The sequence below is a fragment of the Lactuca serriola genome, chromosome 4 (assembly GCF_051521515.1).
Source record: "Lactuca serriola cultivar US96UC23 chromosome 4, Lser_US96UC23_V15, whole genome shotgun sequence".
NCBI lineage: Eukaryota > Viridiplantae > Streptophyta > Magnoliopsida > Asterales > Asteraceae > Lactuca > Lactuca serriola.
Window position 1 is genome coordinate 181,223,713 of NC_136411.1, and position 72,089 is coordinate 181,295,801.

Here is a 72,089-nt window from a genome sequence, read left to right on the forward strand (position 1 = left end):
TTATCAATTAGTGATTTGAGACTAATTGAGTGCATATATGTGTGATTATATGTTCATTAGGATCGTAGTGTGTGTACAAGTCCTCGCTTGACACCTAGCAATCCTATATCGTTCAGTTCATCCCAATCACCAACTTCAGGTGAGTTCATACCCCTAATCAATGTTTTAAATGATTTTAAATGCTTTAAAGGGGGGAATACAAGTAGAAACAAACATGTTATTGAATCATTGATATGTATTTTATAACTGTGTTTGTCATTTAACAGATTTCACATACTACAAAATGTGATGCATGAAATGGTTTTAAATCTTAAAAACACATTGTTATCAAATGTTTTACCTTTGAAATGTTTATTAAAATGACATAAAGTCATTGTTAATTATTGTTCAAAACCCATAAGATGTCTTACAAAACCATATCACATTCTTGAACTAAACTATGCATATACACTTATATTCTTATATATGTATTGATGTTATAGTTTACATCTTTCATTTAGTTTCCCACACCCTTGAGTAGTAAGAGTGTATAAAGCTACATGATCAACCAGTTATATTACAGTAAATTATCATAGGGATAATTTGAAGATATCAAACATTACTTTTATTACAAGGAATCACACAAGAGTCAGTTCATTCATGAGTCTATACTAGTACATTACCTGATACATGAGTACTTATAGATGTTTACCTGATACATGAATATGTTTACATATACTTACCTGTCACATGGACACACCTACATGAATACCATACAGGAACACTTTTACATAGGTGCATTATCCTGTATTCACTTACCTGGATACTTGTACTTAGAACTACGTGGATGATTTATTAGTACTTACTGTCTATATTATCTTTCCTATCCTGGTTCAATGGGATAGCTCGGCAGGACTTACCATTCCGAACCCCACTGATTAGCACCAGTGGTCGATGACCATCTACGGAGGTCTAAGGTTACTACTTATACTAGGTAGATCGATAACCGGGGCTAACCCCTCCACCCACCTGCTGCTGCTACAGAGGACAAGTGGACAATCTTCGATTGTTCATTAGGTTATATATTTCGCTTAATGCGATGTTGTGTTACTCCTAGTACCCAGCGATGACACTTACATTATTACTTTTCTGAACAATCTTCGGATGTTCATTAGGTTACATATTTCGCTTAATGCGACATTGTGTTAGTCCTAGTACCTAGTGACAACACTTACAGTAGTACATTTTCCTGTTTACTTTATTTTGTGATACTTTCACATAAACGATGAGTTGGACTAAGTATTTTAGTACTAGTCAATAGAAAGGAAAAACTATCATTTTACTTACAAAACATTCGGGTCTTGGTAGAAGACTACATCTCAAACTGATAGAAAATAAGGGATTTTCTAGGGTTTCATACTTACATCAACATTTTCATTTAAAGGTTTACATGGCCTTCATAACAGATTTTCATAAGCAAGACAATGACACTTAAATACTTATGAATTCACCAGCTTTAAAGTTGATACTCTCTTTCAAAATAACTTGTATTCTCAGGTCAACAGTAGACAGGTACGATGGCCATGTTTTGAGAAGACGGAGCAGACAAGTCTCGTCTTTTATTTTGATTGTATATTTTTGGTGTCTTACTACAATGAAAGAACACATACGTATTAAAACTTTACTTATAATGCAATGGATGATGTTGTTGCTTGTTTATTATATTACACTATTGTGATACTGTACATGACGTCCTCCACCCCTGAACGTTTCTGCCGTTCGTGGTTTTGGGGTGTGACAGATTGGTATCAGAGCATTGTTTATAGTGAATATAGTATATCAACCCATAAAAGATATACTAACTATAAATACATCGGGATTAAAACACTCTGTCTCAGAGTTATACTTTTAAATAATAAAATATTTAAGTAAGTATACGTGCCTGCATTCATACTAAAATCAGTGTCACAATGATAAGAACAAAAGTATTACGATTGTTGAATATCACAAGTAAGCCTGGGGATATATGGTCAGTCTTGGGAATGGCATAGCCTGATCAACTATGCTGGTCCGAGGAGTGATTAGCATATGCCCAAGAATGGTTGTGATATGGCAACAAGTCTAAAAACTTACCAACACAACCATAAAGAAATACCATATGGGTATTTGATCTTACTGTAATTATCTTAGTTAGTTCGTCTATTTTAGCTATTTCTTATATCCCTTTTCTCGCGTAGATTAAAATGGCTGGATTTCACCATGGCGATCCGTACTTCCCAAACCAAGGCAATGCTGGTTGGCTAGAGGCAGAACCAGAAGATGATCACCCAATCCCTTTGGATGATCACCATGCTGAGGGTTTTTCCGATAGTTCTGACTCAGAGCCTGAAGTCAACAACCTACCCCCAGGTGCTCAAAACCCAAACCTGAACCCCCGCCCTGTGTTTCAAGGACCCACACCTCTGTGGGCCACGAACTTGAATACATGGAGTCATGAACAGGGTTAGCCCATTCCCTACAATGGAGACCGAAGTTTCTACAACCTCACTGAAGGAGGTTCTGCTGATAGAGTCCTACCAATCATGGTGCGTAGGATTTCTCGGAACACGATAATGGCTCAGGCGACTATCAATCAAGTCATGGAAGTTGACGCCAACTCTGGTGTTAACACTGTCCACATTCGCCAACTACAGTCTGCTCATGAAAGGACTCTGGTCCGCAATGCAAATCTGCAGAGGGAACTTGCTGAAACCCGAGCTGAAGTTAGAGAACTTCGAGCTCAACAAGCAAGGTCGGACTGGCGTATAAGGGACATTGAACGTCTACTGTCGGGCTCAAGGACTCATGCTAGCAGTTCTCGTCGCCGATAGAATACCGTCAACTCATCTTTTGGATATAACCTAGTTTATGTAAAACTATGGTCTAATTTCCTGTCTTTATAAGTCTTAGACCTGTTAGGTCTTGGTCTAGTCTTAATTTTGTCAAAATTTTCCATCTTGGTTGATGTAAGGCCTACTTCTAGGCCATTTTCCCGAACTTGTTACATCTATAATTCCAGTATTATTGACAGATATCTAATCTTATGGAAATCATTATCTAAATGTTGTCATCTTGATTTAATCATTCTATTCATTCTATTGTTGGACTATGGGGAGTTAGTTCATGAGACACATTCATTAATCATTTATTCTTATCCATGTCGTCATCTTTTAAACGTACAGTTAAAGATGCCGCCACACAAAAGTACAAGACGTAACCCAAACAACGAAGCACCGATACCACCACCTCCACCACCTAATCCTTTCGATGCCAACATGTTCCAGGCAGCTTTCACAGCAGCAGTTGCAGCTGCTGTGTCAGCAATCAACGCAGGGCCGGTCCAGACGGTGGGCAACCCGGGCGACCGCCCAGGGCCCATGTCTCTAGGGGGCCCAAAATTTATGGGCTATGTAGTGTATATATATAAAAAAAGTTATTACCTAAATGATTTTTAGGGCGTAAAATTGGTTCAAATTCAAATTATCTCAAAAGATAAACAATTTGGCTTGTTTTTTTACTAATTGAATGTGTCTATACCAAAGAATAAATGATATTTTTTTGTAATTTTTATTATATTTGTCTTTGAGGGCCCTTTTATTCTTTTCGCCCCGGGCCCCATATACGTTTGGACCAGCTCTGAATCAACGCTCCTGCCCCTAGTGGATCAGGAACAGGTGCACCACCCTCGAACCACGGCGAAAGCCATGGACACCCTCGGGAATGCACCTACAAGGACTTCACAAACGCCAAACCCCGCAGCTTCAATGGTACTGGTGGGGTTATGGTGTTAAGACAGTGGATTGAGAAGATGGAATCTGTCTTCGAGATCTGCGAATGCCAAGAAGGCAACAAGGTCAAGTTCGCAGCTTGTACCTTCTCTGACAGAGCACTAACGTGGTGGAACAACCATGTTAACTATCTGACTTTGGTGGTGGCGTATTCCATCAGCTGGGAAAAGTTGAAGGACATGCTGATGAAAGAATACTGTCCTCGAGGGGAAATACAAAAACTCGAGCATGAATTTTGGGGTCTACAAATGGTTGGATCCGACATCACGACCTACACAAATAGGTTCTGTGATCTGGCAAACTTATTCCCTGACATGGTTGCTCTTCAGAGCAAAAAGATAGAGAGATATATCTGGGGACTGTCGCCCCAGATCCAGTCAAGTGTGATCGCTTCCAGGCCTATTACCTTCGATAGCGCCAAGGAACTGGCACAATCTCTCATCGACCACCGGAAACCTCAGAACACAAAAATCCCTACACCCGTACCACGGAATTCCAACCCCGAATACAACAAGAAAGGGTGGAATAAGAGGAAAAGAGGGGCTTCGCAAGGATCCTCCAATAAACAACAACTTGTGGCGATCAATGCTGCCACAGTGACTCCTATTGTCCCTGCGAACCCCTTACCAGCAAAAACTTATGTTGGATCTCTCCCGAAGTGCAACAAATACAGCTTCCACCACCACGGGCCTTGCAGGGAGATGCACTGCACCAACTGCAACAGGAAGGGGCACACAGCCTGTTTCTGCCAGGCTCCAACAGCTCAAGCCGCCCAGGTTCCTAATGCCGGTATGGGCCAAACTTGCTACGGTTGTGGCGAAGTGGGCCACTACAAGAGGAACTGCCCTAAAGCGGGGATGGTTGGGGGAGTAGGAAGAGTTATGGCCCTAGGCCACGAGGAAGCAGTAGCTGATCTTACGATAGTTACTGGTATGTTCCTCCTCGATAACTCATATGCTTGCATACTTTTCGATAGTGGAGTCGAGAAAAGTTTTGTAAGTCACAAATTTGCACACCTGCTTAAACAAAAACCATGTGCATTAGATAATTCATTCACGGTAGAAATGGCTAACGGGAAAACAGAGAGTAAAAACTGCATATACGTAGGTTGTACCTTAACTTTAGATGGCCATACTTTCAAGATAGATCTGATGCCAGTCCCAATTAAATGTTTCGATGTTATCATCGGTATGGATTGGTTGAGTCTTCTTCGCGCCGACATTATGTGCTTTGAAAAAGCAGTTCGTCTTACCCTTCCTAACAACGAAACTTTAGTTATCTACGGCGACAAACCTAGTACGAGCCTTCGCATCATTTTGTGCATTCAAGCCCAGAAGTGCTTGTGGAAGGAGTACCATGCATTTCTCGCACACGTCGTCGATACCAGTCAAGAACTGAAAGACATCCAGAAAATCCCAGAAGTGCGCAAATTTCCCGACATATTCCCAGAAGAACTTCCCAGTTTACCACCACAACGCCAAGTCGAGTTGCCAGGGGCTACCCCCGTAGCCAAATCTCCTTATCGTCTATCAGCGGCTGAAATGCAGAAACTTTCCAGTCAACATAACGAACTTCTCAAGAAGAGATTCATTCAACCAAGATTCTCACCATGGGGAGCGCCGGTCTTGTTCGTCAAGAAGAAAGATGGATCGTTTCGCATGTGCATCGACTATAGAGAACTCAACAAACTTACCATTAAAAATCGTTATCCCTTGCCCCGCATTGACGATTTATTTGATCAACTTCAAGGAGCCAACTACTTCTCAAAGATAGATCTGCGATCCGGATATCACCAACTACGAGTGTTAGAGGAGGATGTTCCCAAGACAGCCTTCCGAACTCGTTACGGACACTACGAGTTTGTAGTGATGCCATTCGGAGAACTAACGCGCCCGTAGTATTCATGGATCTGATGAATAGGGTGTTTCGTCCTTACTTGGATCAGTTCGTCATCGTCTTTATTGATGACATACTCATCTACTCTCGAAGTAAGGAGGAACATAGCCAACACCTTCGTAAAATCTTAGAAACATTGCGATCGGAGAAGCTCTACGCGAAGTTCTCCAAGTGCGAATTTTGGATTCGGCGAGTCGAATTTTTAGGCCATGTGGTTAGCGAAGAGGGAATACACATGGACCCTTCCAAAATTAAGGCCATCGAGAACTGGTCAGCACCAAAGACACCTACTGAAATTCGTCAATTTCTAGGTCTAGCTGGCTACTATCGCAGGTTCATTCAAAACTTCTCCAGCATAGCGAAACCTCTTACAACCCTGACCCAGAAAGGCGTGGCCTTTGACTGGGAAGAGAAACAGGAAAGAGCGTTCCAAACGCTCAAACGAGCCTTGTGCACCGCCCCGATACTATCCCTTCCCGAAGGGATAGAAGACTTCATTGTCTATTGCGATGCATCCAATCAAGGACTCGGATGTGTTCTGATGCAGCGAGGTAAAGTCATCGTCTATGCCTCGAGAATTAAGTTGATGCAGCGAGGTAAAGTCATCGTCTATGCCTCGAGAAATACAAGTTGTTTCGAAAAAGTGTCAACAATTAAGTTGGTGAGTTCATAAGTGTTTTGCATTGAAAAGTATGTCCTTTTTTATAGTAACTCGATGAACGAGGTTTTCAGAAAATCCAATATTTTCTATAATGATTTGAAAAGGGTTTCCCGTGTTGGTGTGCATTAGTGTTTTCCATGCTTGAATAGTAGTGATAAAATTTGTGTTAACAATAAAATGGAAAACTGAAATGCATATATAAATCTCGTAAATCAAACTTGTTTTTATACTTTTATGTGAGTTTTATAACCATGCTATTGACACTGATGGCATGTAACAACGTTCTTCAGGCATTGGAACTGTTATGACGTTTGTCACCCCAGGCCTGCCGGCCTAGCTGTAGCTAACAGCTTAGGTGTGGGATTGTCAATCCCGTATAGATCTATACACAAGTATCACGCTCTCCCTCCAGGAGATTATAGTATATAATACAGGACTTGAAATGCATACATACGAGTACGTTGAAGTTTGAATGTCTCACATTACTTGGTATAAACAGATATAAGATGATAAAGACTTTACTTCATTTGAAAGTATTTCATTTGTCAAGATGTATATGTAAAATGTATGAATAACTTGTTAGCTATGCTCGTTATAGCTTCTCAAAAGTATGTTTTCATTTAGTAAGAATAACTTGGTGATATAATAGCCTTCTAAGCATAAAGATGTTTATAAAAACGATACTTCGACTTATAATGTACTTGTATTCCCCCCCTAAAACATGAAAAGAATTGAAAAGTAGGGGTATGAACTCACTCGTTAAGTTTGAAGAGAGAGGCTAGAGTTGAGCAGAGTTTCGACCGCGGAAAGTTGCGTCTTCGGGTTCTCGGGAATCTCTGCAGCGTAGATCCTTCGTCGAGGGCTCGAGTGCGGAAACCAAGGTAAGAAAATGGTCTCTGGAGCTGGGAGAATGGCTGAGGAATTGTGAAGGTGTGCCAAAACTCGAAGCTCATGCCATCTATTTATAGGGCTGGAAACCCTCGTACGCGGCGCATACGTCGTTACGCTGGGCGTAATATGGCGTCATGGCTTACGACTCCTGGCTAGCTAAGCATAGCTTGGGCGGGCCGATGGGACTCGACTCTGGGTCTAGTACGCGGGGCGTACTCCCAGAGAACGCGGGGCGTAATCCGGCCTGTCCTCTTCTAAATTCCGTAACTTTCGCGTACGAGCTCTGTTTTTCGTGTTTTTTATATCCACGCGTAGGTGAGATTATGCTCTACAACTTTCATTTAGACTCCGTCGGCTAGTTTTGACTTTATTTTCAATGATATATTTTTAATAGGCTGGGCCTTCTAAAGTTCGTTAAAAATTCATAGGTTCTTTATTCGACGTCGGTTTTCGTTTGTCTTTTTATTGTTTTATTACCACTGAGGAGATCTTCAACTTCCGTTTAGGTGGCGATATCTAAATAACACTCGATCTTCAATCCGAGTTTTTAGCCCTCTACTACTGTTACAAAACTTTGAAAATTCGTAACTTCTTCATACGGGGTCCAATTTGGGCGATCTTTTTATGCACGCTCACCTTTCAACGAGATCTACGACTTTTGTTTAGATACTTAAGGCAAGAATGTATTTTATTGAGATTTTACTTTCTACGTCAAATAATATTTTAACGTCGTGTTGTAAATATACGATTGGTTATACTTTCTTCAATATAACCCGGTTTTGAGCGTTCTTTATGTTTTTGGAAACCTTGGCATGATATCAAATATTTGAGGCATCCCAACTTAGATACTTGAACACTTTATTTTCGAGGTTAATTCCGTCGTATTTGGCTTTCGAGTGTTACAATGCTTTTGGAAAATATAGGGTTGTCACATCATCCCCCTGTTAAGGGAATTTCGTCCTGAAATTTAATCTAAGATAGAGTTTACAGTTTTAGGAAAAAGATGCGGGTACTTTTGTTTCATCTGATCTTCGCGTTCCCAGGTGTATTCAGGTCCTCGTTTGGCGTTCCAGCGGACCTTTACAATGGGTATGCGGCTTTGTTTAGTCCTTTTGATTTCCCGATCCATGATCTCTACTGGTTCCTCCACAAATTGGAGGTTTTCATTTATTGAAATTTCGTCTAGAGGGACGACAAGGGTCTCGTCGGATAAGCACTTCTTTAGATTTGATACGTGAAAGGTAGGGTGTACGTTGTGGAGCTCCTGAGGTAGTCTAAGTTTGTAGGCCACTGGACCGATCCTGGCAAGGATCTCGAATGGTCCGATGTATCTAGGGTTCAGTTTTCCACGTTTTCCGAAGCGTATTAAACCTTTCCAAGGTGAGACCTTGAGTAGGACATGGTCTCCAACTTGGAATTCCAAGGGTTTGCATCTCTTATCTGCGTAACTCTTTTGTCTATCCCTTGATGCTTTTAGACGTTCTCGGATTTGAACAATCTTCTCTGTAGTCTCCCTTATGATTTCTGGTCCAGTGAGCGTATTGTCAGTTGCTTGTCCTTTTGCTAGTTGCGTGTCCCCCACTTCGGCCCAGCACAAAGGTGACCTGCATTTGCGGCCATAGAGGGCTTCGAACGGGGCAGCTTTAATACTGGTGTGGTAGCTATTGTTGTACGAGAACTCGACCAAGGGTAGATGTGTGTCCCATGCTTTGCCAAAATCGATTACGCAAGCTCTCAGCACGTCTTCTAGGGTTTGTATAGTTCTCTCGCTCTGGCCGTCGGTTTGTGGGTGATAAGCGGTACTCATGTCTAGTCTTGTCCCCAAAGCTTTTTGTAGCGACTGCCAGAACCTTGAGGTGAATCTACTATCTCGGTCCGAGATAATGGATATGGGCACACCATGCAGTCGTACGATTTCTCTGAGGTATGTCCTTGTTAACTTCTCCAATTTATCCGTCTCTTTGATCGATAGGAAATACGCTGACTTAGTTAACCTGTCGACAATTACCCAAATGGTGTCGAGTCCGCTTGTTGTCTTGGGTAATTTTGTTATGAAATCCATGGTTATCCGCTCCCACTTCCATTCGGGTATTTCTGGTTGTTGTAATAAACCCGAGGGCTTCTGGTATTCCACCTTGACTTTGGCACATGTCAGGCATTTGCTCACGTAGGTAGCAATTTCAGCTTTCATGTTTTGCCACCAGTACAACTTCTTGAGATCGAGATACATCTTATCGGAGCCGGGATGTATGGAGTATCGTGTTTTATGGGCTTCGTCCATAACGATTTCTCTGAATCCACCAAACTTTGGTATCCAAATTCGATCCATGAAATAACGAATTCCATTGTTCTTGGTCTCAAGGTTCTTATCCATTCCCCTTAGGGCTTCTCCTGTCACATTTTCGGATTTCAAGGCTTCTATTTGGGCTTCCTTGATTTGCGTGAACAGGTGTGATTGGATCGTCATAGTTAGGGATTTCACTCGGCGACCTGAGTACTCCTTCCGACTGAGTGCATCAACCACTACATTAGCCTTTTCGGGGTGATATCGAATTTCACATTCATAATCACTAAGTAGTTCTACCCATCGCCTCTGTCTCATGTTGAGTTCCTTCTGGTTGAGGATATGTTGGAGGCTTTTATGATCGGTGAAGATTGCACATTTTGTGCTGTAGAGGTAGTGTCTCCATATCTTTAGAGCGAAGACGACTGCCCCTAGTTCAAGATCGTGCGTTGTGTAGTTCACTTCGTGCGTCTTTAGTTGCCTTGAGGCATAGGCGATGACCTTCCCTCTTTGCATTAAGACACACCCAAGTCCTTGGTTTGAGGCATCACAATAGACCACGAAGTCCTCCGTTCCCTCTGGCAAGGTTAGGATGGGCGCACTACATAAGGCTCGCTTTAGCGTCTGAAATGCGCTGTTTTGCTTTTCTCCCCAGTCGAAGGTCACATTCTTCTGGGTTAGGGTGGTAAGTGGCTTGGCAATCTTTGAAAAGTTTGGTATGAATCTTCGGTAATACCCGGCGAGTCCCAAAAATTGCCGGATTTCTGTAGGGGTTCTTGGAGTAGTCCAATTATCTATTGCCTTTATCTTGGAAGGGTCCACGTGTATTCCTTCTTTGCTTACAACATGTCCTAGGAAATCCACTTCCCGAATCCAAAATTCACATTTGGAAAATTTTGCGTAAAGTTTCTCTGCCCTTAATGTTTCCAGTACTTGGCGGAGATGTTGGCTGTGTTCTTCCTGGCTTCTTGAATAGATAAGTATATCATCTATGAATACGATAACGAATTTATCCAGGAAGGGACGACATACTCGGTTCATCAAATCCATGAACACTGCTGGAGCATTCGTCAATCCGAAGGGCATTACTACAAATTCGTAGTGACCATAACGTGTTCGGAAAGCCGTTTTGGGGATGTCTCCCTCCAGTACTCGTAGTTGGTGATAGCCAGATCTTAGATCGATCTTTGAGAAGTAGCCTGCTCCCTGTAGTTGGTCGAATAGATCGTCTATGCGCGGTAAGGGATATCGGTTCTTGATCGTGAGTTTGTTTAGTTCCTGATAATCGATGCACATGCGAAAGGATCCGTCCTTCTTTTTCACGAATAGGACTGGCGCTCCCCATGGTGAGAAGCTCGGTCTGATGAATCCCTTGCTCAGCAGCTCGTTTAATTGACTGGATAGTTCCTGCATCTCGGCTGGGGCTAAACGGTAAGGTGACTTTGCTACAGGGGTAGCTCCGGGGATTAAGTCGATTCTGAACTCGACTTGACGTTCCGGTGGGATTCCTGGAAGATCTTCTGGGAAAATATCCGGGAAGTTGCAGACTTCCGGAATATCCTTAATGTTTTTCGACTCTCGTTTCTTGTCTACTACGTGGGCTAGAAAGGCATGATATTCCTTACGAAGATATTTTTGTGCTTTAATACAGGAAATGATTTGTAAACTTGAACTAGGTTTGTCGCCATAAATGACAAGAGTTTCGCCGTTTGGCAGATTTAGGCGAACAGCCCTTTCGTGGCAAAGGATATCGGCATGGTGAAGGCTCAACCAGTCCATACCGATGATGACATCGAAACTTCTTATGGAAATGGGCATAAGATTGACTCGAAACAAGCGCTCGTTTAAATTTAGTGTGCACCCTACGTACAAATCGTTTGCGTGTTCTGTTTTACCGTTTTCCATTTCTACAGTGAATATTTTATTGAGTGGTTGGGGTTTTTGATTAAGTAGGTGTTTGAATTTATGACTCACAAAACTTCTCTCCGCACCGCAGTCAAAAAGTATTCATGCACAAGTGTTGTTGAGTAGGAACGTACCCGTAACCACCGTGGGGTCCGCTATTGCTTCTCTCTGTCCTACTGCCAGCACTCTCCCCATACCGCCAATATTCCTTTCCTTGGGACAATCCCTCCTAAAGTGTCCAGTCTCTCCGCACCCATAACACGCCCGGCTTACTCCAGTGCCAGAAACTTGAGTGATTGGTCGTGCCGGTGCTTTACAGAAACAGGTTGTGTGCCCTTTCCTGTCACAGTTCTTGCAGTGCATCTCGCGACAAATACCATGGTGATGGTATTTGCACTTGCTGCACTTGGGCAGATTCCCCGCATATGGTTTTGTTGGTGCAGAGGTAGCAGGAGTTGTGGTGGGGGTAGTAGCAGCATGAATCGCAACCATTTGCTTCTTTGAAGGTTCTTACGAAGTTTGCCCCTTCCTTTTGTTCCAAAATTTCTTCTTGTTGTTGTTGTTGGCATTGATCTCATTGTTGCTGTTCCCTTTGGTTGGTTCAGCCATGATAGCCGTGACTCCTTGACAGACACCATGATCAACAAGAGATTGCGCTAGTTCTTTGGCGCTGGCGAAGGTCAAGGGTCTGGAAGCTAGCACACTCCCTCGAAGTTGGGGTGATAGTCCCCAGATGTATCTCTCGACCTTTTGGCTTTCTAGGGTTAACATTCCTGGGCAAAGTGTTATTAAGTCACTGAACCTGTTGGTATAACCCGCTATATCCGAACCTACCATCGAGAGGTTCCACAGTTCTTGTTCAAGCTTCTGAATCTCGCCTCTTGGGCAGTATTCTCGAAGGAGCATTCTTTTCAGGTTTTCCCAACCCATGGAGTTTGCCACCACCAGGGTTAGTGTCTGGACGTGGCCGTTCCACCATGTCAGGGCGCGTTCAGAGAAAGTAAAAGTGGCAAACTTTACTTTGCTTTCTTCAGGACATGCACAGATTTCGAATACAGCTTCCGTTTTCTCTATCCATTGAGATAGAGCCAATACTCCCCCAGTCCCGTAAAAGGGAATAGGTTTTCCGTTGGTGAAGTCTTTGTAAGTGCATACCCCTAAACGACTTTGACCTTGGCCATTTGTAAAACTGTTTGTTCCTCCCCCCGATCTGTTGTTGCTCATTTGTGCCATTGCTGCAGTTACAGCAGCGGTTACAGCAGTCTGGAACATAACGGTGTCCATAATTGGAGGAGGTGGTGGAGGTGGTGTTGAAGTTGAGTTTCTGCGTGTTGATCTATGAGGAGGCATGTTCTGGTAGAAAAATAAGAATGAATACTATAAGTTTCTAATGTTTTGACAATCGTGTGTTAGTTGTATCTTGTAATTTGTTTTGACTTTAGTTTATGGTTTCAAGGTAGGCATAGAAATTTAAACTCGTAATTTTTGAGAGGTATATAATAAGAAATACTTCATATTTATACATATAGGTCACACCTGAGGTGTGTTACATTGCATATCTTGTTCGGGAAAATTTGATCCTCCTAGAGATCTCCGATTACGGATACAACAGGGAAAACAAGAGAAATAAGGAAAAACTTTTATCCGAAATCCTACTCTATAACAAAATTGTTGGGGCTCGAACAAGTTCTACTTGCGGCGTTTGGAGCTAGATTCGGCATCCGACCGTTTGACTCCCATCAGTCGCCTCTCAAGATCTGCTTGTTGTTCCTTCATCTCTCTTATATCTGCCAGAGCCGTTATCATTTGGTTCTGAAGTGTCCCCGTGTAGATTTGGGTATTCTCATGTAGTCCTTCCAAACGGCGGATGTCTGCGGCGTTACCTTGGGTAGCAGCATTGACCTCGCGAACTCTGGTTGCTTGCCTGTACGTCTCATAGTTCTGGGTAGCTATAGCGTTCACAATAACAGGAAGTGCTCGATCAGCTGAGCTTCCCCCACTGACATTGTAAAAATCTCGGCACATGCCGAAAGGAGGGCGTACACCTTGCTGGCGGCTCCAGTAGTAGAGGTGACTTCCCCACATGGGAATAGGTCCCGGTTGATATGGTCTGATTTCGGGAGGATGAGGGATGGGAGGGTCGTACACTTCTGGCTCGGAGTCTGTCCCGCTAGAAATCTCCTCGATCTCTTCGTCGACTTCGAATTCCTCTCCGACTTCGACTTCGAATTCTCCCTCGATAACCCCTTCGGGTTCTTCCTCGACCTCTTCTTCGATTTCCTCTGGGTCTTCCTCCGGGTCTTCTTCTATCCAACCGCCGTTTCCTTGGTTTGGGTAGTAGGGATCTCCTGGTAAATGGAATCCGGCCATTTGTCTGTACTAGGGTAGATGTATGAGAACTTTATAAGAAAAGAAAATTCTATTTATCGACTTACTATTTTTAACTTATAAATTGTACAACTATTTTTAATAATGCTCCTATATTATTTCAACTTGGCGAAACTAAAATAATTTGTATTTGGTAAGTTCTTGGCTTGTTGTCCACTATGACCATTCCTTGACGTACGTTGGTCAAATCCAGGATAAATATAGTTGATCAGGCTATATTTATTCTCGACCTGATTACATACCCCGAGGCTCAATCGTAGTGTCGTAACTTGCCTTAATACTTTTTAGTAAAACTTGTTATGACACGAGATTAATGCATGCTTGTAAAAATGTATATCTTTAAGAGAAAGTATTTTGTTCATGAAAATGTTTCATCAGAGGGTTTTTGGTCCCCTTTGCATTTATAGTTTGTATATCGTATGTGGTTCAATATACTTAGTTCAGTATAAACAATGCTCTGATACCAATCTGTCACACCCCCAAACCAGAATGGCGGAAACATTCGGGGGTGGATGACTTCACGTAGTATCACAACCATTGAGTATTGTAAAGAAAGTAACACAACCATCACATATATAATGAAAACGTATGTTGTTGCGTTATACATATTAGCAAAAGAATATTACAATAAGATGATAAATGTTCAATAATAAAACATCCTTAGTGTTCCCTTCTTCAAAAGCTGATGGCTACCTGTATTACTGATTCCCTGAGAAATACAAGTTGTTTCGAAAAAGTGTCAACAATTAAGTTGGTGAGTTCAGAAGTGTTTTGCATTGAAAAGTATGTCCTTTTTGATAGTAACCCGATGAACGAGGTTTTCAGAAAATCCAATATTTTCTATAAATGATTTGAAAAGGGTTTCCCGTGTTGGTGTGCATTAGTGTTTTCCATGCTTGAATAGTAGTGATAAAATTTGTGTTAACAATAAAATGGAAAACTGAAATGCATATATAAATCTCGTAAATCAAACTTGTTTTTATACTTTTATGTGAGTTTTATAACCATGCTATTGACACTGATGGCCTGTAACAACGTTCTTCAGGTGTTGGAACTGTTATGACGTTTGTCACCCCAGGCCTGCCGGCCTAGCTGTAGCTAACAGCTTAGGTGTGGGATTGTCAATCCCGTATAGATCTATACACAAGTATCACGCTCTCCCTCTAGGAGATTATAGTATATAATACAGGACTTGAAATGCATACATACGAGTACGTTGAAGTTTGAATGTCTCACATTACTTGGTATAACAAGATATACGATGATAAAGACTTTACTTCATTTGAAAGTATTTCATTTGTCAAGATGTATATGTAAAAGGTATGAATAACTTGTTAGCTATGCTCGTTATAGCTTCTCAAAAGTATGTTTTCATTTAGTAAGAATAACTTGGTGATATAATAGCCTTCTAAGCATAAAGATGTTTATAAAAACGATACTTCGACTTATAATGTACTTGTATTCCCCCCCTAAAACATGAAAAGAATTGAAAAGTAGGGGTATGAACTCACTCGTTAAGTTTGAAGAGAGAGGCTAGAGTTGAGCAGAGTTTCGACCGCGGAAAGTTGCGTCTTCGGGTTCTCGGGAATCTCTGCAGCGTAGATCCTTCGTCGAGGGCTCGAGTGCGGAAACCAAGGTAAGAAAATGGTCTCTGGAGCTGGGAGAATGGCTGAGGAATTGTGAAGGTGTGCCAAAACTCGAAGCTCATGCCATCTATTTATAGGGCTGGAAACCCTCGTACGCGGCGCGTACGTCGTTACGCTGGGCATAATATGGCGTCATGGCTTACGACTCCTGGCTAGTTAAGCGTAGCTTGGGCGGGCCGATGGGACTCGACTCTGGGTCTAGTACGCGGGGCGTACTCCCAGAGAACGCGGGGCGTAATCCGGCCTGTCCTCTTCTAAATTCCGTAACTTTCGCGTACGAGCTCCGTTTTTCGTGTTCTTTATATCCACGCGTAGGTGAGATTATGCTTTACAACTTTCATTTAGACTTCGTCGGCTAGTTTTGACTTTATTTTCAATGATATATTTTTAATAGGCTGGGCCTTCTAAAGTTCGTTAAAAATTCATAGGTTCTTTATTCGACGTCGGTTTTCGTTTGTCTTTTTATTGTTTTATTACCACTGAGGAGATCTTCAACTTCCGTTTAGGTGGCGATAGCTAAATAACACTCGATCTTCAATCCGAGTTTTTAGCCCTCTACTACTGTTACAAAACTTTGAAAATTCGTAACTTCTTCATACGGGGTCCAATTTGGGCGATCTTTTTATGCACGCTCACCTTTCAACGAGATCTACGACTTTTGTTTAGATACTTAAGGCAAGAATGTATTTTATTGAGATTTTACTTTCTACGTCAAATAATATTTTAACGTCGTGTTGTAAATATACGAGTGGTTATACTTTCTTCAATATAACCCGGTTTTGAGCGTTCTTTATGTTTTTGGAAACCTTGGCATGATATCAAATATTTGAGGCATCCCAACTTAGATACTTGAACACTTTATTTTCGAGGTTAATTCCGTCGTATTTGGCTTTCGAGTGTTACAATGCTTTTGGAAAATATAGGGTTGTCACACTATTAACATATAGTAACACTTATATATATATATATATATATATATATATATATATATATATATATATATATGGGTATTTCATGACTAAACATGATAGGGAACAACTCTAAGGGCCTGGAAACACTAGAACTAAGTGTCTGAGCCATATGGGATCCAATGAGGGAGGCGTTCAGTCACCCTTTGGGTGTGTACGGCTAATGAGTGTACGGACGTACACTCATGATGGGAAGTGTTTTTGAGGTGTTTCCAAGGTTCTACAAGCATCCAATGAGTGTTCTAGGTCCCATACTGAGTGGTATTGCAAGTTTGAGGCCAAATATGAGCATTAAAGTGGGTGTACTGTCATGAGGATGTGTGTGCGGCCGTACAAAGGGGTGTGCGGCCGTATAGAGGGGTGTGCGGCCGTACACTCTTCATCTATGCCCAAAATGTCGATTTTGAGGTGCTTCAAAGGATGAAGGTGTGTACGCCCACCTTATGAAGGTGTGTGGTCGTACACCTTCAAAGGATGAAGAGCATGATGAAACTTGATGAATTAAGTCTTAGATCAAGAAGTCTTACAAGTATAACAAGCTAGATGATGGAATACTTACATTTTTGAAGCCTTTGGAGGCTTTGGAGGGTGCTTATATGAAGATTCTAGAGAGAGAAAGTAGTGTGTAGCCAAAAGGGGAAAAGGATGAATGAAGGGGTCTCCTCCTATATATAAAGGTGGGTGTATGGTTGAGGGATGAGTGTGCGGCCGCACACCCATGTGTACCATCGTACACTCCTCCCAAGAGGGTGTATGGCCCGATTGTTGTACTATAAGTTGGTATTACTCGACCTATGTACGAGGCTTAGAATGCTTTATCAGACCCTTAAACGATGTTAAATGGGAATAGAATCGAGTTTAGTATTGACATAATTGATCAATCATACAAGTTAGAAGTTTCGGGTTGTCACATTCTGACATTCAAAATGTTTAATTGGTAATAAAATTATTTCTTTTCATTAAAACACATGATATTGAATATATTACATCTTTTCAACAAAGTTTAACAATTTAATATATTAAAACATACGTTTTTTCCGGTTCATCAAAAAAATCATTTTACCTAATCTACATAAACTTAAAGGAACCAGCAGTTGATGTCATTGACAACAGGAATTCATTTGCAAATTTTTCAAGAACTTATCGTGATTCACCTAATGAATTGGTAAGAACAGTAAATTTATATTCTAAATTTTAATTTAAATATTAATAGGCTCGTAATTTGAATAAAATAATAGTTATATTAAATGACACTTTCTTTTTTTGTATAAACTACTGTTTAGTATGTACTTGATGACTGTCAATCACAAGTCAGCTTTAAATTTAGAGGGTGTTCAACCATAAATGGTGAAAATGAATTGGTGCACAAGGGATAATCATATTGACTATGGAGATTTTTTTTTGCATGCGTCATATGGAGACATATATGAGAGATAAAATAGTAAATTGGAAATGTGGGTTGCCAAAGAATCAAAAGAACAATAGCATGTGTTAAATAATTTGTGAATTAAGTGTCTGACAAAGATCCTGTTGACTGACATAAACACATTGAGGTAGAAAATCATTACAGAAATAGATAAGTTTGCAAAAAAAAAACCTAATGAAGAAATACAAGATATGTTAAAAAAGGGAGAAATGATATAGTACTCAAAGGACTGGAAAAAGAAGTATAAAACTTAGGTTTCTATTAAATGTGATGATATGTTCTTTTGAAAAATAACACTGATGATGTTTTGTTTTGTATATTTCATATGAACTTCAGTTTCTTTTAAAGAACATATAAATGCTTGTTATGTTACATTTTCATGTAAATGTATTTATCTAATATAATGATACTCTTCACTCGTACTTATAATATGTTTACACTTTCATGTGAATGTCTAGTGTTGTAAGTGTCTTTCTTCATCTAGTTTGGTGATTGTTTAGCTTAAAATGATCATTTGAAAGTTAATTTTTTTTACTACACATTGAATCATAGTGTTCATAAGAAAAATGCAAATTCACATGGTGAATTTTTGATGTAGTTCACAATCACAAAGATTCACATTATGAATTTGTACATTTGTTTCACCATGCACACACAACATAAAAGATTAACCATGTCTTTGTGTACAAAAAACTAAAAATAAAACAAAATATCTTTAACCAAAAACATTAAATTCGAAAAAATATAATATGTTATTAGAAAGAAAGTCTAAAATAATGAATATCAAAATTAACATGAATATTTCAACATTTCTATGCATTGAATGATCATTACAAAATAAAATCTTATTTTACTAGTCTTAAAATAATAGAAACAAACAACCTTGTGTAAACTCGGATTCTAAATTAGACTTCTTTAACCTCATAATGCAACTCCTAGTATTGTGATTCGGTTTATGATTCTTTTACCACTGGCACATCCCTTATTTCTGATCCTTACTAGATTATGAAGGTTGATAATATCAATTACTAAAGCTCCAATAATTTTTCAATGTGAACTGGTCTACTCGATTATGCCCTTGATGAGGTACATAAAGGAATGCCACTATTAACCTCCTAAAGATGCTTTATATATTTAGTCAAGTCATCCTCATTATTTTCTATCTTGTTAATGGTAAAACGAAGAATAACATAAGCATCTTGAATCAAACATTCATTTTAACTGCCTTTATGAGAATACAAATACTTCTTTTTCAACAATCCATCAGCTATGATATCTTTTCCCCATCTCCTCAAAATGAAATTTGATGAAATTTCATCATACTCTTTCGTATTTAATATGAAAAACATATGATGACATAATACCAGTGTTATAAAAATCCCGACTAGGGCCCAATTAATCTCCGATTAATCCCTAGGCGCTACTCGACCGATTAGAGGGCGCCTAACGATTAATCCCTACATACACAATGAGTGAAGCAGTAGAACCTGATGAAATTTTAACACTTTGAAGAAGTTATATCTCAATAGAAACTATTTGAGTTATGATTAGTGTTGTATTAATCATATTAACATATTTTGTTATGATATTAGTGGTATTTATGAAATTTTATATGATATTAGTCATATTTAATTTTTAAAAATTCAAGAAATTAGCAATTAATAGTCCCCGATTAATCTCCGCCTAGCCGATTAATCCCTTAACCCCAGTCCACCGACTAGCTAACGTCAAGCGATTTTTACAACATTGCATATTACTCCTTCCCGGACAAAAAGCATGCAACTACAACTAATGCTAATGCTATCACCCATTGTACTAAATACAACCTACAAAATTATCATTAATAAACAAATTAATATATGAATAAGAAATTATATGTCATACCATTCAATAAAAATTATATAAATTAACTTTGAATCATATTATTAATCAACATTAGAAATCATAATACTATAACATAAATATGTACTTCAAATCAAATTCACTAAAAAAAATTCTATATACCATACCAATCTATGGAAAAGTACAAACTAATTTATAAATCTATGAAAATTCACACTGTGACTTAGAAAAACATCTTACATTCATAATGTAAAATTTTAAACCATATTTGATCTTTAATAAAATCTATTAGGACAAAGAGACATACCTTGTAACGAGTATTAGGACAATGAGAATGAAGACTATTTTGATAAAAATCATCAGAATCATCATCGTCATTCACTTTTTTATCAATCAACTTTTTTCTTCTTCTTATGTCTCAAAACATAAACTTCACTTTCATCTTCGATAAATACAAATTCTTGAATGCAAAAAAACAAGAATTTGTATAACTCTTTTTGAATGTCCAAAAAATATTAAATGTATAAATTCTAGATGCATGTTTTTCAATAGCGAAAGGAGTCCTTAGCTTGGGGGTAATAGTTGTGGATTGATAATCTAATAAATATTGATGATATCTTTGCTTCTCCATTGCACTATCAAATGATAAATATTGATGATATATTTGCTTCTCCATTTCACTATCATGAACTTCACTTAATTTGATTTATGATGCAAAAAATGTGAGAAAGCATAATTCAGGCTCTCTGATCTTGAATTAGTTTGCATCAAACCAGAAAGTTTAAGATCTCTCATATAAGCCAAAATACAAAAATCCCTTATTTTAAATACATTTAACCAGTCAAATTCTTTTAGATGAAGCTTATCTAACATTTTTGACCTAGAACTTTCAAATTCTTGTGGAGAACATTGAAGATTCCATATAATATCATAAAACGTCTTTTGGAAGTCTGGATGGTTATAAACATCGATAGAAATCTAAAAAAATGAAACACATAAGCATCATTACATAAGTTGAAATAAATTAAAACTATCATTTGAATCTAAAAAAAGATTATAAGAAAATAAAGAAATTGACAAGAAGTGTGAAAGATGTTCAACCTTCAACTACAAATGAAATAAGTGAAGCTGTGCAAGATAAAACAACAGCTTAGAACATTCACATTGAAATTAAAGAAAAAATAATTTATATTATAATATACTACACACTTACTGAAATTAACATGATGAATATTTGATGTAGTCCATAGTAACATAACATTGATTCACATTGTAATTTCACAGTGTGCTTTATGATTTAAATTTGTTTCTTTCATCATATGCAAATTCACATTGTGCTTTATGATCTAGAAGGTTATAAACATATATAGGAATCAAGAAACAAAGAAACACATAAACACATATATAAAACTTCAAATAACTTAAAAATGTGAATCATGTACACAAATAAACATAAATTAACAAGAAAATTAAAAAAAAAACACACAATTAACAAGAAAATTTTGTATAAAATAAAAACTCAGATAGATAGACAAAAATTTACATATTTTTTTATAAATAAAAATAGAATAATGAACAAGAATATACCTTTTCCTCAAGTTTTTGAGTGATGTGCCACATGCATAGTCTATACTTGGATTCAGTAAAAAAACTTTAACAACTTTCTTCATTGATGAATCCTAATCTGTTACAATCATCATGGGTGGCTTGACAAATGCTTTACGAAACTCTTCATGCAACTACACACACACACACACACACACATATATATATATATATATATATATATATATATATTGATAGTTTCATTTTATTTACTTCTTTTTATAGTTTATTTTACAATATTTCATTTACATTTTAGTTAATTTTCGTGCATATTTTCCTTTTTGTTATTTTATGACCACTTTCAGGTACTTTCTAGTTTCGTGAGTATAATTGCAGATTTTAAGGAAACTAGTGGAGCGGGATCTTTGGGAAGCAATTGGACTTGGAGGACAACGAGGATTTTGGGCTTGATGGCTATGGAGATGATGCGTAGAATGGGCTTGTCAATTACTTGAAGGCTTGGAAGAATTAAACTTTAAATTTGCAAGAGCGGGAGAATTTTCGAGTGTGTGGAGATTGATGATCGGGCGATTGTGGAAGCTATAGATTGTTTAGAAAAGGATAATTGGGCTTAAAAGGAAGAAATCTTGTAGAAAAATGGGCTAGAAGTTGGTTAGACTCGAACTGGGCCAATGGACTTAGCTGTGCAGCCCCAACAATTGAAGAAGCCCAATTTTTGTCACTTTTACGCGGCCCGCGTAAGATACCCACGCAGCTCGTGTGGGTTCCTACTGGGGCATTTTCAGAATTTCATTTGAAGCTTTATATTGGGAAGGTTGGTGTGCCACTTTAGATAACTCTTGCACATCCAAAAACTAACCAGTCCTCTGGAGATTTTGGAGCACTTTGAAGGCCAAGAACCCTCAAGAACTTCATCATTTTTGCTCTTAATCTTGTTGAATGTTTGGTACAATCTCTTCTAACTTTGTTTTCTTATGTTTAGCCATGTTAGGCTAAACCAAATTTGGTTGACTTTGGTGAAATCCTTTGACTAGTTGTTGAATGTTGAAGACTCCATAAACTTGTTCTTGAATTTTTATTGGAATGTTTTATGTTTAAACATATTATCATTACTTATATGTTTTTATTCATTAGTTTAAATGTGTTTGTGGTGATTAGTTGGCTAATTTCTTGATTAAGTAAATGATCCTCAAATTAGAAAGCAACAAATGATTTTCGTGTTAGTTTTGCTTCACACAATCATAAAAACATTTTCTCCAACATGGTAGTGAAAGCATTTGACTGCTCTTGGATTTGGTGACTTTTTGGTTCTTAATGCTAGTTGACTTTGACTAAGGAAATTGTTATGAACTTCTCTAACCATTTTAATAATTAAGAAAAGTCTAGGTAATCTCAAGCTTCTTGGATTATTATAGCCAAATTAAGAATTTAAAACAACTATTGCACCATTGGATTCTAATGATATGTTCATCAAAAGTCAAAGTAAGGAAACCTTAAGTCAACCATCTTTCTCTTATTGATTTTACATCATACCCTTGTTTTTGTTGAAATTGTCTATTTAAATCTTAGTTTAATTCTAGTTTATTTCAAGTATTTCAAAATACCAAAACCCCCCATTTTACTTTTACTTTTGTTTTATAAGTACTTGAACAAGTGATTTACATAGAGATTTAAATTGAACCAATCTCCGTGGATACGATCCCTTTACCACTATACACTATTTTAGTGTGTAATATTTTGGGTATTTATTTTGTTGGCCTCGACAACCACCATATATATATATATATATATATATATATATATATATATATATATATATATATATATATATATATATATATATATATATATATATATATATATTATATGAAACATTATGTCCAGTTTAGACAAGTCTCTACCTATGGATCATTGTTCTTTAAATTTTCCTTGTCATTCTTATTATCAAGGGATCATCTTATGTCATGTATTTTCATACCGAGAGTCATGGGTGGAGCACATCTTGTTGAGTTAGATTTAGGTTTTCATCCATTTTAGTATGGACCTTAGTGGGAGCGAGCTATAGGTCATGCACAGAGGATCAGTAGTCGGATCGACGTATTAGTTTGACACAATGGGTCAGAGGGAGTTGTAGTGCAAGTTAGTTTGATTATTAGAATTTAAGATAGTTGTGGGGTGAAAGGGAGTTGTTGCATGGTTGATGTTTTTAGGATTGTGAGGGTGGTCCTCGCATCAGAATATTTAAGGAAAATATCTCATGGAAGCTGGTTGTCCCCTTTTGTGACAATGAAGTCAGAGTTCTGAAGTGCTTGTATCGCACTTGATGGATGTCAGTTGATTGTTGATAGGCTTTCAATATGATCCCTATTTCTTGTAGAGGCGAGTAGTAGTGAGCCATCACTCTAGAAGTATGGATGATGAATTGACTATATGGGTTTATTTAGATGATGAGATTGTTAGAAGAATATAAATTGTATATGTTGGAGATGTTCGGAGTGCCTCGATCTTCCAACAAGTGGGTTGTTGGATTAGTGATCTGTCCATTCTGGTGAAGGGTTTAACATTCTTTGTCATTAGCAAGGTTGGTAGAGCGCAGCTGATTCCAAGTAGCGGAGAACTGTTTGAATTATTGGTAATAGTTCCAGGTGTGAAACAAGTAGGATTTGCATACTGCCGGAGGTGCTGGCGGTTATATGTGGTGGTTTATGGAAAATCTTGAGACGGGGAAATGGAAATAAATGGGTAGGGATTTTTTTTTAATTTAAAACTGACAAATAAACAAAATAAAATGAAAAAAAAATTATTAAGGGTAAAAAAGTCATTTCATGTCAACAGAGACTAAATGTGTAAGGAAAAACAAAGAGAGAGACAATTATTAATTTTTAAAAATAGACTAAATAAACTTTCTGGCAGGGAAGAATGGTGTAATTTACACCAAAAGTTATTATCCCTGACGCTTTTGAACCTAACCTAGATCGACCCAATAACGCCTTTTCAGGGATCCAGATGCCAAAATAAGTACACTTCCAGCGGAGTTGATCGATTTGGAGAGAGAGAGAGAGAGATGTTAAACGCTCTTTCTATGCGAAGGACTGCTCAATTCGGTGACGAAGGAGACGAACACCAAGAAGATGGATCCAAGACCAGAAAGCAGCTTTCAATCGCTACGCGGGTCACCAACTATTTGACCCGAACCGGTTATCTCTGGCCGATACTCTTTCTTGCCATTGTCATCTTCGTAATCTACTCTTTCTTCATTCGTTCCCGCAATTTGATTTGCGTTTCTTCCATTTCTTCCTTTGATCGACTCTCTCGTACCCGATTCTTCGGATTGGATGGACTCGAATCAGACTTTGGATCCCTAGGCGTCCCATGGTGTAAGCTCTCATCACTCATTCACTAGGTGTGTGTACGTGTGTGTGATTTGTTAATGTTGGGGTTTTTTCGATTTGATTTCACCAGATCTGCATCAATGTCATAATGCTCGTTCATATCTATGTTGCTTGATCTAGTTTAACGTTCATCTAGATTGTAAACTGAGAATCGAATGTCTGTATACTCTGCTAGACTTGTGATTTGATGTTCGAATTGACAGAAACAAGCCTAAGAACAACCACATTTAGCTTCTAATCTCATTTCCTTTATAAAAGGCAGATCGAAACATGGCAAAACCATTGAATGGACATCGAAGGATCTGCTTCAAGGTTTGGAAGAGTTTGTACCAATATACGAGACACGACCCATCAAGAACAACATGTACGGAATGGGTTTTGATCACAGCTTCGGGCTCTGGTTTATCACACGATGGCTGAAACCAGAACTAATGATTGAAAGTGGAGCTTTCAAGGGACATTCAACCTGGATATTAAGACAAGCCATGCCAGCCACCCCAATTATCTCACTTACACCTCGTCATCCTGCAAAATACCTTTTGAAAGGCCCTGCATATGTCGATCAAAACTGCACATATTTTGCTGGAAAGGATTTTGTTGACTTTGGGAATGTTAATTGGTCAAAAGTGATGAAGAAACATGGCGTCAACGATTCAAGTCGGGTTCTTATATTCTTTGATGATCATCAAAATGAGTTGAAAAGGTAATCACTTTGCATACTATTGCCATTCTATTGGGGCATAAATCATGAATCATGAATGTGTGTTTGTTTCTTTGATACAGATTAAAGCAAGCACTTAAAGCTGGCTTCTCTCATCTTGTATTTGAAGACAACTATGATACTGGAACAGGAGATCATTATTCCTTGAGACAGATATGTGATCAGTTTTATATACAAGGTTAGCTATATTCAGTTTGGTCAATTGTGGTGTTTGGTTACCAAAATGTATGGAACTTAATTTTATGGATTTCAACATTCCTCACTTGTTAAAATTACACAAATAACCTTAACCATTATAACTTCATTATAAAAGAATGAACCAGATAAATCAATATCAATTACATAAACCCGAAGCCAAACCAACAAACTCGGTTTTTGTCTTTAAGAAAATTGATTATGTTCGAGGTTTTCTTTTTGTTTTTTTGTCTGTGTTTTTGGTATTTTATTATAACTCATTGTCTTTTTTTCATCAACCATATTGATAGAATTTAACAAAATATATGTAAATTACTAAAAAATAATACAATATATGTTCCCTAATTCAATTTTTAATGGAAACCTTAAATGCGTTTTACTATTTTAATTTTTAACGTCGTTAATCAATTATACTTATACATAAAACGATGTCGTTTTGGTTTGGTATCTTTATAAATGGAAACCAAACATAACCTAAAAATTTGGTGTTTCTAAAAACCAAAAAAAATAAAACCAAAAAAAAATTACTTTTTTTGACCATTTTCAAAACATATTATTTTGTGAAATATGAAGATTTTTACAGAATATGAATCAATATTTCGCAAAATATGAATAATTCCATATAAAAATAGGGTTTTATGCAGAAAAAGTCCCATTATTTTAGGAATTTTTTGGATAAAGTCTTAAAAAAATTGAACAAAAAAGTCTCGAAAATTTCATATTTTGCCCAAACTAACAAAAAAGTCTTTATTTTTATTTTAACATGAAATGATAGATTATCGTGTAAAATTAAATAATCAAGACTTTTCTGTTTAATTTTTTTTGGACTTATCAAAAATTCCCCAATATAATGGCACATTTCTGCATAAAACCCTAAAAACAGGCAAAACCTTTCATATTTTTTTAAAATTATTCATATGTTGCATATTTATTTTCCGAAATAAATTTCAAATAACACTTTTTTGTAGTTGGAGTCATTCATTAAGGTGTTGTTTGTTTTTTGTGAGTCAAAATGTCTGTAGTTTGTGGATCATATCTGCAAACCTCTGCAGTAGAAGTGGTGGACTAAAGAAGAAGACAATTTGTTTTTTAACATTTGCAGTGTGCTAGAATAAATTAAAATCTAATTAAACTGATTTTTAAAAAAAAACTTAAGACTTTTTTTTTTGATAATATTATGACTTTATTAATTAACAGATATAGATTAACTTTTATGCAATATTGTATAAAGTGAAAATAAAATGGTAAGAATTATCGTATATATTTGATAAAAACCAACATACTTTGGTCGTAAAATTATACCTAAACATTGTAATTAGTGATAAAACAATTTAACACGTAACATGAATGGAAATAAACTTCGATTTTAAATGAAAATTTTCAAAGTTTTTATTTTACTTTTTCAATTAAATCAATTAAAAACTGACTATAAATATTTTTCCCAATAAATGAACGATATTGCATTAAATAATGTTTTATAAAATTTGGCACAAAAAAATATAAGACAATATTATGATTTCTTTTTGCATATCTATATAAACAACTCCACAAATTATTATTGTAATTAAATATTTAGGTATAAATTTGTCACAAAGGTCATGATTGTGTTATCGAACCTTTTTTTTCTTTAAGTATTGTAACCTTTTCTCCAATTTATTTATCATAGATAAAGTTGGAATAAATCTAAGTTTATAAAAAAAAAAAAAAAAGTATATGTTTTTGAGGTTAGAAGATGTCTGAAGAGATTTCAAGACTCTGGTTCACATCTGCGCCAAGAAGACGACGCTCAAATTATTTTTGATCTGCAGTCTTCAAAAAAAAACAAATAGTCTGTGAAGCCTAATATCTGTGCGTGGTCTGCGCGACGCAGACAGAAGAGGCCAAGAAGATTTGCAGATAAAAAACAAACAACATCTAAGTAATTTTGCAAAACACATCGTACAAAATAGATAATATTTTGTGATAGTTTTCCAAAAGGTGGCATATTTAACCCGACATTTTAAAATCAAATAAAACCAATATCAATTACATAAAATTCAAAAACACATTAAAAAACTCCAATATAACCAAAATCAATTCAAGAATTTCAAATTCTAATTCCATAACCAAAACTAAATCATCAAACACCTAACAAAATCCTACAATTAAACCAAATATCAAACGCCTCCTCCTTCCTTGCTGTGTCAATTACCAATAATACCCTTTATTTATCAGGAGGTGGACATAGCTGCTTCAAAGATAGTGATGAAGCTAGACAAAGAAGAAAACGAAAACAATTCTGGGAAAAGGCAGTTGACATAAATGACCTTTGTGGGGCCCATGAGGCATGGTGGGGGGTAAAAGGGTACATGAGAGACGATTTCAACCACACAAACAAACAGATTTCACACACACAACATTTCCAAAATAGCAGATTTGTAGAATCCATACTTGATGTTTATTGGGAGCTTCCACCAGTTGCAGGCCCTTCGCTTACACATCAAACAAGATATGATCCAGCACGTGTTTCAAATCCTATTGTTGAAGATGGAAGATTTCGTTTGTTTCAAAGGCTTGGGTTATCCAGACTTGAGGAAACTGTATTTAATGGGTATACTCAAATGGTGTATGTTAAGATATCTTTGAATGAAATGTAGTTGTAAGATTAGTGTTTTATTGTATTAGTTGCAATATCTGTTTACTACTAACGAGTGTATTAAAAAAAAAAATTAAATATGGAGGGATAAACATTTAGAAAGTTTGAATTTATAATGAAAATGAGAAAAATATTGAGTTATTGAAATTAAAGTGTTTGTTTCTCTTTTAAATTTAATTAAATAAATAAAGAAAAAATTGGGCTTCAGTTTAGAAATTGAAAAGAAAGTTGGATTGATTAAATTGATATCTATTTATTACTTCCTCCGTCCTATATTTATTAATAGTCCATGTTTCCTTTTTAGTTTGTCTCAAAATAATTGTTTACTTCTAAAAATAAATATTTCTTTTACCATAATATCCCTCATTATTAGTTAAATTACCATAAAATTAAATGCTACTACCATGGAATTAAATGCAACAGAAGGGTAAGACTGTCATTTCATTTAATAAAGTTAATGGTAATTAATGTTTTCTTAAACTGTGTGTTTTTTGTCTATGGATTATTATTTTGGGACGGAGGGAGTATTATATTTATTATATTTGTTAATTTAAAATAACCATAAAATGATACGTAACAAAATAAATAAGTGTGACAATTAACATGTGATAAAAGGATTTTTATTTATTAAATTAGATTGAAATAATACATAAAATAACACGTAACAAAATAAATAAAATAAAATAACATAACATGTGACAAAAGAAATTTTATTTAGTAAAGTCGATTGAAATAATACGTGGTTTTAGTAGATGTGTTTGTTTGTTGTTTATGCTAGTTTTGTGACTTTTGCGATTTAAATGTTGGTATCGTTGAATTGGGAAAGTGTTGGGAGAGATTGGGTGTATCACACGTCTAATTACATTCCATTGTTGTTATGTTTTGGAGGAAAGAAATGAATGTTTTTCCCAAAAAAGTTATGTTTTTATGGGTTGTAATGAGTTTTTTTTTTCCTAAAAAAAGTGTATTTTATATGTAAATGGTATTATATATAATAACATTCACTATAATTTATGTAGCATTGAACTTTTAGTTATATATATAACAATTTAAACTAAAAGTTTATTGAATCCCAAATAAATTATAATAAAATAGTATTTTCTAATTAATTTATTGAAATAATGGAAATCATTAAACCGGGTTGTCTAATAAAAAATTGTATTAGATTATAGAGAAATCTACAAATCAGGTTTTGAAGGTTGAATTTTGAGGTTTATTATTATTATTATTATTATTATTATTATTATTATTGTGTTTTGGACGTTTGGATGTAGTTTATTTCTCCAAAGGTTTAGCGTTTAAGTGTTTTGTAAAATCATCCAATTTTAATATAAACTTTGTTTGTGTAATCATCATGATTGAAGCAAATAAAAAAAGTATGTGAAATACCTTCGATTAGACGATGATATCGTATCAAATTAGTTTTACGATTAGGAAGAAAAGAATGAGCTTGAAGATCATGAGTTTGAACTAGAACGAGAGGATACATTAAAGTGAAATAGATGAGGATGAGGAATTAGGGATCTTCATGGATGAGTGTAAAAGATGGAGAGATAAGATGTAAAATGACTAAAATACTCTCCCATTAAGCGCATCGTAGGGTGAGTTAATGGAGGTTATCTCTAGTGATCAAACCACAATGAAACAACCAAATTTACAATTTTAAAACTATGAGAACAAAAACCACACAAAATGAAATACCATAAAGACCAAAATTTGGAGTCTTCTCTAGATTATATTGTAATTTTTCATTTCATTCCAAAATGGAATACTAGAAAAACACCTTATTATAGTAAAAGAATTAAAATTAACAAAATGAAAAGATCATATTCAAATGGTAGATTTTATTTGTCATTTTTTTCGTTACGATAGAAAGAACAATTTTATTTCATTCTTGTTTCCATCATATCAAATACTACTACCTAAAAAATCTCTTTTGTTAGTCATGTTGCAAATCACTTAATTATCCATTCCATTCCATTAGACAAAACACTTTTTTTTTTTTTTCATTCCGTTGTAATGAAAAATTCCATTTCTTTCTCAATCTCATCATTATACCAAACACTACATCAAGAACTTGCTTTTCATGGGTCCGTTTACTTACACAAAGCTTAAACTTTGTGTGGTTCATGTAGAGCACATGATTTGCATGGATTAAAAATACCAAGTAACTGAACAAAAAGAGACGATTTTCCAAAATTTGCCATAATAAAGTGAAGGTCAATATCTTGCAAAGTGTCATCGTTGCATGCATTGAACACAAAAAGGGCATTCAACATGGTACACTGGGGCAAGTAGGCCATTATAATTAAGACAAAAATCGTTTAAAAGACTGGAAATATATATATCATAATGAGAAGTGAGCTGGAGACAAAAGCCATTTACATAAGAAATGTCAAGTGGTTCAATACAAACCAAACTGGATGTTTCCTTCCAGTTTATGAGTTTTGTTTTGTCTACTAATTAAAAAGATTGAAAAATATAATAAAACTAAAACTCAAAAATATCCAAGCACATATGACAATTATTAGAGGAGATTGAAAAACTTTTATGTATATATATATATATATATATATGTTACAATCACATTATACAACAGTTATATGGCTGACATAAAGGCCGAGTACTCACATGGAACTCAATCCATGTTGAAATCAAAACTCTGACATTTACCTCTACAAAGACCAAATAGTAGATACCTAATATGATTGCTTCTTAGCTTTTCAAAATCCTTAATCATTTGCATGAATCTATTTATTCATCATATAAAACAAACAACAGAACAAGACTACGTTGGTTTGCGGAAATATTTTTAGTTTTCGATGGACGTTTTCAAATAAATATGAAAATTTTGAAAATGCGTTTGATTGATTTAATTAGTTTTTTAAATTTATTCCAAGGAAATGCAAAATTTCTGTTTTCCAAATTGTATGTAAAGTAGAAAAAATGTTTTTTCTTTTTACAGTTTTCCAAAATTTTCTAAAATTTTAAAATGGAAAATGTAAACTCCATCAGTTCCAACCAAACGTGTTTTTTATAATTTTTATTGAAAACTAAAAATAAAAATTCAACTCTATTTTTAGAAAATGAAAACATTTTTCCACAACCAAATGCGCCCTAAGTTTCTTAACACAAATCCCATATTGCATTGCTTTTAAACTTTTTAGATTTTACAATAAAATTCGCTCTCAAGGAACATCACAAACAAGGATCTAATCACTATCCTTATCTTGGTATATAAGTTAACACACATTCACACCCAAGAAGAAGATATCCTATAGGTTACTTTCACTAAGCCTATCGACCTCTAAGTACACTAGAAGTAGATTTCCTTAATCAACAAATCTTTCACAATCAAAACATAGGTAGCTTTATGTTTTAATGGGTAAACTTAAATGGTGTATGTTTAGATATTTCCAAAATAAACTTAGTTAGCTTACTGTTTTACATAATCTAAATAGCAATTAGTATTTTTCATAAGGTACCTTCATCCTATGTCTACATTAGTTTTATGCCCTCTGTGACCAAAATGCTGGACTACTGGAAAGTAGTTGATCAAGATTAATTTGAACAAAAGTAAGCGCATTACTTAAAACTCAAAAAGTATTCAATATTTAGGTTTGATGGAATATAATGAAGATGGAATGGAATAGGTAGAGTATTGATTCTTGTATGGATGGAATGCAATGACAAAGTAATGTCATATATAGAGTATTGGAATGATAAATTACATTCAATTATCATGTTTTGTGACGTATAGAAATACAATGAAAAAATTGTATTATATGTAAATATAATATCGAACATGTGTTTCAAATCCTATTGTTGAAGATGGAAGATTTAGGTTGTTTTATAGGCTTGGGTTATAAAGACTTGAGACTTGTGTATTTAATTGGTATATACTCAAATGGTGTATGTTCAAATATCTCCAATTTCTAAAAGAAATGTAGCTAAGATTAGTGTTATTTATTAGATGTGTTTTTTCATGTCCATGTTAGGTTTTTGCCTTGTGTGATTTGAATGATGGTCTGCTTAAATTGGGAAAGTAGTTGGTCAAGATTTGGACAAAAGTAGGAATGGAACAAAAAGGGTAAAGGAATGATTTATTATTACTTTGGTATGTAGGAGAATGAATTGTTCTATATGAAATTATACATTATATTGAATGTAATATATGATTTATTCTTATATATTCTATTGATTATAATTGAAATTATATCCATAAACAATAAAAAATATAGCACAATAGACTCTTTATTAAAACCCAAATAAGTCATAACAAAATGATGTCTTTGTAGTTATTTAAAAAAATATTGTAAATTGATTAGAATAATGAAGAATTTTATTAAAATTTTTTGTTGAAAATAATATATAAAAATAAGGTATTTATTAATTTCCATGCTATTCCACAACGAACATAAAAACATAACGAAATTAAAATCAACAAAATAAAAAGAAACAAGATTTTTCATTAATGATAGGGATCAATTTATTATTCCGAGTACGTAACAAACAAGGCTTTTCATTATGATCGAATAAACCATTCGACTCAATTCTTGATTTCGTCGTATCAAACACTACATAATAAAGAGATCCATTCCATTCCATTCCGTTAGAATTTTCTCTTTTACTTTTCATTCCCGATGGAATGAACAATTCCTTCGATTCAATCATACCAAACACTACCTAAATAATTTATCTAGTGGGACACGTTTGCTTCTAAAGAAACCTACCCACTTTCTCTCATTTCGTGATAACAAAGTGAATGTCATTTTCGCACAATGCGCCTTCGTTGTATGCATTGAACGCGATCATTGCATGCATTGAACCCGAAACATAAGATTCTTTGAACATGATTCTTTTGGGGCAAGTAGGCCATTACTTTTGTGACAAAAAAAATTCATTTACAATAGAAAAACAACACAAAAAGAAGTGAGTAGGAGACAAAAGCCATTTACATAAGAAATGTCAAGTGGTACAACACACACCAAAGAACTGGATGCTTCCTTCCAGTTATGAGTTTTGCCTACTAAAATGATTGAAAAATACAATAAAACTACAACTCAAAAATATCCAAGCACATATATTAACTCTTGGAGGTTTTCCAAAAACCCTTTTCTCTTTCTTCCCTTCACATGTCTCTTTTAGATTTGCATCTCAATCTCATGCTAGTTTTTATTCTTGCACTTATCCATCGACCTTGGAGCTGTTATCAACACACAACCACAAACATAACGTCAAAAAAACTTAAAAAGATTTTTAACAACCGTTAGAACAGTAAATCAGGTACACAACAGTCAGCTAGATGGGCCTGTAGCATACCTAATCCGATTGCTTCTGAGCCTTTCATGATCCTTAATCTTTTGCATGAATCTATAAACATCCTACACATCGAACAAATCGATAAGTTTTTTTTTTCCTAAAATGGGGTTACCCATAAAAGTTTTTAAGATTTTAGAATAGAACTCACTCCCAAGGAACATCACCAACAAGCATCCAATCACCATCCTTATCTTCATATGTCAACACACATTCAGATCCATGAAGAAGATCTTTTAGGTTACTTTCACTAAGCCCTTCTCTCCTTCGAAGTCCACTAGAGGTACATTGCCCTAATCAACATATCATTCATAAGTCATAACCATGAATACAAAACCCCATCAAGAAATATATAAAATTGAAACATATTTTTAACAAAATCTTAAAGCTTAAAGAAGCATATACCAAGAGTGAAGCAACTAAACATTTTCTCAAGAGCTTGTGAAAGTTCTGCATAGTTATGGTAAATCTTGAGATCAATCTTCCTCAGATATGGAGCGCCATCCATGCTCACCTTCACATAAAGACACCCTCCGCCACCGGAATTCCCTTCCGCCGTCGCTACATCACCGGCGTTTTTCGACAAATTGGTGACCATGGTGTTCTTCCGGAAAGATCTTATGGGTGGCCATCCTACCACCTGTGCCCTGTTAAACATACAAATTAACACATAACTTTCAAGAAGCAAGAAAACAGGGATAAGAACTGGAAATTAAACCCTAATTCCGCAAATATGCGTTGCGATGATGAAAGGGGTTTTAGAAAACTTACTTAGCAGAAGGAGGAGCAACATTTCGACTGACATGCTCTTTCTTCTTTTCTTCAATAGGTTGAACATTAGAAGGTGAAATCGATTGTTGTACTTGATTTTTCTCTAAACCACCATTAATCCCGCCTCTAGGAGAAAACAAAACAGAAGAACTTTTACCCAAATCAGCTTCAGAACCACCGTTCATAACCCATTTGCCAGGACTCTCAATATTAACATCAGAAAATCCTCTTTTAGCTCCTGACATGAAGTTCTTAACATGAGCAAATTTGGTGGCGCTTTCTTCGGAATTTTTGGCAAAACCAGGCAACCCAAGTCGGAGTTCAGTGGCTTTAAGATTAAGAACATTGTTGGTTTCCGAATCGGAAGAGATATTGGAGGATTCAGAGCTTCTTTCCAACGAAGAAGCATCTGATAAGCCTATGTAATCATGTTCCAGTGGCACAGACATCAATGAAAACTTTAGTCAAACTTAGAAGATTGAAAGAAATTAAATTCAGAAGAAGAAGAAGAAGAAGAAGAAGAAGAAGAAGAAATGATGAATATAGAAATGGTGGTGTTGGTCGATTAGTGATAGAAAAAGGTAGAGAGGACTGAGGAAGAGAGGAGAGTGTTTGTAGTTGTAGGTGTTGATGCAAAGGGGAACCTTCTCTGGTGTTTCAATCTGAATTTATTTTCTGTTTTAATCCTCTGTCTAATGATGGGATTAATTTTTTAGTAATTAATTAAGCTAAAATGATCCATTAATTCCACTATCATTCGTGTAAGCATCTCTTTTTGGAAAAGAATCTAGAATACAGAAACAAGGAATATATATGTTCTTTTTATCTTCCTGAAATACCCCTTAACCTGTCATTTATCAACCAATAAATACTACAAAATTCACTTTTTACAAAAGTATTTTAAATTTCTAACTACAAAATTCACTTTTTATATTCTAAGTTGCTAACCATTGAGGGCTCAGTTCCATATAGATTTTTTTTAAGCTCTTCAAATTATTATTATTATTATTATTATTAAAAATATAAATAAGAATATTATTTTTTTAACTTGTTATTATCAATATTGTTACTAATACATATAAATGTATTTAAATGAAAAAATAATATTAATGACATTGTTTAACGGTGGAGGTGGAAGAGATGATGATGTTTTTAACATTGAAATCATGGATGTCAGCTTGTATATTTTTACTTTGTACATGGTCATTTCACATTTATTATTATTGTTTCAATTCAGAATATTAATACTTAACAATTTAAAAAATTTACATATTTGTAAAATTGTTTATAAATAGTTTAAGGTAGAAGGGTTTCTCATTTTGTATATAAAATTGTTTAAGGTAGACGAATTACTTTCCAAATCCAACAAATCCACTACAAACATCTATATAGGTAACCCATATCAAAATTTAAAAGTATTAATTACAATATCTTGTTTAATAAAAAGTAATATGAATAATTAAAAGTATTAATCAAAATTCAAAAATATTAATCCAAAAAACATGTCCTATTACTTTTTATTAAACAAGATATTGTATTAATACTTTTGAATTTTGATATATGCTACCTATGTAAATGTTTGTAATGGATCTGTTGGATTTGGAAAGTAATCCTTCTACCTTAAATATTTTTATATACAAAGTTAGAAATCTTTCTACCTTAAACTATTTATAAACAATTTTACAAATATACAATATCTTTTAAATTGTTAAGTATTATTATTCTGAATTAAAAAGAATAATATCAATTGTGAAATGACTATATACAAAGTAAAAATATACAACCAAACATTCATGATTTCAATGTTAAAAGCATCACCATCTCCTCCACATCCACCCTTAAACAATGTCATTAATATTATTTTTTCATTTAAATGCATTTATATGTATTAGTAACAATATTAATAATAACAAGTTCAAAACATAGTATTCTTCTTTATAATAATAATAATAATAATAATAATAATAATAATAATAATAATAATAATAATAAGAGTTTTGTTTGTAGAAAAGTCCTAATATTTTTTATTTACAGAAAAGACTCAATATTTTGGGTTAGTTTACGAAATAGTCCCAAATTAATTTGGTACCGGTTTCAACCGGTCAAAAAGGGTCAAACTGCAAAATTTTGTTGGTTTTCAGGACTTTTTCATTCAAAAACAAAATCTTAAGACTAAAGTGTAACTTTTCCGTAAATATTAGGACTTGTCTGAAGATTTCCTATATATATATATATATATATATATATATATATATATATATATATATATATATATATATATATATATATATATATATATATTCAAGCTTTTCAAATGACATGAAAATAGTTTTTTTTTTCTTCACGCATTTTCCACAATTATTTTTTAATAAAATTAGAATAAATAAAAAACTAATAAAAAATTAGAATACAATCATATATATATATATATATATATATATATATATATATATATATATATATATATATATATATATATATATATATATATATATATATATATATATATAACATTTCATTAACAAAAATAAATTTTACAGAAATAATAAAAAAAAAACAAAATAACAAAAATTCCATTCATCAACCGGACGTACGAGCTTTAATTTCGGATGATCTTTGACAATTATCCATATCACAACGTAATAAAACTTTTTCTTATAAATGTTTCTATATTCGTCGTCAGTTATCGGTTTCTGGTTGACAATTAAGTTGTTTGATGTGGTAGATACCACAAACTAATGATTTCCTTGCCTAATGATCTTTTGTTTTGAATTTACTTGATAGATAATACATTAATTACTTTTCATTTGGTTTATGAAATATGCTCAAAACTACTTCGTTAATGCTCTATGGTGTTGACATTTTTTAGTTTGGAAATATAGGTGTAAAGAATAATAATATTGAAATTATGAGAATCTATTCTAATAAAAGAAAATAACATTGCCACATGTCATCACCTTATTCACTATGCCACATGACATTTTATTTATTTTTCCAATTACCTTTAATTCCACTTGGCAAATTCTAATTTTTTTTTTGCTTTTAAATTAAAAAATCCGTAATAAAATTACAATATATGAATTTCCCTGAATTTAAAGAAAGTCAATAACTACTTAAAAGCTAACGTAATTTTTGCAAGGGAGGTATTAATTTCAAATAAACCTTCTTAATTAACATCAACACAATTCTGTCAATCCCTTTAAAAAATTGGGTGCTGATTTTTCCAAGAAACGTTTTTATACATCCACGAAAATAATTGTGAATGGACAATTATACCCCCAATTCAATTTCTAGATATTTAAGAGGTTCCAGGTTTATCGGAAACAACAAACAAACGCACGACGACACAAACGCTTCTTCCTCCTTTGGGTTGCTTTTATAGCCCGCGCTAGCAGATAAGTGTTTAATTTATACATGAATTGACGAGAAGTATGTTTGTCTCTCAAAAGAGGAGATGAACCGACATGACAAGGATTCAAATCGTCAATGAGCTTTAGTGACGGTGTAACATTTTCTTTACACAGTGTAACGATGCAACAGAGAGTCAGCTAGACCGCATGTAATTAACTGCAACCCTATGAGCACCACGCTCTTGTAAGAAATTAACTAACCTTAAACTGGACACCAATATTGACAACAAGTAAATTAGGGATGGGTTTAACAATAACCCATCTGCCATTGTGTTATATTTGAAGAACCTTCAACTTGTTCCCGAAGCACAAGTGTGAGCAACCCATAGTTGGAATGAGGTGGGAGACCAAGTGTAAGTTTAGGTTGTAGGCATGTTCACGAGGACAAGCTGACTACCATATTTCGAAATCACTTTCACATCAATAAGCCCAAGGCTTTCGAGTACAGAATCTATCACGTACCCTTTCATACAATTGTATGGTTTTCATTGAGTACTCACCCACTGCTACCATGTTGGAATATAAAATATCATTAGAACTAAGACTATCAAATCAGATTGAACTGTTCAAAAAGTTTATGGACCAATGAGAGCTTAGCAAACACAATGGAAAGTAGATAAATATCCAAGTCACCTAACAGGAGTTATATATAAGGATTCTACTGAAAGAAAGACAGTTTGGGTGTAGCTATCAGGCGTAAATTCATTCGTTTATAGCTTTAAATTCAAAAGTTTTGGTTTGATCAAGATTTCAAGTTTAATTATTTCGGTTTTATTTTTGTGTACAAGTAGAGTTTTACCTCAAATCAACAGGAGAAGAAGGGCAAAGAGGAGCAAAATCTGGCATGGTTAGGGGCAGACAGGCAGTAAGTTATGATCTTTGTCCTCATAAGCAGATTTGGCCAAGGTCTTGAACCGGTCTGCTAATGTTTTATGTTTGTGCAATTAATAAATGAGGTATCATCCTTTGTAGTTACCAAACCAGCCAGGTGATTGTGTTTTTATACATTTGCCTACTTGAGAGAGAATCCCAATCTGTTTGACACTCACCTCGTTTAAAGCTTGCAATGCTGAAGGAAGAAGATGAAGATTTTAGCGCTAAGTGGGGAAGAACAATAAGCATGTAATTTGGAAAGAATTACATGAGATATTTTTCTCTCTCTATTCAATATCGTTATTTTAAAGGAAGGGTATATTTGTCATTATATTAAATTTTCAGTGGAAATAGTAAAAACTTCAGTGGAATAATCAGCACCCTTAAAAATAACGTTAATTGGGAGAAAATTTTCAAACTTTCCTTCGCTCACGTAATTTTTGCAAGGAATGTATCAAACTTTGACATCCTTTCCAAAAATCATTTTTATAAATTACTTTTTATGTATAACTCAATTCTATTCATCTGTTATCACTATCTCTTGCAGTATTGAGTTTACAACATCGTCTTCTAAAGTTTTGCATCATCACAGTGGAAAATCTTCTTTTCAATCACAGAGTTCAATCCATTTGGCAAGTTTATAAAAAAACTACTTTTAAATTGTTTGTCTATCTTTTGTTTCTTCTTGTGTTTTTTTTAATGTGTGTGTTTTTTTTTTAACATCTTCTCAATGTATGCGTGTGTGTGCGTTAACTGTTTATGTTCATGTGTGTTTGTGTTTAACTGTTTATGTTCCTAAATCAATCCAATATAAAACGCATGATTCTGACTTTTGAGTTTTCATTCCATGTATCAAAATGTGGTAGATGAAAACAGGGGCGTTAAAACGTATGATTAAATGTCTGTAACTCTCTATGTATAAGTTCTGGAGCAACATTGAAGCTGTAAATAAATAAGATGAACAATGATTTTTTTTATGTAGACTTTTGTTAAACAGGAGACTTAGAATGAAATAAATTGTCTTATAAAAGCCCTTGTTTTCCATCCTAACTCCTTACTTTCAACCTTGGGATTCAAAATTGAAACCATTTACAGCAACATAATTAAAAAAAAATTAATTGTTATTCATGTTTTTGTTCAACTATGCTGTTTTAGGTGTTTTCCTTCCCCAACTGTTTACTATTTTTGTATGACCAAGGGTCAAAAATGTCATTTTTACATTTTTCTTGGTTGTTTACACATTTGGTACATATTAACCTAAATGTGAATTTGCATACATTCAATCTACTTACAATTAAAAAAAAAACATATAAATATTCTTTATAACTCCAGTCGTTTCATTACCCATAGCAGATAACAAACTGAATACCTCTTAGAATCATGATAACATCAGTGCTGTTATAGGTGTTATTAGAAAAAAAAAACTACAAAAAAGGTATGCTTTAAAATTATGTGTTTCTAACATCATTTTCACCTCCTCCTTTTTTTGGTTGTTAATCTTTTACTACATTCATTAGGAAATTTACAATTTACAGTTTTTGTTTTTTTAGGCATTGCTGCAGAACCTACTTCGGTTTTCTGTTTTTCTATTATGATTTTGTTTTTAACATGATTTGGGCATTGCTGCAGAACTGACTTTGTTTTACTATTATCACTATTATTGTTGATTTTTTTTATGTTTTAATGTTGATTGATTAAAGTGAAAAATACTAATACTTTTTTCTGTCCCCAACTATTTATGATTTTTCTATGAGCAAGGGGCAAAAACATCATTTTTACAAATCTGTTGGCTATTTAACACGTCTGGTCCATATTGACTTAAATGTCTATTTGCATATCTTCAATCCGCAGAACCGACTTTGTTTTACTGTTTTATGCAAAAAAAAAAAAAAAAAATTCCATTTTATAACAACTTCAAATAAAGTAACTCTCCTCGGAAGATACCGAATACAATTTTTTCCCCTACAATATGGTGAGTCTGTTGAACATCGTATGTTTTGATTATAGTTGTGGGACACTTTTGGTATCTTCGGATTACTCGCGCTATTGCACAACTCTTGTCTCGGTCCATATTGACCTAAATGTTTATTTGCATATCTTCAATCTAAATGTTTTGTCATTTATGCAATTAAAATGTTGTTTTCTTATGTTCATTACTACATTCTTGCATAGATTAATGGAAAACAGGAAGATTAGCATGATAAGTGAGTTGGCTCTCTCACAAGATGACTATACCATTAAGGTCTGTGTCATCCGTTTGTGGAGACAAACTTCATGGAATCAACAACTTCGTATGATTCGCATGATATTGATGGATGAAATGGTATGTTATAACTTACGTATGTTAACTTACAATTATATGTATGTGTATTATAACTTACATATTTTATATATCATTACATTTATTGTATGCTTATTAATTAATATTTAATTTTTTTATCTTAAGGGCTCAAAAATTGAATGTAATGTGGACAAACCATTTGCATCGCTTCAAGGAAAATCTTTTGAAGAATATGGTGATTACTACATTCATAAACCCACATTAGGGTTAAATGAAGGTGCTATAAAGTTTGTTGACGGTCCACACAAACTCTATTTCCAGTATACCATGAAGGTAACTAAATGCATAGATTTTTGCGGGCCACATAATTCTTTTGATTTTGCAGATTTCCAACAACTTCATCATAATGCAATAAACCCAAAAATTTCATTTGGTTAGTGCATTTCCTTTCAACCTATTACTAATGGATTAAAATATTTAAATTTCATTTTTTGCACCACAAAAAAACATACTTACATTTTTTCCTTTTGTATAATATAGATGTTATTGGAAACGTTTTCCGGTGTTTTCAATTGGAACCTGCAAAGAATAGACAGGAAAAGAAAATCACATTCAAAATGGAGGATTTAGAGTGGGTTTCATTTTTTATACCTATAATTACTCTTTTTATTATATATATTTTTTAGTAATTTTCATCATTTTTTACAGAGGACATGAAGTTTTTGTTACCCTATGGGGAAGGTATGCTGATGAAATTAATGCATATGTCTCTAAGAATACCGGTCATTTTGTATTGCTTATTCAATGTGCTAAGTTGAAGCTTGTCCGAGGTACTTACTTGGAAAATTGTTAATTTCTAATATTTATATTAATAATATATCTATGATATGAATTTGTTAACATGTGGAAAATTATTAAATTTCATTTTCAGATCGTCCTTATGTCAATAACACCTACTTGGCCACAAAACTTTATATTGAAGATGACATTGAGGAGATAACAACTTTCAAAAAAAGGTTATGCATTTGAAACCCCTACACAAATTTCCAAACACCTCATGCATTTGAAGCCCCCACACATTTTCACCTTCAATGTAATTAATCACACATCATGAAAGGTTTTATAACTTAGATAATATGTTTAATAAACAATTAATGGATTGTCAACTATAAAAATGTCATTCACTTTGAGTAGACACACAAATAAAAATCACATACAAAATTTACAAAGAAAACAAGTTTAAAGGTTTTGAGTTGGTTTGAGGGCTTTGAACCATTTTTCGAGTCATGTTATTATGTTAAAGTTTTTAATTTGTAAGTTTGTTATATACTAATTAATTTTTTATATTTTTCTTGGTTTAGGTATTCTTTTAAGACAATCATTGTATGTTGTGGTTGAAACTATAATGTAAATTAGATTAAATTCATGTTGTCGATCATATGTTATGGAAAGTGATATAGATAATATTTAATTAAATATCGTATATATGTTTGTATGTTTGTGTTGTTTCAAAGTAATAATTAATAAAAAATTATGGATATGCAATATTATCCATAGTATGCATGTAAGTCTCTTTAAAATGCCAATTGTCTATCTTATCACTTTCTATTTTAGTATATGTTTAACATTTTAACTACAATAATAAGTATCTTTTAAAATTTTTCTTTCGTTTATTAATAATAATAAGTGGTTTTAATATTAATGAACCATAATTATAAATAATAAAATCAAATTATAAAAATCATGAATATGTCATATTATCCATACAAGTCTCTTTTGAAATACAAATTGTCCATCTTATCAGTTTATTATTTAGTGTATGTTTAACATTTTAATAGTAATATTAAGTGTTTCTTAAAAGTCTTCTTTAACTTATTATTAATAATAAGTGGTTTAAAACTAAAGAACAATAATTTTAAATGATAATAACATCAATTTATAAATTACATAACGTTAACAACAAATAAATTGTATTTTAAATGAACATAATTATTGAAATTAGAAAATAATCGCATAAGTAAAAATTTAAATTATTCAATCATAACAATTGCTAAAAATAATATTAAATAGATAATTATATTTAGTTTTATTAATGAGGAAGTCAGGGTGATGTCAATGAGTAGTATTGTTCAAAATATTATGTCAAAGTTAATGTCAATAACATAACCATTTTTAACATATATTTTTCAACATTTTAACAATATATTTTTAACCTATATTGCACAACGCGCGGTAATTCTTCTAGTATCATACATACTTATAAAGCTAGCATTTTTTCTTGAATCTCATGCATTTGAAACCCATTTTTTTTTAACTTTCTCAAACCGCATTCATTTGAAACCCCCTTTTTTAACTAATACAACTCAAAAGTTTTTTTAATTATGATTTAACACTCAAAAGTTTTATAACTTATATTATGTTTAATTAGCATTTAATGAAAAGTTTACTATAAAAATGCCAATCTTTTGGGAAGACATGCATACAAATCATATACAAATTTCAGAAAGAAAACAAACTTAATGGTTTTTGTGTTGGGTCGAGGTCTTATGACCATTTTTGGAGATATGCTATTATATTAGAGCTTTTAATTTGTAAGTTTGTTATACTAATTCGGTTTTATACTTTCTTCATTTTTGGATTATTGTAATACAGTCGTTGTATATTGTTGTTAAATTCGTTAATATTTTTATCATATGTTATATAGAGTGATGTCGAAAATATTTAATTAAATATTTTAAATATGTTTTTTTTTGTTTTGTAGTTGTACTGTTTCAAAAAGATAATTAATTAAAACTCATACATATATTATACTTTCCATCTCTCTCTCTCTCCCCCCCCTCTCTCTCTCTATATATATATATATATATATATATATATATATATATATATATATATATATATATGTATATATATATAATAGACGTCAAAACACTTCAACCAAAATTCATTTAAAATCTAATATTTCAAATGCTTTTTAATAATGATTGTAAAAATTTCTAACATGTGTTACTTAATTGATTGATTAATAAAAATATTAATGTTTTGAAACTCCTAACTCTTAAACTTATATTATTTAATTTGTTAGTTAACTAAAATATTTTTCGTACATAAAGATAACATTTTTATGTTTGGTTACTCATATTTGTTTATGTAATTAGAAAACAAGGTGTACATAGATTGTCTAATTCAATTTCACATAGGAATCGATAATACTAGAGATGTATGTTGTCTTTAATCGGTGGTAGGAGATCCACATATCATTTTTAATTATTTATATTAATGCTTAGTAATATTTATTTTATATTCCTATTTACCTTAATTTTTTAGGTACAAATTAAGGATGATGATTCTCGGCGCACCAACATAAAGTCAAACGTACGCCTTGCAAAATATATAATTAAATTAAATATCATATTTACTAATCGACTTATTTTAAAACTCTTGATGACATTTATGTATAATGATATTTTTTGTATGACTTCATTCTTAATTTCAATGTTTAATATTTGAAAGTTCATATATGAAACCTTGGATGTTTTGGTGTAATATAAACAGTGTAATACAAAGTTTATTAGTTCAATATTGTTTATTAACAGCTCATTCAAAACAACTTATTTCTTATTTTATCCAAAAAATATTATCAGACATAAGAATAGTAGATTATATTAATGTTATACAAAAACTTATAATATATAGTGGATATTATAAAAGTAAAAGTAAAGCTTATAAGGTATGAACTATATTAGATAGTATCAAAATATAAATTGATAGATTTTTATGTTATTTGATAATTCGGTTAATGCCCAAAACATGACTAAAAACATAAATTTCAACATATTTCTATTTTTTTTCATAATTATTTTAACCACTTAAATGTATTCTTAAGCAACGCGCGAGGTTACGCCTAATATCTTATAAAAGTGACATTTTTTCTTGCAGCATATGCATTTGAAACCTCCAAACCCCTTAACTTTCACCTAATTATTAACAACTACTCAAAAGTTTTTGTAACTTATGATACGTAATGGTACTTATTACACAACTAATTAATAGTTAGCTATATATATGTACTTGATATAGATTATTTATGTTGGTAGTATTTAGAAAATTATGAATGTTTGTGTGGTATATTTGATGCTTTAAACAAGAATTGTCTATTAAAGGTATAACTACATATTATATAAAATATTTTCCATTATGTCATGTATTTCTTATGTAAATAATTATTTTTTAATTTTAGCTCCAACTTTCGTCAAGTATTAGTAAGATCAAGTCTATTTTTTATGCAATTTATTTCTTAAGCAAATGATTCTATGTTTTATGTAATTTATTTCTTACGTAAATGATTTTTTCTAAAATTTAACTTTAATTTATTGAAAAGTAAAAGTATGATCAAGTCAAATTTTGTTTTCTTCAATGTATTTCTTATGTAAATAACACACTTTGACTATTTATCATATTTATTTCCAACTTTTGGTCAAATATTAGTAAAAGCAAGTCATTAATATTGATTTGACAATCAATGATAAATCATAATTATGGATCAAATAAAATAATTTATAAATAAATATTAATTTAATATGATATATTATGTCAAATGACCATAATATATTGTATGATTTGAAATATGTTCACTACTAGAAAAACAACCTTTTACGACGCTCATTGCACGTTGTAAAAGGCTCAGACGACGCGCAAATGCGCGTCAAGGAAGACCCTGTCATAAAGAGAGACGACGCACATTTACGACGCTCATTTACGATGCGCAATTACGACGCGCGTTTACGACACGCAATGTGTATCAAGGAAGGCCCTGTCATAAAGGAAGACGACACGCATTCGCGCGTCGTAACCTTACGACGCGCGGGTTAATGACATGCAATGCGTATCAAGGAAGCCCCTGTCAAGAAAGGCATGTCATAAATGAAGATGACACACATTTTTGCGTATCGTAATTTTAAATGTTAAAAAAAAATATTATTTATAGATTTACTAATTTTCATATTAAATTTACATATTAAATTTTCATTTAATGTCTCATACAAAAAAATAAAATACCATATACAAAAAATACAATCCATTGCATAAAATTTAATATCATACAAATAGTCGATCCATGGAAAGATAAAACAAATCAGTAGAAGTTGTTTTCTCCCTATACATGATTATTACATACTAAATAACAAACTTTATTTCATATTCATACATATGATTACATTATTCATTAAGAAAAACATATACCTACAGCTAGACTTGGAAGATCCATGATTGAATACGATTTCCAATGTAACTTCGATCCAAATGAGAAGTAAATACCTTATTGAGGCTCTCTTCAGCGGCTTTTCTTTCAGCAGGATTGGGACTAAGTGCTGCTTGTAGAACAACAACTAGACTTGGGACTAAGTAGTCATACCGAAAGCTTATCATGCGCAAAACAACTGCCAGAAAGGAATAAAAGGAAATTGTGTGAGAAAAGAAAAAGTTAGCTCAAATAAGGTCATAGGACTATAAAATGGAAATGGAAGTTTTATCCAATTATAGCAATGTCATCCGAATATTAAAAAAAGATGTTACAATACACAAACAAATGAAAGTATCTTGCTATTTCTGTGGCATTTTTGGTAAAAATAAAGAAATCCAAATGTTCTTTATTATGGAAGTAGAAATAAGCACAAGCAAGTACACTCTATCAAGAGCCTTTTCAAGACAAGATAGGACTGCAACAAAAGTTACACGAATCCAGTTTTTCAAACCTATAGTAAGTCCTACAACACCCAAAAAGAAAGATATTTATTAGGTCATTATAAAATTCAACAAAATGTTACAAAAGGATTGTAATCACCTGGAAGAAGAATCATGGATTCCTCTTTGGCTAGCTTGAAACAGAAGTCAATATCATCACTAATATCTTTTAGTAAAGAAACATTCAGTTTAACCTACGCACAACAAAAGAAACAATTGTAACAAAACTTGAAAAGTATTTACCATTAAATTTAAACCAAAACCCCTAAACCCTTACCATAACAGCCATAGCTCCGTGTGGTTTTTCATTATGCTAAGAATTCTTGTAAAGAACATTTCTTCGTATCCTCAAGGATCCGAGGAACACAACAAGAAATTACCTAAAATACAAAAGAAAGATTTAATTACTAAATCAAGAGTTTATAAAATGGGACAAAAGGGGAGTTGGGAAAGACCTTGTCATCATCTTGCAACATCATTCTGCTACTCAAAGATGAAACCATATGTTACAATTTATATTATACCTCAAGGTCACCATTTGAGGCGTCCAACTCCTGAGAAGCCCTCTGATCAAGACAAAGTGGAGGAGGGTCAGCAGACGAAAAACAAGTCCCAAGAATCACGTGATGCTGCTGTTGCTGGTTCTGCACCAATAGAAGTGGTGGGATCATTACCCGTAGGCCAAGTGGAAGTAAGCCTGTTGAAACTGATGGAGCTCCTCTAGTTGACCAAGAAGATCTTAAAGCAATGATTCGGTTGCTTCGTGTAGTTCAGGTCACAGTTTGTTACACCTGTATTCATACATGCTAAACATTCTCTCTAAACATTCTAGTTCCCTTATAGGTTCCAGAAATGCCTATATGTCTATGATATCTTCTGCAGATTAGAGACTTTAATATTTCAAGTCAAGAGGAAGATATTGGTTACTTTGCTGGATTTGTGGGTAAGCTACAAGATGCTATGAGCGATGTCAATGGGACAAAAAGTTGCAAATTTTTTGTCCTACTCAACCCATAGATCTCGATCTCTTGTATGTACAAAAGACCTAAATGCCCTCCTTATCATCATTGAAAATAACCCTAGAAAGCTTGTACAGTTCCGTGAAATACTCTTTTTGAATGATATAAACCTGTAAAAGATTGTTTAATAACTTTGATATCTTTTTTTAGGTTCTTCATTCATGATTGGAAGAGCCTTGACTTCTCTTTTTTGGGGAGTGGTTGTTGATAGATATGGGAGAAAGCCTATAATACTAATTGGCACATTTTCAGTGTAAGCATTGATATGTTTTAACTATAACAATTCAACACTTAATGGGCTAAATGCAAGATATAATACTTTGTTATTTCCTGCATTTAACCCAACTTTCATTGTTTCTTTTGACATATGGATTCAGGTTCATTTTCAACACAATGTTTAGACTCAGTTCATCCTTCTGGATGGCAATTTCTTCAAGGTTTCTGTAAGTATGCTTTTACTTCTTTTATCTTAATAAATTTGGAAAAAGAAAAAAATCAAACCCCATATTGCATGTTTTAAAAATCTTGATTTTTGAAATTGGAAGTTTTGATTTGTAAATTTTGTTTGTTTGGTGAAGGAAACACTGCACAAACATCGCAATGAATCAGAAGTAGAAGCTTCTGAAAGTTTACTTGGTCAAAATGAGGTCAAAGACAAAAAAGATCTCTTCATTTGTTTTGTTGAAAAATTGGCCATTAATGTCTACAATCATTGTGTATTGCGTCTTTTCACTTCAGGAAATAGATTATACAGAGGTAAATAAAAATATTAATTGCCAAAAATCACAATATCCTCAAATTCTAAATTAATGTTGTTTTACTTTCACTGAAACCTCACCAAGAATTGCCACAAATCACAATATCCTCAAATTCTACAATATCCTCAAATTCAAAATTAATGTTGGTAAAGATGAATACATACCATGTGCTCTGTACAACCTGACCAAGAGTTGCAACAGAAACCTCACGTTTAGTAGCAGCAACTCCATCCAACAAAGCTTCAACAGTTCTTGGCATAAGTTCAGGTTATCTCATAACAAAAGCACCCTACACATATACAAGTAAGACTCAGAAAATCAAACATTTTACACTTATGAGAACAAAAAAAATGTAACAATCTCCTACCACTCTAGCAAGATCTCCTACAGTTACAAGAACACCACTGATGGTGCCATTGTTTGCATTCACTTCTGCTGTTCCTTCATATAGTTTAGCCAAAAGTGCCTGAAATATGCCACGTCAGCTTATAGAATAACTAAATATGCATATATATATATATATATATATATATATATATATATATATATATGTGTGTGTGTGTGTGTGTGTGTGTGAAAGTTTAAATAGAACTTAGGGTAGGATAGCTTCCAGTTGTGAAAAAGCTTATGGATTTTAGTGTTTTAGATCTGAGTATACAAACCTCACCTCACTATATAAACCAAATCATCAGCATCCATACACCAAGGGTATAATCATCATTTAACTCTTACATGCTTAAGCCAAAGCCTAAGACTGAATGTATCAAGTCATTAACTCTTTACCTTATGTAACTTTTATCATGTTCAAATTGTTGATATTATGAAATTTGTTAACTGGAATGTAAAGGGTATAATGGTCATTTTCTCTCCACACCAGAATTGAAGAGATGAAAATTATTTACCTTAATAGAGACCTTGGTCTTAACCTGATTGTCTAGAGCTTCAGCCATTGACTACAACCAATGAAACATGAAGTGATAATGATATCTCACAGATTAAATAATCACAAAACACATAATACCTTCACATTGAATTAACACATAGTTAAAAAAGAAGAAGAATAAGAAGAAGCTCTGAAGAGTTAAGAGACCTTATCAAAATGAACAAGAACTTGAATAGCAAGCTCAGGACCAATAATCCCACTGAACAAGAACTTGAATAACTAGTCTGGTACGTATAGACTCTGTATAATCTTTGTAAAAATCGAGAATTAAACAGTAGTATAGACTACACAAACAATCATTCTAAAAGATGATTTCAAATTGAGTATTATATACAAAATTATAGTACTCAGAATAAGAAATTGAACATTAGTGTGTAAGATGGTTCAGTGAATTAGAAGAATTAAGAGTCTAAGAATCGATGTGGAAAGAGTCGGTAGTTTCTCGCCATTCCATAAAATCGGCGTACCAATATCAGAAATTGAAATACCAATTTCAGAAATTGAACCTGAAATCGTGTTTTGGAACTATTAGATTACTGAATCAAACTTGTTCCAGATTCCAATTGGGAACTATCTCGACACTGTACCGGTTTGCGATCCAGGTAACGTTCGGAACACTTTCGTACCCGATTGGGTACGAAACGATTTGGTACGCAGTTCCTGGCCTTCTGAGCGAATTAGGTAACTATGATACCATCTCATCCAAAGTTTCAGTCAAACACCTTATTCATGATTCTAAGATAGTGACACGTGACTCAGTTACATAGATATTAAAGAGAAGAATTTGGAGAAGGGTGAATTGAACACCTTATTCTTTTTGTCTAATTTACATCTTACCCAATCATTTGAAACTCAGATCCATTGGTGTATGCATGACTATCTCGCATCATTGATTTATCACTAAGACTCATAATTAGGCGTTACAGCGTGATTCTAGGTTGCCGCCTCCAGCTCCTCTGCATATATAATCTAGAAACTGAAAGTATTAGGTTTAAAATTGATATGTAAAAGATGAGAAGATAGATGAGAAGATGAGAAGATATATGTACCATGGCATTAAAATTGATACAAACCTTTGTTGGTCAAGTATGAATGTTTGATATGGGTGTTCTGGTCATCAATCTCGTTTTCTTGATTTGTTAGACCATCCGCTGATAGACTCATGCTTGCTGCTAGGTCGGAATATTCAGATAGAGCAGAGTTAACCCTGCCTCTGGTGGCAAGAATGCGAGGATTAGTTAACCTAGCCGCGATTTGAGGTTCGGGAGTGGTGCTTCTAGACAAAGAACCACCGAGTGCAGATGCGTAAGTAAGAGAAGTAGATGACATCGCTTGTGGATGGTTTGGGCTCGAAACGTAAAGCTTACATGGAAACGAGATATTGGTGAAGACCAAAATATGCAAAGAAATAGTGTGTTCGTTGCCCCTTATGTGTTTTGAACCAGGCGAGAGTGATGAGATGGAAATATGAGAGTGAGATAGAAAAAATTAGGGTTGGATTTAGGAACCCTAAATCATCGGCTCAAATTGATAACTGGGAGGTAAAAACCCTAAATCCTCAACTCATTAGGGTCGAATTAAGAGTGTAAGAACTTGTTGGAACCGAGAATTAGGTTTTTGGTGGAGGTGATGGATAGAGGAATTGAGGAAGCTGTGGATGAAGACGAAGGCCCTAATTCGAAGAGGCGGGAATTTTTGGGATGAATAGGCAGGGGTTAATTTTTTGGATTTCATTTCCCCCCTAAAAACTCGTGTTTCCTAAAAAAAATATAAAGCGACACAGTTACACGACACACATTTTTTGATAGGTGCCCTCCGTATTTCTTTTTTGTCTTTTCTGACACTAATTTTAGGGTACGCAAAAATGCGTGCCCTCTATCCTTCAAATTTTGGAAAACTAACATTAATTTTTAGGGCATGCTCAAATCCGCGTCCTCTATCAGTGTGTGTCATTAAATGCGCGTCGTAAAAGACTATTTTTCTAGTAGTGGTTTTTATTTTATTAACATATAAATATTTGACAACAATTATTTATACATTTAAAGCATATTATTATGTGCATATAAATCTAAGTTTATTAACCTCTAAACAATCTAATTCACACTATGTATCATCATATTTAATTAAAACAATTTATTTGAAGATGAACATCTTACTAAAAGTCTCTAATATATAAAGATGAAAAATATATTTTATTTTCAAGAGCTATACATAAAACAATAAAATTTAAAACATGTGAAATCAAAAGTGAGTTTCTAAAACATATAATTACTTAGAAATTGCCAACTATTTCAAAAAATGGTAGACTTCAATATAAACTAAAATGTATTTCATAATCACAACAATGTTATATATATATATATATATATATATATATATATATATATATATATATATATATATATATTTCTTAATGTCAACCATATAGACTTCTGAATATTATTATAATTTAATAGTCAATATTTCAAAGGTAAGACTATATATAGAAAATGTAACATTATTTATAATATTTATACTAATTACCCATGCAACACAAGAATTTATTTAATTTATTTATTTTTTTTTTTTTTATAATTATGGTTAGTAAATGATATTTATGATATAATGCATATACAGTTCAAAAACATATGTTGAAACTTTATTCATTTGAAACATCATTTTTTAATTAATGATTTAAGCACTTAAAGGTTTTATAGCTTATATATTATATTTAATAAGTACTTAATGTCAGGTGTACTATAAAAAGATAATATTGTGAGTAGAAAAACATACAAATCTCCTACAAAATTCACAAAAAAAACACGATTAAAGATTTTGTGTTGGTTTAAGGTATTTTGACCATTTTTCGAGATATGTTTTTGTAACGTCCGGTTCATGGTATGTATTTAATTAAAAATTTATTCATTTTTGTATAGAAACTCGACGAGTTGGAGGCCCCAAACTCGTCGTGTAGGAATGGAATTGGATGCGGTTGTAAAGGCTACTTGACGAGTTAGGAGCCTTAACTCGAAGAGTAGGATTGGCATAGTGAATCCCTAATTTTTAGGGTTTTGCACCCTATTTAAACACCTAAACTTCCATAGGTTGACCTCATTTACAACCTCCAAGTCCCAAACCCTAATGCCTTGTGTGAGATTGTGAGACATTTTTGAGAGAAAACTTGTGTATTTGAAGCTTGTGGAAGAAGAAGAAGCTTGAGGACTCTAGAAGGAGCGACTAGATCCAGAAACTTCACCCCATCCTCGTCACTTGTTGGTAAGCAAGTCTCAAACTTGCTTAGTGATTACTTAAATATCTTCATTTTCACTTTTATGGGGGTTTTGGTCCAAATATCTTGATCCTTGGGAAATTGACGTCCTAAGTGAGTATACTTCCAGATCTAGGACCTTGGAGGGCTTTCATGGCATAAAGGTGCAAACTTTATGGCCATTGAAGCCCCATGCAAGCTTTAGGATGTCATTTTTGCCTTTTAAGCTCCAAAAGGCCATGCATGGCGAGAAAGTCAGAGACTTTACGTGTTCATGTAGTGTCTAGGGTCTAGATCTCAGTTTTTATGACTTAGCTTGATGTATTAATGGCTTTTGGATCAAGATCTAGGTCTTAAAGAGTTAGGGTTTGAGCTAAATCCATTAAGGAAGGGTATTAACGGGTAAAGTTGGAAACTTTACCCTTAAAAGGACATTCTCAATATGAATATGAAGTATGGAACTTAGATATGAAGGATAAGAGCTTTATCCATTAAGAAAGCTAAACAGACTAAAGAACTCGATGAGTTGGGTTGAAGTGTCCCGATTCTGTAAAAGGAAGAGCTCGACAAGTTCAAGGATGACTCGACGAGTTGACTGGAGAAGTCCCGATTTTGTTTATAGGAGGAACTCAACGAGTTGGATCGCGATTTTAGGGTTTTATGATTCATTGAACTCGAAGAGTTGATGGACCAACTCGGCGAGTTGAGTCAACCCAAAATGTTGACTTTGATCAGGGTTTTGACATTGACATTGATCTTGAACAAAGTTGACCCTTAAGGGGTTTTGAGTCTGAAAGGGGTAATTAAAGGAGATCTTTTATATGTGGGAGTTTGAGTGGAGTTTATTTCAGAGCCGATGATAGTTCAATTTTCACGACACTTAAGGTGACTTACCTTCCAGTAGAAGTGGGTCGAAGGCACCAATGTCGGCCCACTAGTAGTTGATTATAGTTAAGATGATTGTCTTTGTGATAAGTGTCTGGTATGCCACTATCTGTTATGCTTTATGTGCTAGTATATTATGATATTATGCGATAGTGGTAGGAAGGGTTGGATAGAGCCTGTTACCGGTCGAAAGGACCGAAGGGGTAGGCCAGCACCCATATATGCTAGACATTATGTGAATTATATGTTTTGTATGTGACAACCGTCAAAATTTGAGTCGGTTCTAGATTTGACTAAACTTAGTTGCATGTATAGGCACCACACATACTAGACTTTGTAACTAGATGCTAAGTTATAACATACTAAAAACTTGGAAACAATTAGAAACAATGGATAGTGTACTTAGATATCACATTGATATGTGAATTCTAGAACTAATTAACTGTAGTGAATATCCATATTCGGGTCACTCTTTGACTTGAACACCTTTTCATGAATCATATACACACGTTATGCACTTGACCTAGAAGTAGAAATTAGTTCAAAGTCTCATAGAAACTTAAGTCAAAGTTGAAGAGTAGGACTAGTACACTTGATTCCTCAATTTCGCTTGAATCTCGGAATCACTACATAGAATGCCAGTAAACCGGTAAAAATAAATTACAAACACTATTTTTAACTTGAATAAGAGTTATGAAACTCTAAAAGAGTTTAAAGTCTCAAAATTTAATTAATTTTGATATCCAAAGACTTACAAACTCCTTAAAACCCTAAAAGCCCTTAAAATTCTTAATTTTTTTTTTAAATCTAATATCAAAATTTATAAAAATGTTAATGAAACTTATAATAACATCATAGAATAATTAAAATTTTGAAATACAATCAAGGAAGATATACGTTAAATATTTAACATATATCCCTAATTATTAGTCTAAAAACCAAGAGTTTTATGCATAAAAAGTTGGTTAAGTTGCATATTTTATAAATAGTTGACACTTTTATAAAAGATTTAAATTTTATAAATATAAAAGAGAAAAAGATGGTAATAAACCTTAAAATTCGGATATCTCATTCTCGTTCACTTTCTTTCAAAGATTTTACATATTTTCATGCATTTCTTCTTCTTCTACTCCTTTCTAAAGAAAAATAATGAAAACATATACACATGCGGTTTTGATGATAATGGTGGTAGATTTTCACCAAAAACATCTTGCATGTTACAAAATGGTGAAGATCCATGACCTAAATCTAAGTCAAAAGCATGGAAATGCACTTTTCTTCACGTTTTGGTGGAAAAACACCACATGCATCCTAAGTTTTCTTTCAAAAATGATTTTTAAACATTTTAAACTCAGGAATGGTCTTGAAACCAACATGCATGTGAAGATCTTCAAGCTTAGATGCTAGATGATCAAAGTTTGTTGTTAAAAGCTTTCAAATATGTTCATAGAGGATTTATTCTCAAATAAATATCTAAAACTCCTTTTCTGATCAAATCCGATTTTTCCCAGAATTCCACCAACGAAATAAGATGAGCTGTAATTTTTTTTTTTTAAAAAAATTCATTTTTCTCGAATTATTATAATTATTGCAAGAAAATAAAGCAATAATTCATATAAAATACTTTCTGAGGTTCATAGATCTAGAATAAGTTCGTGGATGACCCATAAAGTTGATAAACATCTCTCATGAAGGTTCATCAAATTTTGTTACTGTTTTCTATGCTTTTTAATTTTCTTTACGATCAACAAAAATAAATCATAGAACCAAGTTGTGAGATATTAAAAGAGCATGTAATAAATGTTTCTTATTCTAGGTCATGTTTCGTATTCAAAAAAAGATTTTGGAGATTTTTTATATTGCATATCTATTTTTACATGATTTTTGTGTTTATAATGGATTAAAATCTGGAAAAATAGATTTACTTATCCAAAATTCATGAAAATTTACCAAAAAATCTTATATTATATTAGGATATTATATAAAAATTTGTTCAATTTTTCTCTTCTTTAAGCTATTTTTCTTCTATTTTCCTAAGATTAAACATTTATAAATCCAAAAATTGAACTCCACTGTTTACAAATAACTATTGATATTTTTCACATATTATATACAACTTCAAATAAGTTTATAAAATTTTCAGGAATTATCTTAACTTTTTACTATTTAGTCTAATTTTTATTCCTTAAATACACATAAATTAGGAAAATTAGACTCTTATATATGAAAAATCACCTTTGACATTTTTCACATATTATATTTGTTTAATAAAACTGGAACACCAAGTTTGGACAATTTACATATTGTTTTATATTTATCTCTATTTTGATAGAATATATACACAAAAATCAGAAAAATCATGTTAAACTATTTGAAAATACATTTTATTATTTTTTCCATATTATGTAAACTATAAAACAGTTACACAAAAATTATAAGATTTTTTCATGATAATTTACTATTTTTCCATGATTTTATGATTATTCAAGGAATTAAAATGGTGAAAAATAGTTAGACAAATTAAAAATTCAAGAAAATTTATCTTAACATCTTTGACTCCATTTGAAACTGAAATACACAGTTTGGGAAAGTTTAGAACTAAATTGATTCAATTTTTGAATATTTAATCATTGAAACACCTCTTAAAATGTTAAATAGTAACATTTCAATAATGAAAATTTGCCACTTAAATTGTTATATAACAATTGATTCATGGAAATCTAAGTTTCAATGAAAAATGTTTGTAACTTATCAATATTAATTTTTGACACAATATTGACATAATTCTATTGTAGTAGTAAGTAAAGTAGTGTTAGATTTCGATTAGAGACTCATTAGTGTATACCATTATTGTAGGAATCGGTAGTGGTACAAATGGAACTTAGATCAAGGCATCATTTGCGTTATCTCAATCCATTGTGAGTATTCACGACTCCCCCTATTTTCAATTTTTATGTTTAGGGGTGGAAAAGAATGTCGGAAAAACTATTTACTGTTCGTTGTATTTAAATTGATTTGTATCAAACTTGATTGCTATATTTTTCTATGTATGTTTATGCAACTTGAAAGATGAGGTGTTATCGTCTTAAGTCCCTTTCTTTACACTTTACTCCAACCATTAACTCTTTGAGCTAATAGTCATTATGGATAACACTATTAGGAATTGACAACTCCTCACTCGCCCGATTGCTGGAGTGCATGATACCATATAATCTATGGAACGATAAGCATAGATCTTGATAGGTCATCAGTCACAGGCTTGATTGTAAACTCATTGTTTGCTTATATACATATAAACTCGTTTATTAATTATAGCAATGAACTTTGTTTCTCATTATAGCAACAGACTTTTATTACTGGAAACTTATTTACTTGTCTTAACAATGAACTTGTTTGCTCCTTGTAGCAACAAACTTGATTGCTCATTATAGCAATGAAACTTGCTTACTCGTTTTAGCAACGAACTTTATTTCCATGAGGATATGAACGTTGCATCTCATTTTGGAAACGTACTTTATCTCTCATGATGACAATGAACTTTGTTTATGCAAACTTATTTACTCATTTTTGCAATATATTTTTATTTATGAAAAGTTTTATCAAAACTTTGATTTCGATTCATGAAACCAATATTATTTTTAATTTGTGAGTACTCACCAACTATTTTTATAGTTGACGCTCGTTTTACATGCTTTTTCAGGAATCATCTAGTAAAAGGCACGTAGAGACACAACACTTGTAGGAGCATTTGTATGTGTTGACTTTTAAATACATTATAATCTCTTTTAAAAAGTTGTCCAAACTCATTGTAAATTTGTAATGATTTTTAATACTATGGTTGGTGTTGTCTTTTAACTTTTGCTATGAGACCCTTTGTACTGCCACACCTCGTGTTTCCGCTTTAGCGGGGTGTGACAGAAAATTGTATCATAAGATTCGCATGACTATAAAAAATGTTAGATCTTCGGTTATTCTAAATGGATGGATGAATTCTAGTTACTTAGAGGGCTGAGACACATATATCTTTTTATCTCCTTTCCATTTTATTCTTGTCATGGAGTGTTTGCATGTTGCCATGGAGGATGCGAATTCTCATGGTCTGTTTCAGGGTGTCAGTGTTGGTAATGTGAATTCTCATGGAGGATGCTTTGTTTGTAGCTGAGTGAGATCAATAAAATGTGCATAACCTTATTCGTATTCTTGGATGCACTTATATGGTTTTGGATTTAAGGATTAACATTCTTAAATATAATCTATTGGGATTTGGTGTTGACATGCATTTGGTTTAGGTTTTGGCTTTGTTTACAGGGTGTAGTATGTCTGCAGTTCTTGATACTTATATGGGGCTCCCTGTGGGAGCTAATATATCTAGTGTAAATATATAACAAGTTGTGTTAGGTAGATTTTAGAAGTGTTTGTCTAAGTGAAAAGTTAAACTATTGTTAGTAGGTAGTCGGTTGATGCTAATCTAATCTGTGTTAGGTAGTATATGTATCTTTTATTTGTTGTTCTTATGTATGCCTAAGAGTGTGGATCGATTGACTGTTGAAAATAGGTGTCCAATGTCATAACTAATTTGTATAACTTTAGGAATAATAACAAAGTCCTTTTTAGTTTTCCCTTAAGAGCTAAAATAGAAAGAAAAAGATTTAAGAGAGTGAGATAAATAGTTTATTAATTTATCATAACTTGATAAATTAATTAGAAACTAGTTAAAATTAATTTAAAATTAACTGAAGTTAAATCAGAATTAATCAGGAATTGACTAAAGGTGTAGGAACTGAATGTTAATTGTTTAAAAGTTGAGCGAGATGAACATTCTGGTATACCCAAAGAGGGTAGACGGTTTTAGGAGGCCTAGAAAGCTTTTAGAATTGTTCCAGATATTAGATAAGGAACGATTTGAATATGTATTAAATCTGATTATTAAACATATCAAAATCAGTTTTATCTGCAAGTTACCTCATTTATAAATAGATTCTTTGGCCTTCATTAATTTCATTCCTAATCTTCCATATATTTAGAGAATCTGATTTGTTTAAGTGCTCTCTCCTATCTCCTCAATATTCTAGGGTTTTAGACTTTTAAATGTGAACCATTAGAGGCATTGGATATTTGGATGCTAGATCTTCCAGGAGCAAATAAGAATTCAACATCTTTAATGGACTCACAAGTATATACAACTATAGTTCTATCCTTCTTGTTAGTTTATATTCGTAGTTTTGAAAGTAGGTTACACATAGGGTTACTATAATCAACATTATTGCCTAAATTTAGTGTATAGATGAATAGAAAACCATTCAGTGGTATCAAAGTATTAGACAATTAATATTAGTATAGGGTTTAGAGTGTAACTATGCTTATTGTATATATATTTATCCCTCTGTACATACATGTTAATTTTTATCTCAATACAATTACAAGTCTGATTTGGTATCAGAGCAGGAGAAACATACACCTCCTCTAGGGTTACAACCCTACCCTTTCCTATTCTTCATAGAGTTACAACTTGACCCAAATCGATAATCACCATCATCAAATCATTTCTCAACAATAAATCGATCCCAACATGTAACTCATGTTTCGTGTATCGACTAGTTGAGAGCTTTGAAGAATTAAATGGATGATTAATGGGTAGAATGTGTGCTAGGTCATGGAGTATGGATGGCCACAGAGTGGCATGAAAGTTCATGCACATGTTTTTGAATGACCGTCACTGCGTGACAATGGATGACCATAATGTGGAAGTTGGTGTAGCCCAAGCCCACAAAGTTTTAGGGTTTCTGCCTTATTTAAGCCCATAAACCTTGGGTTTAGGGCATCCTCTTTAGCCTCCATCTCCCCATCTCTAAAACCTACCCTATATGCATGCTTAAGAGCGTATTTTATCAATTTGAGCCTTGTTCTTGGATTTTTGGTAGAGCTTTGGAAAAGGGAAGTTCACAAGGGAGAAAGGGAAGCATGAAGCAAATTGGATCCAACATTCTCTTCTGTTTTTAGAGTTGTTGGATGTATAAAGTTCATACCTTGACATATTTCCCTTAACTTTAAGTTTTAGATCATATTTGGGTGATTCTGTCCCTTTCTTGGATGTTCTTTGAGTTTGAAGAACTCCATAACATGTGGTGACTTTCCTAGGTCCTTGGACTTCTTATGATTTAGAAAAATAACCATTCTTGGTGTGTTTTGTGCCCATGTTCAAGTTACAACCTCATTAACGGCCTAATGGACATTACATGCTAGATCTAGCCTTGTAATGAGTCCAAATGGATAAAGTAGGAAACTTTATCCATTAAGTCAATATGGAAGAGTAGATTTGGAAGTATGAGCTTAGATCTGAAATGATTAAGCTCTTAATGAAAGAAATGACATTTTCCAGTGGCCACGGCGTGGAGAAGGTAGCCATGGCATGGCGAAGTCGAAAATCACGACTGCCTTGTTCTGGCATTCCCATGGCATGGCCATGGAGGACCATGACGTGACAATGACCTTCAAGTTGACTGTTTGAACTTGTGAGGTGTGGCCATGGAAGGCAACAACATGGCGTTAACTTTGACCAAGTTTGACCTTTGACTTTTTGACCAAGTTTGACTTTGGGTAAACTTGAGGGTTTTGGGCTGTTGATTAAGATTCTACATGGTTTGGGTGATTAGTGAATTCGCGGGAGCTGGTAGTGCAGAAAGGGAAGCGCATCTTAGTGTTTTGGGATCCTTCATTCAGGTGAGTTTTCCTCACTGTATTTGTGGGTTGAAGGCACCAATGACAGCCCACTAGTTTTGGTTATCATTTAGTAGAGAGATATCATAGGGACTCTATGTAGTTATGTAGGATAGACTGAGGACTCTTGATCTAGGATTTCTTGCATGTTCCTTGTTTGGTTATGGCTCTAGTGTAGGATCATATATATATATGGGTGTCTATCTTACCTTTGGATACATATGGTTATGCATTCCTTAGATTATTGGTTATGTACCCTTGTGTATAGGATGTTGGTGTGCTGTAGTGATCAACTAGATTTATATATATATATATATATATATATATATATATATATATATATATATATATCCTTGTATGATAGGATGCAACAATAGTGGTGTGCTGATTAGAATACCAGTAGGCTGGTTATCGTCTAGTTAAATGCTCTATGGGTTGTATGTAGTCATGTAGGATAGCCTGGGAACTCTTGATCTAGGCTTTGTTGCATGTTCTTTGTTTAGTTGTGACTCTAGAGTAGGATCATTTGTTCGGGTGGCTATCTCACCTACGGTTACTTATGGATATATAGAGGTTAGCTGGTAGTGGAGATGTGTGTTGTGAGGGGTTTAATAGGTGGTAGTGAACTGTATGATCGATAATTGTGTGTATTATGTCCATACTTGATCCTTGATTGTTTATATGTCGATATATGGTGGTGGATGAGGTTGAGACAATCCTGATGTGTGCTGTAGGAATAGGTAGCAGGTGTGGGCCGATTATAAGCTGAAGGCACGGAGGTTCGAGAAGAGCGGTTGGGTTGAGTTGACAGGCCAACATACCCAGGGTAATCCAATCCGATGATTGTGTACCCGATATGAATGCTAGTAAGTTCGTTGTATGGGGTATTTTAGAGAAACTCACTAAGATTTGTGCTTACCCAATTATTTATGTTTTTAGGTTCTTTTGATGATCGTGGGAAGGCGAAGGCGGGACTGTACACACTCATCAATAACATTGAGGATTCCATGTTTATATATTACTCTGATTTTTGATAAATTTAATTTGGAACAAATGGGTTTCTTAAAATGGATTGATAATCGATTTTGCCTTAATAAAATGAAATTTTTTGGTTGTGAAAATGGGACGTTGCAAGTTGGTATCAGATCCCTAGTTTGAGGGATTTGGAGGAACACTTGTATGAATCCAAAATCAAACTAGGATCCGAGAATTTTTCACAAAAAGTTTTTGAAAAACAAATTTTAACATACGGTTGAGTTAGAGACATGGGCTCGGTTCCTTGTTATGTTCTTAATTGATTGTTGGCCAAGGATCGGGAACATAGGCTCTAACTTAACCTTGGTTTTTATAAGAAGATGCGATATGTATAGTTAGCCGGAGCCCGAACAGGAGAATGGTTCCCAAAATACACATGTTTGTTATTTGTGTTGAATTTGAACTTGCTGATATGTTAATAGTTAGAAAAGCATGCTAGAGGATAAGTTAAGTTCTTTTAGGGACTATTGAATATAAGTGTCGTATTTATGTGATGCCTTATGATATAGGGAATTGTTTGTTATATGATATTTGATTATGTGATTGCTACGTGTATTTTTTATAGTTGTATACGGTCGGGACTAAATAGCCTTGAATGATTGACTTAGCCTTATTTCACGTTCATCGTTTGGTTGTGGACGTAGGGTAAAGTAAATTATTCGACAGTCAATTTAACCCCGTATTGTGTACAACAATCATACACAAAAGCAAACAATAGTGTAAGAGCAAGGACAATCCTAGGAGGAGTGCCTAGTAAGTTAGTTATGACTCTTAAGTAGCAGGTGGGTGTAGGTAAACCTAGTAGTGGTCTAGTGCAATGACTTAGGGCCTTGGGATGAATTAAGAATTGAGTATGGATATGTGTGGAAGGTAGTATGGGACCGTACTACTGAAAGCACATGATCCATATGAGATTCAAGAAGAACCTCAAGGATACTAAGGAACTAATAGGAGGAGGTCCGATGTGTTGAACACTGTGTTTGATGTATGATCTTTCCATTGTATATTTTCAGTATGGAGACTATTGGAGGTTCAGGATCAGGTGTTGGTGGCACTGTGATGATAGGTCCGAGTGATAAGGAGATCCAAGGGATCATTTCTGCCAAAGTGACTATGGTGATCAGGGAGGCAATTCTAGAATTGTTTGGGTCGGTCAAGACCGCTTTAATCGAGGAGTATGAGTGTCATATGCTGCCGTCACGCAGGTTGCTACTGCTGTAACCATAACAACCATAACCATTGTAGGATCTCAGATAGGTGGGACGATGCAACTAGGAGTTCAGTTATACAAAGTCTCCAGAGTTTAGAGGGCACAGGAACCCGATTATTACTCTGATATGGATATCTGACATGGAGGAATGTTTCAACACATGTTTGTGTCCCGAGGATCAGAAAGTAAAATTTATGCTAAACATTTCTCATTGGGGTACGAAGGATTGGTGGGAGTTTGTGACCTAGAGATTTTCGCATGCAGAGTGAGCCGCAATGACTTGGAAGAAGCTTATGGATATGTTTCGCGGGGGGTATGTTCCTCTTACGGAGCGAGAGAAACTTGCACAAGATTACTTGTCGCTCAAGCAGACAACTAAGTTGGTGGCGGAGATCACCAAGATGTTTATGGAAAGAGCTCTTTTCTGCCCTGAGTATGCCGCTTTAGAGTAGGTGTAGATGTCGCGATACTTGAGTATGCTTAAGACAGAGATTCGAAAGTTCGTATCTACTCAACGGTATCAGACCATGACCGAGTTGCAGCCAAGCGCCAGGAAGAGGGAGATTAAATTGGAGATTTAGTAGGAGGAAGGGACATATTTAGGACAGTATCAGCCGGTGGCCAAGCTGTTCAACAGCCAACTCAAGTTCATATCCAATTGATGGTAAGAGATCCAAGCGTGGCCGGTGCGAGAGGTTTCATACCAGGATTGCATGTCGTAGGTGTGTCAAGGTGGGACATTTCGGTAGGGACTGTGGGCAGAGTATGCGGGTTTATTTCCATTGCGGCCTGGAGGGCCACACCAGAGATTGTTGTCCCCTTTTTATTTTCGGTGAGGTTCAGTAACGTTGCACCCCTAGCCTGACAGTTACTCGATGGACGTTATGGGGGCAGCCGGAATTCTGAAGACCAAGGTTTGAGTTATCAGCTCTTCCATTTGGTCGGGTATGTTAGGTTTAAGATGTTGCATCATTGGGCCTTTAGTTCGGTCCATGATAGTCACGGTCTGGGCCTGTCCAATCGTGTTTAGTTTATTAGGGTTTAGTATAAAAGGTTCATGCATGCATCGTTCATTGTATGCTTTTCATTAATTATTCTCTTGATTGTATTGTAACCCTAGCACACCTCTACAGTAGAATTTCTTTATCGAGTTCTTCTGAGGTGTTGCATATTAATCATTCAGCACTTGTTTGGTCTATCATGAGTTTGTGTTTTCATTTGCTTTCTTGATTTTCTTGTTAAGAATCTATTCGATCTTAAAAGAGTTTTTCAACTCAGCAATTGGTATCAGAGCAGGAGACTGTGTAATCCATACGCATCTATTCTATTGAGAAGGTTTTAGGGTTTCCCCTATTATCGTATCTGTTAGAGTCGTCATCTGCTTATTGACGTTACTCTTATATCTCGATCTTACCCTAACTCTGTTTACTAGTCTGATTGTTGACTGGTTATCAAAACAAATCATCATGTCGCATGACGACTCTTATTCCAACTCCATTAACATCTCCAACAATATTGGATCTACCATGAGAATCCCGATTTTATATACTCAAGATTATGAAGTTTGGACGCATTTGAAGACTATGTTCTTGGCTTAGAAGAAAATGGGTATCTAATCTGGGTGGCTATCACCTTGGGTCCGTTTGTCATTCTGGAACAAATAAAACCATCAAGACGCAAAAGGAATATAATCAGCTTATGATCGATGTGGAGATGGTTCCTCAAGACGAGAAGGACAAACTGATGAGCAACATTAAAGCAATGAGGATGATCAGATTTGCCTTGCAATCGAATACTTTTCGTCTAGTTAGTTCATGCACAACACCAAAACAAATCTGGGATAGGCTTAAGGAGCTGTATTCCACAGATGAGGATCTAGAGCATTCAATCAAAACTCTTCTGATTTCGGAGTTCAGTGACTTCAAGCAAAAGCCAGAAGAAAAACTTATTAAGGTGTTTGATCGTTTCAATCATCTTCTCAGCAAGATGATCAAGCATAGAATCGGAAGAGAAGTGATCGAACAGAAGGTCACTTTTATGAATGGCCTAAGACCCGAATGGATGGCGGTGGTTTCAACTGTGAAAGCTCATGAACAATTCAAAACCTATTCATTGGAGAAACTTGTGGGAATACTCAAGTCACACTAAAATGTAGTAACTAAGGAAACAAAAGTGGTGTCTAGTATGGGATCTTTGGCTCTTGTCTCAAAGGGCAAGAATGTGGCTGAAGAAGAAGAGTTGGATCTCTCTGAATGTGATCTAACAAATGAAGAATATGCGTTAATGGTCTCTAATCCCAAGAAGTTTGGTCGCAAAAAGTTCCCCACCTCCAAGAACTGAGACTAGCAAAGGAGCTACAATTCCAAAATGGCGAAATAGGAGGTTAAAAACGCTCCTCAGCAAGAAGAAGGAGAATAAGCCACGACAAAAATCACTTTGCTAAAGATTGCATGTCGAGGAAGATGGCTGAGAAGAAGGATGGAGAAGATGATGAAGCGTACCATTTACGCAAGCTTGAGGAGATAAACAAGAAGAAAACTTCTAGTAATTCAATGAATGCCTTGATTGTGCAGGAGAATATAGTTGATAATGAGTTTGGAGGAGTAGAGATTTGGTCTACCGACTCCGCGGATGAACAAGTTCGCAAGCCCACGCATGGCAGAGCTTTTGTGGCGAAGGAGGATAGTGTTGAATTTGCTGGAAGGTGTCTAATGGTGACTGCTGGAGTGTCACAAATGAGAGACTGCGATACAGATGGCGGGGATGATGAAGCAAAAGAAAGGGAGGATAAATGCTTCACAGTGAAACCGGTTGGAGAACAGATCAACGAATGTGATCAGTTGATCAAGAAGGTAAATTCTATCCTTAAAACACTTAAAATACCCATTTCTGACTATGAAAAGGAATTAAAAGATTTACAATAAAAAATTTCTAGTCCAAGTGGTAGTCTACAACAAACTCTCCTCACAAATGCTAACCTAACTGATCAAATTAGCAGGGTGTCATCCAAGAGTGAGGAGCGAAGGATTTGGATAGAGCAGAAGGAGTTAGAGTTGGTTAGCGCAAGAGACGGATTGATATATTTGCAACGTGACAATTTGAAAATTTTAAAACAAAGGAGCATTTTTTGTTTAATTGCTAAACGTCTTTATAAAAATATTACTCAGTTGCATCTAAATTGTGATATTGGCAAAAAGATTCATAAAATGATTTTGCCCTTCCTTGAACTAAAGAAGACGAAATAGATGCTAATTGTTTTAAATGTGAATCAATTGTCTCGTCAGAAGAGACAAATGATGCCTATAGGATTGGTCTGGACAAAATTGAGTCTTTTATTAAGTCAAAAGACTACAAGGACATGCTTAAAAACTTATTGGAAGAAAATGATAAGTTGAAAACTAAGACTGAAACTGTACAAAATTTTGATTCATTAAGTACCAAATTAAGTTCAGAAAACAAGATTAATATTGACAATACTTATGAATTTGACAAGGACAATGATATGAGTGAAATTTATGTAGAGGACGTGGTTGACTGTTCTAAATTTGTTAAAATCGAACCCGAACCAGCAAAAGTCCTTATATCTAAAAACTCAGTTGAGTTCGCTCAATCATCTGAAGTCCAGAAGAAAGTCCTGAAAGAAAAGGCTTATGTATACCGAAAGGTACAAACTGTACCAAATCAAGTGTATGCCACCACTGGGGTTACCAAGAAGCAAACAATTGAGCTAACTTCCTTGGTAGATGAAGATAATGCTGATGGCTGTGATGAGTATTTTTGGTCTGCCCCGATTTATAATGCAGATGAAACGAAAGGATTATCTAAACGAACCACTTGGAGGGTGAAAGGCAGATATGTGGCTGGACCAATCAATAAGCCATCTAACTTAGCTAAATCAAGTACAAGCGGTACTAAAGAGATTCAAAGTGAACCTGCGAAGACGTTAAACGAATCCTCTTCATTGAAGAGCGAAACTCATGGAGATAGACCGAAGAACATTCACAAGTCTCAAAAACAAATATCAGAGCATAAATGCCAGCAAAACAGGAGATATCAAAGGAATATAACTAAGAGGAAGTCGTTTTGGCAATCCTAAAACTCCCACTATGTTCGCAAGGAAATGGCGTCCAATCCAAAGACGAAAGTAAGCATAAAGGCAAACTCTAATCAATGCTCTCACTGCCAATCTTGCAGTCAGAAGAACTGAAAGAGCAGTTTCGGTCCTAAATCCAATTCTCCTCATTATTCTCAAACCAAGAAAAATCCTATCAAGGATGTCAAAGGAATGGGAAAGCTCGTCTCAGATTCAGAAGAAAAAATAAACAAGACGACCACTAACCCTAGGAAGGATTCTAAAGGAGCTTTTAATAATCGAAATAAATAAAAACGAACTGATTCAAACAAAGCAAATAAAAAAATCAAAGTTTTCACCATTAAAAGAAAAGACAAAACCATTCTAGTAAAACGAATGTATATGGTTGATCTTTCTATTGTTTTTCCTTGTCCTGTAAAAGGCTCACCAGGACCCAAACAACTTTGGGTTCCTAAATCTGCTTAATTTTTGCAAATTATACAGGACGAGCAGTTTGACGACGAATGGTATATTGATAGTGGCGGCTCACGTCACATGACAGGAAGGAAGGAAGAGCTGAGGGAATTTCATGCTCTCAAAGATGGGGGATGTGTCAAGTACGAAAACAACTCATATGGGACAATAAAAGGATATGGAATGATAACGAATGGAGATTTTTCAATTCGAAAGGTAGCCTATGTGGAAGGATTGCAACACAATCTAATAAGTGTTTCGCAATTGCTTGTGGGGACTGGCCTGAAGGTCTCGTTTGATGATGAGGGATCCGATAGAAAAGAAAACTAAGACAGTTCTATTGAAGTCCCAACGCAAAGGCAAAATGTATCCATTAAATCTAAACCCGATATAAGGAAAGCCTATTATATTCCTTATAACGAAAGCTTATTCTGATGAAAGCTGGCTATGGCACCGAAAGCTCTCACACCTTAATTTCAAAGATATCAACAAGCTAGTTCTTGGTGATCATGTGAAAGGACTTCTACTTCTCAAGTTTGACAAGGAGCATCTGTGAGCTGCATGCGATATGGGCAATCAAAGCCGGAAAAGTCATCCCACATGGAAGTATCAGTGGTCATAAGTACATTCTTGTAATTGTCGATGATTTTTCACGCTTCACCTGGGTTTTCTTTCTTAAACAGAAATCAGAGGCAACTCCAAAGCTCAAAACCTTTTTAAATCAAGTGGAAGTAAAGCTAAGAAAGGTAGTAAGAAATGTTAGAAGTGACAATGGGTTAGAATTCAAGAATAACGAATTTGAAGATTTTTTGGCCGAAAAGGGAGTAACTCACAACTTCTCCGCTCCCTATACTCCATAGCAAAACGACGCTGTTGAAAGATGAAACCGTTCCTTGTGCGAACCCGCCCGAACCATGCTTAGCTTTTTTTCTCTTCCACTGTATTTCTGGGCTGATGCAATTTCTGCAACTTGCTATACTCAGAACCAAACATTCCTCAATAAGCAATTTTCTATCACTCCTTATGAAATTCTAAATAATCGGAAGCCTAACGTCAAGTTTTTCCATGTTTTTGGTTCCAGCTGCTTCATCTTTAACTCTAAAGAGAACCTAAACAAGTTTGATGTAAAAGCTGATGAAGGGATTTTCTTGGCTACTCTCTCACCTCCAAGTCATATAGTGTTCTGAATAAACGTTCAAAGAAAATCGAGGAAACCTATTATGTCACATTTGATGATAATTACATGAAGAATCTTCCATCAAGAGAAGGATCAATGGAGGAAATCTTTCCAAAAACAAGTCATGTCTCGGTTCCAATATCCAATCTGTTTGAAGAGTACATGTTGCTCTCTGATGAATCGAAGAACTCCATTCTCTCTTAAATGAAAGCAACTGATAATAAGGTTGATAACTTGAAGAAGATAATCGACGAAGCTGCAAAATCCATGGAAAGCGAACCTCAAGGTCTAAGAGAACCTACACATGAACGCTCTACATTCCAGGGGGAAGGTTCGTCTACACCAAAGAGAACTTGTTTGCCTTTCCAGGGTGAGAACCCATCACCAACTATGAACCATGGAAGTCCAATTGAGGGGGAGAATTCTAAACCTGAAATTGAACTTGTTTCGTCATTTGAGGGCGAGAATTGTAATACAATTGACGAAGATGTTCATTCAGAATATGAAGAAGAAATAAATGCGGAATTGGATCCTGCTTATGATCCAAACTACCCTCCATTCCCAAAATGGACAAGAGATCATCCAAAAACTCAAGTTATTGGTGAATCATCTGAGGGAGTTGTTACATGCTCTCAATTGAAAGCGAAGCAAACTGCTTTATTCTCTCAAGTGGAATTCTGCATGTTTAATTCGTTTGTCTCCAAAATTGAACCGAAAACAATTAACACTGCACTTGATCACTTTGATTGGGTACAGGCTATGCAAGACGAACTCAGTGAGTTTGAGCGAAACCGAGTGTGGAGACTAATTCCTACACCAAAGGATGCATCTGTGGTTGGATTAAAATGGGTACTCTAAAACAAGATGGAAAAAGAAGGGAATGTGATACGCAACAAAGCAAGGCTTGTGGTGAAGGGATGTTATCAAGAAGAAGGAATAGATTATGAAGAAACATTCGCTCTAGTAGCAAGGTTAGAATCAGTCCGGATCTTTCTGGCATACCCTGCTCACAAAAATTTTGAAGTTTTTCAAATGGACGTCAAGTTTGCGTTCTTAAATGGGGAACTGGATTTGTTAACGATAAGTATCCTAATTATTGCTACATCCTGGACAAAGCAGTTTATGGTCTGAAGCGAGCCCCTAGAGCCTGGTATGAAACATTAACTCGCTTTCTTAAAATGTCAAAATTCAAACATGGTTCGGTTGACCCAAACTTTTCTCGCAAGAAAGAGGGTGACCATTTAATGATCGTCCAAATCTATGTCAATGACATCATCTTCGGTTCTACGATTCCTAGCCTAACGGCTGAATTCCGGAATCTGATGGAGACTAAGTTTGAGATGAGCTCAATGGGTCCGATTAACTTTTTCCTTGGATTGAACATTAGACATGGAGCAGAAGGCATATTTATTAATCAAGAGGCTTACACAAAGACCTTACTAGAAAAGTTAGGTATGATGGGAGATTCTAAAGTTAAGGTTCCAATGGCATTCGGAACGAAGCTAACAGCTTCTCTGGAGAAACTGGTTGTTGATATGGCCCTCTATCGTCAAATGATAGGGTCCCTAATGCATCTAACAACTAGTAGACCAGATATTATGTTTTCTGTCTATTATTATGCCTTGTTCCAAGCTAATCCACGCGAACCTCATATGCTGGCTGTTAAAAATATATTTAGATATTTGAAGCGAACCTTGTCTCTCGGTCTCTGGTACCCTATGAAATCATGCTTCTTTGTTCAAGCCTTTTCCGATGCTGGTATTGGAGGATGTGGTCTGGACCGAAAGAGCACAACTGGTGGATGTCAATTCCTTCATGGAAAACTAGTCAGCTGGCAGTCCAAGAAGCAAACATGCGTGTCTTTATCCACGGCCGAAGCTAAATACATCGTCGCGACATCTTGCACTTTACAGGTCATATGGATACAAAGCCAACTTAGAGATTATGGCCTGAACATGAAGAAAATTCCCCTCTATTGAGACTCAGAAAGCGCTATTCGAATATGTCACAACCCAGTACAGCACTCAAAAACGAAACGTATAGCACTAAGGTTCCACTTTATCTAGGATCACGTAGATGATGGTAATGTTGAAATCCACTTTGTTCGATCTACTGATCAGTTAGTTGATATCTTCACGAAAGCCTTACCTGAAGCAAGATTTAATAAAATATTCCATGGCTTGGGAATGATGGAGGCTAAATCAGTACCAAAACCATATTCGCCTCATTAAGTACAACCTTCACTTTCGCGTCTTAAATTTTCAACAAGTGAAATAGGGCGAACGCTCGGTCTATTTCAGTTCCAATTTTTTCGGGCACCGAACTATACTGAACGCTCGACATATTTCGCTTCATCCATTAAAGTCGATTTCTCGGATTTAACTTGATGTATATCTTTTGTATATTTTTCTTTTCTGTTTTTTATTTTTTTATTTCTTTTCAGAAAAATTCATAAAATCCAATTTTTTTTTGTTTTTCTTTCTTTTCAAAAAAATCAAAAATCCAAAAATATTTTTTTAAGGCAAATCAAAATTTACAAAAATATTTTCTTTTTTTGTTTAGTTTTATTTCAATTTCTTTTTCACAAATTAAAAAAATAACTACCAAAAATATTGTGTTGGAAGGTTCATGGACAACTTCACATGATGGAGCTGGAGCAAGCATAACTATCTTTCTCCTAGTACTAGCTATGAGTCCCTAGAAGCATGTTGTTGTATGTTGTCCAAAGCCTCAACGACTCTATAGTGAAGCCTTACTGATTCGATATATACGAATCGTTTCTTCCCAATCAGGCTGCTAAATTCACTTAAGTCATGAGCTACCTTACTCTTATCATATTGAGTTAAGAGTTATCTGCTAGGTCACTTTCGCATAGCAGAGGTACTTTCGGTTCTTTAACTACCTCAACTCTTTATTTTCTTCATCATATTTCATTTCATAATTGTAACCCTTGAGACTCTCAACATTTACCACTGAAGTTTACGGTTATACAACATCTGTGTTCATGATCATTGTTTCATTTCAACCACGTACTATGTGAAACCCAAAATCCAATAGCTTACATGAATTGACGGTGAACAATCAAATGTTCTAACATTCACGAATTATTAAAATAATGACCTCTTTCGGTTGTTACTTTTGAGAAATCTCTTTTTAATTTTTGCGCGATCTTTATGAAAGTGTCTAACACCAAGACCTTTCTACCCTAAAGATCCAGATTGTTTTTGTTTTTGAGATTTTCTCTTTATCACTAAGTCACTGAAAATTGATACTACCTACTTGTTCTTAGGCTACACTGGCCTCACAAGTATTTCATCCAACTTTCGGTCTTATATCAAGTTCCATTGTTTGGTTGAAGCGAAAGCCACCCATACAACCTATACTTTGAAAAGATGCCTTTCATTGCTTCTTAACAAGCATTTGATCGTACTTCAACGGGAATCCACACAGACACTTCTAACTCCTCTTGACTTTGAAGGAAGAGATTCGTGCCCAGGATCATCCGTTTTATGTCTCTCATGACATCACTTACATCCCAAATACACTATTTGCTTTATTTCTTTTTCATTGGCACACTCTTGCACGACGATCTTTATGATCCTCTAAAAGTCTAGTTCCAGGTACTAATGGTAATTTTCATTCATGTTATTTTGCCTCTTCTTCACTGGTGATCTTATATGTTAAAAGGCGAAAGGAGCTTGGTTTATTTATTTGATCTAAGAAAGGAAGAAGGATTTGTTTCTTTGGAAGTTAAAACATTTCGATAATATGAAGAGACCCTGAATGGATAAATTTCACATAAAGGCGTGTGAGAGATGGATCGTCACCTATTGTCACGCCGACTGACATGCTTTTTGGGGGTTTACAGTTGTCAAATCACGCCCAATTAGGCGTTGTTTCCGAAATATCAGCTACGTGATCATCATTGATTTTC

The 72,089-nt window shown here is 34.4% G+C and overlaps 3 protein-coding genes across 6 annotated transcripts; 2 read left to right on the top strand and 1 right to left on the bottom strand.

Annotated features, from left to right (window-relative positions):
- The first annotated feature begins 24,210 nt into the window (after positions 1-24,210).
- LOC145102994 (uncharacterized) lies at positions 24,211-28,242 on the top strand. Of its 4 annotated transcripts, none has more exons than XM_079040522.1 (4): positions 24,211-24,656; positions 24,930-25,374; positions 25,455-25,570; positions 27,802-28,242. In XM_079040522.1, exons 1-4 carry the CDS (start codon positions 24,344-24,346, stop codon positions 28,221-28,223), a joined length of 1,296 nt encoding a protein of 431 aa, XP_078896648.1. In that variant the 5' UTR covers positions 24,211-24,343; the 3' UTR covers positions 28,224-28,242. The 4 variants fall into 4 exon arrangements, with proteins under 4 accessions (XP_078896648.1, XP_078896649.1, XP_078896650.1 ...); XM_079040523.1 differs by having other exon boundaries at positions 24,212-24,656; positions 24,934-25,374; XM_079040524.1 differs by having other exon boundaries at positions 24,544-24,682.
- Positions 28,243-33,155: 4,913 nt separating this feature from the next.
- LOC145102995 (auxin-responsive protein IAA27-like) lies at positions 33,156-34,946 on the bottom strand. Its single transcript, XM_079040526.1, has 5 exons — positions 34,313-34,946; positions 33,947-34,188; positions 33,693-33,834; positions 33,545-33,606; positions 33,156-33,428 (listed from the first exon to the last, which is right to left on the bottom strand). Exons 1-5 carry the CDS (start codon positions 34,759-34,761, stop codon positions 33,391-33,393), a joined length of 933 nt encoding a protein of 310 aa, XP_078896652.1. The 5' UTR covers positions 34,762-34,946; the 3' UTR covers positions 33,156-33,390.
- A 5,825-nt stretch (positions 34,947-40,771) lies between these two features.
- On the top strand, positions 40,772-41,905 carry LOC145099046 (uncharacterized). Its single transcript, XM_079036631.1, has 6 exons — positions 40,772-40,918; positions 41,042-41,153; positions 41,262-41,309; positions 41,417-41,507; positions 41,585-41,706; positions 41,808-41,905. Exons 1-6 carry the CDS (start codon positions 40,772-40,774, stop codon positions 41,903-41,905), a joined length of 618 nt encoding a protein of 205 aa, XP_078892757.1.
- The last annotated feature ends 30,184 nt before the right edge of the window (positions 41,906-72,089 follow it).

What these genes read in the sequence shown, in the direction of transcription:
- LOC145102995 (XM_079040526.1), bottom strand. Translation starts at nt 34,761, where the DNA reads ATGTCTGTGCCACTGGAACATGATTACATAGGCTTATCAGATGCTTCT. An exon ending in GTTTAGTTGCTTCACTCTTG is followed by an intron (nt 33,835 to 33,946) that starts GTATATGCTTCT and finishes TATGTTGATTAG; the next exon opens with GGCAATGTACCTCTAGTGGA. An exon ending in GTTGGTGATGTTCCTTGGGA is followed by an intron (nt 33,607 to 33,692) that starts GTGAGTTCTATT and finishes TTCGATGTGTAG; the next exon opens with GATGTTTATAGATTCATGCA.
- LOC145102994 (XM_079040522.1), top strand. Translation starts at nt 24,344, where the DNA reads ATGTTAAACGCTCTTTCTATGCGAAGGACTGCTCAATTCGGTGACGAA. An exon ending in ATCCCTAGGCGTCCCATGGT is followed by an intron (nt 24,657 to 24,929) that starts GTAAGCTCTCAT and finishes CCTTTATAAAAG; the next exon opens with GCAGATCGAAACATGGCAAA. An exon ending in CATCAAAATGAGTTGAAAAG is followed by an intron (nt 25,375 to 25,454) that starts GTAATCACTTTG and finishes TCTTTGATACAG; the next exon opens with ATTAAAGCAAGCACTTAAAG.
- LOC145099046 (XM_079036631.1), top strand. Translation starts at nt 40,772, where the DNA reads ATGGAAAACAGGAAGATTAGCATGATAAGTGAGTTGGCTCTCTCACAA. An exon ending in TGATATTGATGGATGAAATG is followed by an intron (nt 40,919 to 41,041) that starts GTATGTTATAAC and finishes TTTTATCTTAAG; the next exon opens with GGCTCAAAAATTGAATGTAA. An exon ending in CACATTAGGGTTAAATGAAG is followed by an intron (nt 41,154 to 41,261) that starts GTGCTATAAAGT and finishes TTGATTTTGCAG; the next exon opens with ATTTCCAACAACTTCATCAT.